The sequence below is a fragment of the Salmo salar genome, chromosome 01 (assembly GCF_965601325.2).
Source record: "Salmo salar chromosome 01, fSalSal1, whole genome shotgun sequence".
In the NCBI taxonomy this organism is placed as follows: domain Eukaryota; kingdom Metazoa; phylum Chordata; class Actinopteri; order Salmoniformes; family Salmonidae; genus Salmo; species Salmo salar.
The window spans coordinates 23,344,169-23,416,257 of NC_138291.1; the positions used below are offsets into that span (position 1 = coordinate 23,344,169).

General features: G+C 41.7%; 1 protein-coding gene across 1 annotated transcript; it reads right to left on the reverse strand.

Annotated features, from left to right (window-relative positions):
• Nucleotides 1-13,086: 13,086 nt before the first annotated feature.
• LOC106577674 (centrosomal protein kizuna) lies at nucleotides 13,087-49,989 on the reverse strand. Its single transcript, XM_014156144.3, has 8 exons — nucleotides 49,813-49,989; nucleotides 41,680-41,731; nucleotides 39,680-40,275; nucleotides 39,157-39,459; nucleotides 28,114-28,264; nucleotides 19,349-19,517; nucleotides 18,771-18,833; nucleotides 13,087-14,569 (listed from the first exon to the last, which is right to left on the reverse strand). Exons 4-8 carry the CDS (start codon nucleotides 39,168-39,170, stop codon nucleotides 14,376-14,378), a joined length of 591 nt encoding a protein of 196 aa, XP_014011619.1. The 5' UTR covers nucleotides 39,171-39,459; nucleotides 39,680-40,275; nucleotides 41,680-41,731; nucleotides 49,813-49,989; the 3' UTR covers nucleotides 13,087-14,375.
• Nucleotides 49,990-72,089: the final 22,100 nt, after the last annotated feature.

Genomic DNA, 72,089 nt, shown 5'->3' on the forward strand with positions numbered 1-72,089 from the left:
AAGTGTCCGGATTAGTGTCCCGTTTCTTGAAAGTGGCAGCTCTATCCTTTAGCTCAGCGCGGATGTTGACCGTAATCCATGGTTTCTGTTCGGGAAATGTATGTATGGTCACAGTGGGGATGACATCGTCGATGTACTTAATAATGAAGCCGGTGATTGATGTGGTCAACTCCTCAATGCCATCGGATGAATGCCGGAACATATTCCAGTCTACGCTAGTGAAACAGTCCTGTTGCTTAGCATCAGTCTTCATCGGACCACTTCTGTATTGAACCCGTCACTGGTACTTCCTGTTAGAGTTTTTGCTTGTAAGCTGTAATTAGGAAGATAGAGTTATGGTCAGATTTGCCAAATGTAGTGCAAGGGAGTGCTTTGTATGCATTTCTGTTTGTGGAGTAAATATTAATTGAGATTGTTTGACATTGCAGCCGACAGTGCAGGCAACTGCCGACTGACTGATCTACATAGAATATTGCATTATAAATAACTCACCATTATTATTTGTAGATCAGTCAGTGAGTTACAATTTATCTATGACACATTACGGTTTTGCTCCTCTCGAACACAGCCACCGTCACTCAGAGGTACTGTTACTTTAAGAGTGAAAAGGGTAGATGGGAGGGAGGGCAGGTTGAGGGGTTTAACAAAGTGAACCAACAAAGACCGCATCTTTTTTTTCCTATTAAATGTAATTATGTTTCTGAGTACTGCATGTCCACTCAAACAATTTGATCACAAAGTATTATACAAAAATAAAACATGATTGTACTAAAACATTCCTTAAAGCAATAAGATATTAGGGAGTCCGAAATGTCATAGAAAATGAAAAGGCACATGGGAAATGAAAAAGAAAACTAATCCAGGTCTGATATCATCTTTGTACATAACTACAACTTCACTAAACAGTTCCAAAAACATACATTGTGATCCGTTGTTTCTATTGTGGGTCTGTAAACACGACAATACGTCTTTGAGATACCATGAAAAGTGCTATAGAAATGTTATAAATTATTTATTATTATTATTATTATCTTGTCCTGGGCGATGGGCCACTTCAACAGGTCTGCAGGTCGTTTGGTAACATCCAGAGTGGCCCATTGTTCTTTGTCATTTCACAGGTGACTCACATCACTACACTCAAGCATGCTAGATGCAGACCACTCGGAGATGCTAGCAGCATTCAAAATGCATGATTTCCAGCCTAGTGCAAACAAATCGCTTTAAAAGACCAGATTAATCTATTTCAAGCTGTTATTATGAGTTGTAAGAGTCATTCAGATAAAGAGACTGAAGCAGGGTTAACATCAGCGTGTCTTTTTAAAACGCTTCACATACTTTATCCACAGTAAGAGGCATCAGGTTTATTATTATTATTTTTGTATGATACAGTATGCATACATTTTACAACATAAATATAATCTAGCCAGATAAGGGTAATGGATGGAAGAAAAAAATAAAACAGTATGGTGACATTCTCTAAAGCGTTCTCAGCAGCTTCTGTTAAGAATCCCTTTCCTCTAGCCTCCCGAGTGGCGCAGCGGTATAAGGCACTGCATCGCAGTGCTAGAGGCGTCACTACAGACTCGGGTTCAATCCCGGGCTGTATCACAAGCGGCCGGGATCGGGAGTCCAATAGAGTGGCGCACAATTGGTCCAGCGTTGTCCGGGTTAGGGAAGGATTTGGCCTGTGGGGCTTTACTTGGCTTTACGCACTTTAGCGACACCTTGTGGCGGGCGCCTGCAGGCTGACCTCGGTCGTCAGTTGATCAGTGTTTCTTCTGACAGATTGGTGCGGCTGACAGGCGGGCGTTAAGAACTGCAGTTTGGCGGGTCATGTTTCGGAGGACGCATGACTCGACCTTCCGAGCCCATTGGAGTTGCAGTGATGAGACAAGATCGAAATTTGGGAGAAAAAGGGGTTCAAATAATAAATACATTTAATAAAAAAATACCTTTACTCAGGTAGTCAGTCATAAAAATCCTCAGAGTTGTCATTGTTCATATTATAGTGCTGAGGATGTAAGGCAGCTTCTATCTTGGAGTTGCTGTTGTCTGAATCGCCCCAAAAATATAAATAATTCATAACACAGACCCAACATTTGAGGCATGATACTGATTCATGACATTCATAAAAGCAGATATGGGGGTATTCAAACCCAAACAGGAACTGATATGATCATTGTGAAATCTATACTAATTACAGATAGCATTGCTATAACAGAGAGCAAGAGCTTGAATAATTGTCCATGTGCCCTTTTCACACCCATTTGTGATCCATGCATAGATGGATGATTCTGTCATTAGCATAACATCTCAAGTGGTTCATAATATTGCTAACATCTAGCTTACTTCATGATGAGAAACAGAGATAGAGACAGCATTATTTAGGATGGATGTGGCTGCATTCCTAACTCACCTTTAGACTGTACTGCAGAGTAGGTTTTCAGTTTTGTCTTTTCTCTCCTGAAAATGCACAGAAAAGTCAATAACCTTGTTAAAAGCATAATTTCAAAAAGCAATAGTTATTGTGACAGTGGTCTTTGACATTGAGAGCACTTACGACTTAAATAGTGTATGGCAGTGTCCAATAAGTCAGGCACATAATAAGTAAATGGCCTTCAAGGATAAAATGGATATCATTGTCACAGTCAGTGAAATCACACAAACACCATGAATAAAGGCAGCAGAGATGGAGGACCATTCTAGCTCTATGCATGTCCTATCAATCAAATGTACAACTCACACCATCAAACGCCTAGTTTCTTGTACCAGTGCCTTTACCAAAATGTGTATGTAACACGCATGTTACAAGGATGCCTATCAGGAACTTGAGGAGCCAGACTTCCAAGCCTAAGCCTGTTTTAAAGGGAAGGAACACCAAAGGGAACTTCCTTGACTCCTGTTCTAATCACGTTGAAGGACTTCCACAAGCCCTCTCTTTATTCAGAAGTGGTCCAAAGACAGGGTTGGTGGGTTCCCATAGCATCAGTGATATCGCTATGTAAATGTGTGACCCCTGAAAGGGCTTTGATGTGCCTTGATGCATATGCAGTAGGCTGTTCTACTTTTAAAGGCCTCCTCTTCAATTTACATCATCACAGGGCCTATTCACAACCACCACAATATATCCCCATCATCTGTCGTGGTTATCGTACAGCCATATGGCCTGTTGTTTATACTTTTATGTCCAACAATGAAAATATTTTATTTGAGATGGAACAAAAATAGGACAGTTTGTACACACACACACACACACACGTACACACACACACACACACACACACACACACACACACACACACACACACACAGACACACATACACACACACACACGCACACACACGGTGTTCATCCATCTGCATCCATGTGTCCCTCAATTCAAACGCATGACCCCTTTGATTGCCATCCTCACAATTACCCCCTTCTCTCCAAGCCCAGCCAAATGTGACTGCTGTACACTGAGTATATGAACTCAATTATGTTGGGTCTGATCCTATTGAAAGCCACTCCATCTTACAAACTGTACGTTTCTGCTTTTGGAAAAACCACCCAAAAAGAAACACTCCCTACCCATTTCCAACAGTGAGAAGATTGCTTTCCAATACATGCATTCAATTACATAGCTGGCATTACCATTATATTGCAACCATTACGTTGACATATCAATAAGCTTCCCGGCAGATATTTGGATGATGTCTACCTCTATGCCTCAAGGCAAGAAAAGAGAGTACACCACTGAAAACCTTTGACACTCAGAGCAGGCAAATCAAAACAGAGCCAGTCAAGAAACCAAGGTAAAAAAAAAGGGGAAATGGGGGACGAAGCAAGGATGCAATCACAAATAATCAGCCTGTCTGTCTGCATTTGAAAGGGCACCTTGCATACAGTATGTCCTCCTGAAACTGAGAGGAAGCCTTTTAGATAACACATTTTTTGTTCAAAAGGTACACATTCAGATATGATTAAATGAGATATGCTCTATGCAAGAAAAATCCTATATTTATTTAAAATAAGTTGTATTGGGACGTTAGACAAAAATAAGTAAACTTCAACAAATTCAAAAAGGTTTAACTTTGCTACTGATATGAAATAAGATTCACAGGCCTGATCCAATTTGTCAACGTGACATTGGAAGCTGATTGTAATCTTGCAGTGGACATCTTTAAAATCAAAATGTTTTAGGCTTCATTACAGGCTGAAAACAACCTTGCAAGATTGTTTTAGCAGCTATTATGCCGCCTTTACAATCTGTCCCTTTTGTAATGTTTAAGTCCCCTTTATGTCAGAGAAATTCTGGGAATAAGGGAATTTCAACATCTATAAGATTAGATTAAGTCTCATTAACCTGTTTCCAGAAATCCACTATTATCAAACAGTCCAGAAACATTCTTTGCTTTTCATTGAAAGGGTGTTTAATTTAAGGAATACCAGACAGACAAAACATGATCAACAGTTACATGGTCAAGTCATCAATTTGTCCAACCTTGTAGCTAGTCCTGACTAAATCGTCTTTCATAAGAACATCCATGAGGTTGTCTTAGTGCAAGTTGAGCTTCAAATCAAATGTTTATAAAAAAAATGGTGTACTTTTCGAAAAAAGTTCGCGGACATTTCTGGGGGGAATGGCCCTAGCCCTCACCCTCAGATCCAACAGGTCCCAGGCGTGCTCAATGGGATTGAGATCCGGGCTCTTCGCTGGCTATGGCAGAACACTGACATTCCTGTCTTGCAGGAAATCACGCACAGAACAAGCAGTATGGCTGGTGGTATTGTCATGCTGGAGAGTCATGTCAGGATGAGCCTGCAGGAAGGGTACCACATGAGGGAGGAGGACGTCATCCATCTCACGCACAGCGTTGAGATTGCCTACAATGACAACAAGCTCAATCCGATGATGCTGTGACACACCGCCCCAGACCATGACGGACCATCCACCTCCAAATCGATCCCACTCCAGAGTGCAGGCCTCGTGTAACGCTCATTCCTTCTATGATAAACATGAATCCGACCATCACCCCTGGGTGAGACAAAACCGCGACTCGTCAGTGAAGAGCATTTTTTGCCAGTCCTGTCTGGTCCAGCGACAGTGGGTTTGTGCCCATAGGCAACATTGTTGCCGGTGATGTCTATTGAGGACCTGCCTTACAACAGGCCTACAAGCCCTCAGTCCAGCCTCTCTCAGCCTATTGCGGACAGTCTGAGCACTGGAGGAATTGTGCGTTCCTGGTGTAACTCGTGCAGTTGTTGTTGCCATCCTGTACCTGTCCCGCAGGTGTGATGTTCGGATGTACCGATGCTGTGCAGGTGTTGTTACACGTGGTCTGCCACTGCGAGGACGATCAGCTGTCCATCCTGTCTCCCTGTAGCGCTGTCTTAGGCGTCTCACAGTACGTATTGCCCTAGCCACATCTGCAGTCCTCATGACTCATGCCACGTTCACGTAGATGAGCAGGGACCCTGGGAATCTTTCTTTTGGTGTTTTTCAGAGTCAGTAGAAAGGCCTCTTTAGTGTCCTAAGTTCCATAACTGTGACGTTAATTGCTGTTAGTGTCTTAACGACCGTTCCACAGGTGCATGTTCATTAATTGTTTATGGTTAATTGAACAAGCATGGGAAACAGTGTTTAAACCCTTTGCAATGAAGATCTGAAGTTATTTGGATTTTTACTAATTATCTTTGAAAGACAGTGTCCTGAAAAAGAACGTTTCTTTTTTTGCTGAGTTTATATTCAACGTGCGGGACAAAATTGAGGCTATGATTAAGAAGTTGGAGCTCTTCTCTGTCTGCATTAACAAGGACAACACACAGGTCTTTCCATCATTGTATGATTTTTGTGTGCAAATGAAGTCAAGCTTACGGACAATGTCAAATGTGATATAGCGAAGCACCTGAGTGAGTTGGGTGCACAATTACGCAGGTACTTTCCCAAAACGGATGACACAAACAACTGGATTCGTTATCCCTTTCATGCCCTGCCTCCAGTCTACTTACCGATATCTGAACAAGAGAGCCTCATCAAAATTGCAACAAGCGGTTCTGTGAAAATGTAATTTAATCAGAAGCCACTGACAGATTTCTGGATTGGGCTGCGCTCAGAGTATCCTGCCTTGGCAAATCGCGCTGTTAAGACACTGATGCCCTTTGCAACTACATACCTATGTGAAAGTGGATTCTCGGCCCTCACTAGCATGAAAACTAAATACAGGCACAGACTGTGTGTGAAAAATGATTTAAGACTGAGACTCTCTCCAATACAACCCAACATTGCAGAGTTATGTGCATCTTTTCAAGCACACCCTTCTCATTAACCTGTGGTGAGTTATTCACAATTTTCGATGAACAAATAAAGTTTTATATGTTAGATGGCTAAATAAAGAGCAAAGGTATTGATTATTATTTGTGCCCTGGTCCTATAAGAGCTCTTTGTCACTTCCCACGAGCCGGGTTGTGACGACAACTCCCACTCATTCTTATGTTTAATAAATGTATTGCATAGTGTGTGTGGCAGGCTTACAATGATGGCAAAAAACAACATTTGAGAGTGTGCTGACCCTGGTGCTAGAGGGGGTACGCAGCTGGAGGTTGAATGTTTGAAGGGGTACGGGACTATAAAAAGTTTGGGAACCACTGCTTTAGATGAAGTGAAGATGGAACAGAAAAGAGTGAGACAAGGATGTCTGGTCTGCTACTTCCCATTTAGCCTGCTTCTACACTAACATAGCCTGTCAAACACTGTTCCTTTTCATTTATATAGGGACTTATTTTACATAATTCAACAGCAGCTGTTACGGCATAGCATTCTAGGCTACGATATTTTAACCACACTGAATTCACAACATTTGGGAAACACAAGGAAGTGAAAACACAGACATGGTCAATATGTTTATATATTCACATTCCCTCTTTAATATCCAGCCATTTACAGCAACATGATACTTCTTCTCCCGCCACTGTAATGACGGTAATAAAATCATGTTTCCGGGAATAAATTGGAATATTCTTTTATATAACTTCCAAAGCAGCATGGGGGCTGATCTATCAGTTGTTCCACTTCAAACAGGGACCGGCTGATTTTCAAGACTGGGCCATTACCATAGTGGGCCCAGGACGCCGCTGACCTTCAATCTAGTATTCCATTTCCATAAACATTTATGCCAGTTCATCTTGTGCGGAGTTCGCCTTAATTGAGGCAATGATCTGAATATGTAAGACAGACTGGGCCGGCCACTGTTTAGCAGACTCTGGTAGGCCGGGTTGAATGTAATGTGGGAAATTATGAAAATTACCACTGAAATGCCTCCTTTCTGAAATGGCTCCTTCCTGGTTTTTGTGATTGTTACATATTACTGTTTACCTTATGTTATATCTACATTACAATAAGGTTTGTGAGCAGGAGGACTGCCATCGTTCAATCACAACTTCATGCTTTTTTTCTCACATTTGATTATTATCTATCATTATGTTATATGCCTCGCAGAATGGAGAAATGTTGTATGAAACTTTGGCACAAATGATACAAAACAAGTATATTAATATAACCTATCATGTCTACCCCTTATATGAGAATTCCACAATAACACAAATAAACACCCTTATTATCCTTCTGCATTTGAAAAATATGTTTTTATTCTCCGCAATTAGACATATTTATTGCTAGTCTCTATGTAAAGGAGACAGGCATATGACTCTATCCTTTACTTATCATATGCTATCCATCCAAACTACACTATATAATGATTGTGAATTTGGACTGTTGTTTTGTTTTTGTAATGAGTTCATTGGAATTAAATTTGATGATGTGTAATGGAAAAGCTATACAGGGTTGATTCTGTCTGGGAAAATGATACTTACCTGGTATTTAATATACTGTTGGCACAGGCTGGTAGAGAATGCTGCCTTAATTTACCCTGTCTTTTTAAAGCTCCTAACACCCACAAAGAAATGCTAATAGCACAGGCACTCTAGCACAGCGTTAGTCTAAAGGAAAGGGGTAAAAAGAGGGAGACCCATCACCCCATCAACTCCTACTCCCTTCCCAGCTATGACCCACAGCTAAATTGTTTAGGTCTGTTTAGACGTTTAAAACAGCAGAGTATTATAGTAGGATGTAGCTAGCACTCAGAGGGCCAACAGTGTGAGGCAACCCTGGGCATTCACTGGTTGCTTCCAGTCTGTGCTCTCTAACATGTGAGTGCTCTCTGCTGGCCATAAAGAGGAACTGCAGAACTGTAAAAATGGTGCCACAGATTCACACTCAATTACATTCATTGATAGCAGGCAGCTCCTTCATTGGAATCACAGCTGCTTGACAGAACAGAACACAACAATGATTGACGGAAATAAAATGGAATAGCCTAAATATATTCAATTATATTCTAGATCATTTCAAATTATTCACAAGTTTACACTACATTATCAAATTGTTTTAAACAACCTCAGTTAGACAAATGACTTATTGGAATGTGACCAATTATTTTCTAATAAAATGTTCCTCTTATGAAAAACAAAACCTTACTTTTGTCATGAATAGAAATTAAAAGACATGATATTGTGTGAGTAACCAGGTATTAGACAAATGGATACTTGATGGTGCGTGTTAGGCATGGCGCGTGTTAGGCATGGCGCGTGTTAGGCATGGCGCGTGTTAGGCATGGCGCGTGTTAGGCATGGCGAGTGTTAGGCATGGCGAGTGTTAGGCATGGCGAGTGTTAGGCATGGCGAGTGTTAGGCATGGTGCGAATGAAGAGGAACCCAATGTAGGAGAGTGACCTCCTCTGGCAGTAGCCTCTCAATGCTGCCAGCCATTCTGTCGTTCTCTGTCTATCACTGCCTGTTTCTCTTTTCCGGTCCCAAATCAAATCATAGACCATTGCAGTGGGTTACAGTATATGGAGTTACACCCATATTGCTTACACATTGTCGATGCTTTCAGATCTACAAATGAAGGGCCAGTAAGAAGTGTCTAGGGGTAGGAGCAAGTTTTTGTTTTCAGACTGGGTGTTTGTCTAACTTTGCCAGGAATTTGCACTGAAATAAAGCACAGTTTGTCTCTGTGGGTCTTTCTCTGCCAAAAGTCCTTTACCACATTTCTGTTTAATCCGTCTCTGTTTGTTTGTCTGCATGTTCGTCGGTCTCTTTACCTGCCGCTTTCTGGGGCAATCTCTCTATTTTTCTCCCTCCCTCCCGCTCTCCCTCCCTGTGTTCTGTGAGAGAGCCAAACACATCACTTCCTCTTGCCTCTCTTCCACAGAGGGCTAACTTCTGATTATGACACTGTCTCTGTCTGAGTGATTGGGGGGTGAATGCCTGAGCACATACTGTTGTCCAAGGGAACGCTCCACACACTAATTGTCAAGTGAAGGTTTTTGTCAAGCAGGGACGCAGCATCACAAACATAGCAGCCACTGATGACTGGAGAAGGAGAGATAAATCAAATAAAATTTTATTGGTCACATACACATATTTAGCAGATGTTATTGCGGGTGTAGTGAAATGCTTGTGTTCCTAGGTCCAACAGTGCAGTAGTATCTAACAGCGCAGTAGTATCTAAAAACAAATCTAAAAGTAAAAAAAATGGAATTAAAAAATATATAAATATTAGATTGAGCAATGTCGGAGTGGCATTGACTAAAATACAGTAGAATAGAATACAGTATATACATATGAGATGTGTAAAGCAGTATGTAAACATTATTAAAGTAACTAGTGTTTACAAGTCTATGTATACAGGGTAGCAGCCTCTAAGGTGCAGGGTTGCGTAACCGGGTGGAAGCCGGCTAGTGATGGCTATTTAGCAGTCTGATGGCCTTAAGATAGAAGCTGTTTTTCAGTCTCTCGTACCAACTTTGATGCACCTGTACTGACCTCGCCTTCTGGATGATAGCGAGGTGAACAGGCCGAAGCTGTTTTTCAGTCTCTCAGTCCCAGCTATGATGCACCTGTACTGACCTCGCCTTCTGGATGATAGCGGGATGAACAGGTAGTTTTTCCCCCGGTGGAGAGCCCTGCGGTTGCAGGCGGAGCAGGTGCTGTACCAGGCGGTGATACAGCACGACAGGATGTTCTCAATTGTGCATCTGTAAAAGTTTGTGAGGGTTTAAGGGGCCAAGCCAAATCTCTTCAGCCTCCTGAGGTTGAAGAGGCGCTGTTCCACTTTCTTCACCACACTGTCTGTGTGGGTGGACCTACATTTTCTGTTGCTTTTTTAGTGAGATAATTCTTTCTTAAATCAAGGCCAGGCCAAAAAAAAGAGAGGAAAAAACAGAAGAAAAAATAAAAGAGAAAAGGAACACCATCTGAAATGCCTACAGTAAAGGAAGAAAAACAGCACAAAGATTCTTGCAGAAGAGGAAGCAGAGGCATGCACCCGCAGACAAAGGGGAACAAGTGGTCTTTACATGGAGTGCAGCTGCTTATTAAGTCTCACTCCTTCCTGCATTATTCCTTTCAGCCCCACTCAACCACAAAGTGATTTTGCTTTACCACTCACAATGGCAGCAAAATATTTTTAATGGATGAATCCTTAAAAAAAAACTGTTGCAGATCTGTCTGTTTGGCCGTGATTCATAATACAATAAAACAGCACATTCTATAAAGTGTCTTGCTGAAAAACATTGTGTGGAGGGGAGAAGAAAAAAAACAGAATATGAAAGACCTCAATTCTCTCCAATGCCATAATAGTGAAATGAGCACATATAAATGTGTTAAGAGTATCTCTTTGTATCTTGTATAGACTGCATATATTTAATCTTTAAAGCGTATTAAGGCAGAGTCATTGCTATGCAAAGCAGCACCCAGCGCTTTTCTCTTGCTTTTCAGCCGAGTGTAGTGCTTGGCCAATAGGACTGGCCCCCGCCTCTCATTCTGCATTCATAACATGCAACATTTGCACAATGTATCTCTCAAAGGCTCCTGAATAGAGAGCCTTAATACTCATGTAAACAACTGCAAACCAATTACTTAATGAATCGGGCCCACACATAATGAGGAGCCACACAAAGGGCTATAAATGCATTTTTTTCACCAAAGCCTATGCTTTAAACTACAATCCCTCAGCTGTAGTCTAGGCTTAACTGGCAAATCATAATTATTGTCTAAGACAACAGAGTGGAGGCCATTTTTTATTTTGATTCCAGCCACAAAGTATTTTGATTGCATTTGTCGGCTCACTGACAAAATAAAGCAAATAATGAAAAAGGGAGAAGAGGGGAAGAAAGGAAAATACATAAGGAGACGGTAAGAGAAGGAGTGAGAGAGAGGAATAGAGGAAGGGGAAAAGAGATGGGGAGGGAGACATTGAGATAGAACAAGAGAGAGAAAGAAGGGCAGAGCATCCTGCAGTGTTATGTTTCCGTTCAAGTGCAGGACTTCGAGACCACTTGTTGAAGCAATAAAGCGCAAGTGACTGTGGTAAGACAACATCACAGAAGAGCAGGAAAGAGGTACGATGGCGACCGCTCTTAGTAGTCGCCCTACAACAGCTCTTTCCCTGACCAGATTAGATGTCAAGCATGCAAAACTACTCATTAGTCCCATTTCAATCATTTATGCACAGGACCACCATGACCACAGTGGCCAATCAGAGCTGTGATTCTTGCTATTTCCTCTACATTTACACTTGTTTTATCGCCTTAGATTTGGGCTTACCATGCGCCTTAATGACGGTGGAGACGGAGCCATCTGAGAGGGTCTGGAGTCTGAAATTGGCTCATGTTTATTAAAGAGATTCAGTCATTGGGCTGGCACTGGCAGACAGCAGCGCCTCAATAGAGCTGGGCCATTATGTCTTTTCCTCTGCTAATAGGTAGACTGGGAGAGCCCGCTGGCCTGCCCAGGGAGACGAACACATTGGGCCCTTGTGTCAGCATGGTGCCCAGTAATCACATGAAATCAGAGAAGATTATTCCTCATAACGTTTACGCAGCCATTACCTTCCCAAATGGGCTCCCGGTGAAGAGGCGCTCTGGGGACCGCACAATTGCAGATTTTGATAAAGTCATGTTGATATTCAGATGTGTGAAAACATGGAGCTATTTAGATGTTCTTTTCCTACCACTCATGTCTTTGATTTGAACAGCCTAAATGCTATTCAGGACGTGTGGAAGCTCTGGAAATTAAAAGGATGTGTCACCTTAAAACTCATCCTTGTGAGTCTTCCTTTAAAAACAGTTACTATTATAATATACTTGATTTTATATTTGTTTAAACACAATTTGTACACGTAGTACCACAACGGTCTGCTTTTAAAGCTAGCCTCCTGAAACATGAACCCTATAGTGAGAGCAGGCTTTAGGCTTGATAACAGTCTGGCCTTTTGTTTTCACGCACAAGTTAATGGGTGGCACACCGTTGATCTAATGGAAATTAACTGGGAATTATTAGAGCCACATGCAAATGTACATCATCCACTTTGGTGTCTGGTGGCCTATTTCCCATAAAGGGAGTGAAGAAGAATAATAATGTTCTTACCAAGGGGAAGGGTCTTGATGAGAGGAGTACTCAACTCTCCCACTATCCACTTCATAGCCATCATTTATTCCTTAAAGCGCAAACAAGACAGATCAAACATTTTGATTTGTGCATCTATCTTCGTAACTAAATTTAAAAAAGAATGTCAAAAGTTGGCTAATGATCGAGCAATATAAGAACTTTTTTCATGTCTGTATGTAATGTATCGGTATCTATGTTGTCTAAATGTTGTAATGTTTTTGCACAATGGAATTTAGGGAGTGTTTTGTAATATCCCGGTCACATTTTTAAAATGTATGTACTGTGTATACAGTATGTGTTTTATTAAGTGGCAAATAAAATCAATCAATCAATAAATCTATTACATGATAAGCTGTGTTGTGTATTCTCATACAGTACCAGTCAAAAGTTTGGACACACCTACTCATTCAAGGGTTTTTCTTTATTTTTACTATTTTCTACATTGTAGAATAATAGTGAAGACATCAAAACTATGAAATAACACATATGGAATCATGTAGTAACCAAAAAGGTGTTAAACAAATCAAAATATATTTTATATTTGAGACTCTTCAAAGTAGCCACTCTTTGCCTTGATGACAGCTTTGCACACTCTTGGCATTTTCTCCAGCTCCATGAGGTAGTCACCTGGAATGTATTTCAATTAACAGGTGTGCCTTGTTAAAAGTTCATTTGGGCCAATCAGTTGTGTTGTGACATGGTAGGGGTGGTATACAGAAGACAGCCATATTTGGTAAAAGACCAAGTCCATATTATGGCAAGAACAGCTGAAATAAGCAACAATCCATCATTACTTTAAGACATGAAGGTCAGTCAATCTGGAAGATTTCAAGAACTTTTAAAGTTTCTTCAAGTGCAGTCGCAAAAACCATCAAGCGCTATGATGAAACTGGCTCTCATGAGGACCGCCACAGGAAAGGAAGACACAGAGTTACCTCTGCTGCAGAGGATATGTTCATTAGAATTAACTGCACTTCAGATTGCAGCCCAAATAAAATGCTTCAAAAAGTTAAAGTAACAAAGACATCTCAACATCAACTGTTCAGTGGAGACTGCGTGAAATCAGGCTTTCACGGTCAAATTGCTGCAAAGAAACCACTACTAAAAGGACACCAATAAGAAGAAGAGACTTGCTTGGGCCAAGAAACATGAACAATGGACATTAGACCGGTGGAAATATGTCCTTTGGTCTGATGAGTCCAAATGTGAGATTGTTGGTTCCAACCGCCGTGTCTTTGTGAGACGCAGAATAGGTGAACAGATTATCTCTGCATATGTGGTTCCCACCGTGAAGCATGGAGGAGGTGGTGTGATGGTGCTTTGCTGTTGACACTGTCAGTGATCTATTTAGAGTTGAAGGCATACTGAACCAGCATGGCTAACACAGAATTCTTCAGCGACACGCTATCCCATCTGGTTTGCGCTTAGTGGGACTATAATACATTTTTCAACAGCACAATGAACCAAAACACACCTCCAGGCTGTGTAAGGGCTATTTGACCTAGAAAGAGAGTGATGGAGTGCTGCATCAGATGACCTGGCCTCCACAATCACCCGACCTTCCTCATGAAGCTGGTTGAGAGAATGCCAAGATTGTGCAAAGCTGTCATCAAGGCAAAGGGTGGCTACTTTGAAGAAATATTTGAATTTGTTTAACACTTTTTTGGTTACTACATGATTCCAGGTGTTATTTCATAGTTTTGATGTCTTCACTCTTATTCTAGTGTAGAAAATAGTAAAAATAAAGAAAAACCCTTGAATGAGTTGGTGTGTCCAAACTTCTGACTGGTACTGTATATGTAAATGGATGAAGAGGAAAAGCACTGACTCAAAAAATCTGTACACACGGTGGGTATATTCTCTATACGACACTAGTAACAAATCTTTATGGGACGGTGAGCCATATGCTCAGTGTTGACCGATGATTAGGCCACAGTGGCTGGCTGGAGGGGTAGTGTGGGGTGGGGTGGTGTGGGCGATGATTCCCCTTATCTGACAGATTCTCCTCCTCGTCTCCAGAGCTCTGCTGCCTCTCCTGCATGGCAGACTGTTTAAGCAGCTGATATGCTTTTGTCGTCTCTGTTCAAAAAACACAAAATGCCCCAGTTAAATATTGACTCAAGACCCAAGTTTCCAACTTTCAGAGGCTGTGTGTTTGATGAGACAACACGCACCGATGGCTGGCTCTTTGGGTCTTCAGAGCAGGGCAGGCTAAACTGTGTACGTAAGTAGTGTACATGCGCACGCCAAGAGGAGAAACAGTTTCCACGACACCATATTCACCCTCCACATTATCGCTGTATCAGGTTGGCTGGCACCCCTACTCAGAAGAGATTGATTTGATTTTCTTTAAATAAAACACTAACTACTTCCATATACAGTGGATTAGGTATCATATTTGACAACTACACAGGCTTCAAAATCAATAGAGAAGCTGAAAGGTCGTAAAATTTGTCCACCATGGTAAATCAACATAATAGCATAGCAATATAGTTGTTTTAATCCCAGTTTTAGGCTAGGAATGTCAAAAGTTGGCTAATGATTGAATACTTTGGACTCTGTGGGCAACAAATGAATGTTTGGCCTTACAGAAATGATTAAACAATGTAACATTTATATGACAAATACAGTGCATTCGGAAAGTATTCAGACCCTATGACTTTTTCCACATTTTGTTAGGTTACAGCCTTATTCTAAAATGGATTCAATCGTTTTTATCTCTCCACATCAATCTACATACAATACCCCAAAATGACAAAGCAAAAACAGGTTGACATTTTTACAAATCTATTAAAAATAAAAAATAAATGAAATATTACATTTACATAAGTATTCAGACCCTTTACTCAGTACTTTGTAGCAGCAGACCCAAGAAGAATTGAGGCTGCTTCAAAAAGCTTGGCACACCTGTATTTGGGGAGTTTCTCCCATTCTTCTCTGCAGATCCTCTCAAGCTCTGTCAGGTTGGATGGGGAGCGTCGGTACACAGCTATTTTCAGGTCTCTCCAAAGATGTTTAATCGAGTTCAAGTCCGGGCATTCAGAGACCTGTCCCAAAGCCACTCCTGCGTTGTCTTGACTGTGTACTTAGGGTCATTGTCCTGTTGGAAGGTGAACCTTTGCCCCAGTCTGAGGTCCTGAGAGCTCTGGGGCAGGTTTTTAATCAAGGATCTCTCTGTACTTTGCTCCGTTCATCTTTCCCTCGATCGTGACTAGTCACCCAGTCCCTGCCGCTGAAAAACATCCCCACAGCATGATGCTGCCACCACCATGCTTCACCGTAGGGATGGTGCCAGGTTTCTTCCAGACGGGACGCTTGGCATTAAGGCCAACGAGTTCAATCTCAATTTCATCAGAACAGAGAATCTTGTTTCTCATAGTCTGAGAGTCCTTTAGGTGCCTTTTGGCAAACTCCAAGCCGGCTGTCATGTGCCTTTTACTGAGTGGCTTCCGTCTGGCCACTCTACCATAAAGGCCTGATTGGTGGAGTGCTGCAGAGATGGTTGTCTTTCAGGAAGGTTCTCCTATCTCCACAGAGGAACTCAAGAGCTCTTTCAGAGTGACAACACCTCCTTGACCAAGGCCCTTCTCCCCAAATTGTTCAGTTTGGTCGGGTGGCCAGCTCTAGGAAGAGTCTTGGTGGTTCCAAACTTCTTCCATTTAACTTCTATGGGCTACATAGGACGCTAGTGTCCACCTGCGGGACATAGCCAGTGAAATATCAGGGCGGCAAATTCAAAACAACAAAATGTCATAATTCAAATTTCTCAAACATACAACTATTTTACACCATTTTAAAGATACACCTCTCCTTAATCCAACCACATTGTCAGATTTCAAAAAGGCTTTACGGCTAAAGCATAGTTAGATTATGTTAGGACAGTGCCAACACAAGAAAAACCACACAGCCATTTTCCAAGCAGGAGAGGGGTCACAAAAAAACAGAAATACAGCTAAAATTAAGCACTAACCTTTGACGATCTTCATCAGATGACACTCCTAGGACTCAATGTTACACAATACATGTATGTTTTGTTTGATAAAGTTCATATTTATATAAAAAAAAAAACATTTTACATTGGCTCGTGATGTTCAGAAAATATTTTGCCTCCAATACTACTGGTGAATCAGCACAACAATTTACAAAAATACTCATCATAAACGTTGATAAAATATTAAACTGTTATTCAAAGAATTATAGATGAACATCTCCTTTATGCAACCACTGTGACAGATTTCAAAAAAGCTTCACGGGGAAAGCACACTTTGCAATAATCTGAGTATGGCGCTCAGAAAAAGACATCTAAAATCATAAATAGCATTAGAAATATTCACTTACCTTTGATGATCTTCATCAGAAGGCACTTCCAGGCATCCCAGGTCCACAATAAATGTTGTTTTGTTCGATAAAGTCCATAATTTATGTCCAAATACCTCCTTGTTGTTTGCGCGTTCAGTAAGCTACTCCAAATGTAGGAAGCGCGCTGAAAATGTCACGACAAAAAGTTATATTTACGTTCGTTGAAACATGTCAAACGTTGTAGAGCATCAATCTTAGGGCCTTTTTAACGTAAAACTTCAGTAATATTCCAACCGGACGATTCCAATGTCTTGAAAAACGTTATGGAACACAGCTACCCCTCACGTGAACGCTAGTAATTGAGGCCATGTCATTCTCTTGGTCATCAGACTCCAGGAGGTCTTGTTCGCTCTCTGTTGACTGCAAAAGCCTGAAACACGTTCTAATGACTGTTGACATCTAGTGGAAGCCTTAGGAAGTGCAAATTGAACCCTAAGTCACTGTATACAGACTTGAAAAACTACAATCCACCTCCTGGTTGGATTTTTTTCGCAGGTTTTTGCCTGCCATATGAGTTTTGTTATACTCACAGACATCATTCAAACAGTTTTAGAAACTTCAGAGTGTTTTCTATCCAAATCTACTAATAATATGCATATCCTACGTTCTGAGCCCGAGTAGTAGGCAGTTTAATTTGGGCACCTCATTCATCCAAACTACTCAATACTGCCCCCGGGCCCAGAAAGGTTAAGGATGATGGAAGCCACTGTGTTCTTGGGGACCTTCAATGCTGCACATTTTTTGGTACCCTTCCCAGATCTGTGCCTCCGCAGATCTGTGCTCTCCGGACAATTCCTTTGACCTCATGACTTGGTTTTTGCTCTGACATGCACTGTAAACTGTGGGACCTTATATAGATAGGTGTGTGCCTTTCCAAATCATGTCCAATCAATTGAATTTACCACAGGTGGACTGCAATCAAGTTGTAGAAACATCTCAAGGATGATCAATGGAAACAGGAGGCACCTGAGCTCAATTTTGAGTCTCATAGCAAAAGAGTCTGAATGCTTATGTAAATAAGCCATTTCAGTTTTTCATTTTTAATACATTTGCTAAAAAATCTAAAAACCTGTTTCGCTTTCTCATAATCAGGTATTGTGTGTAGATTGATGAGGATTGTTTTTATTTAATCCATTCTAGAATAAGGCTGTAACGTAACAAAATGTGGAAAAAGTCAAGGGGTCTGAATACTTTCCGAAGGCACTGTATATCTAAGTATCTGTCCATTGTAGTTGTTGTCTGTAGATATAATAAATGCATGTCACTTTAAGCATATACAGCCACACATTCTTAACTCATTACCTTCAGTTTGTGCTGACAGTGTGTGGTAACAGATAGACAACACTCACTGTTGCCCAGCAGTGGCTCCAGCCATGAAACTGGACTGCAAATGTCTCTTTTCAAAAAATATTTAGCTTTTGATTAGTTGTGATTTGAAACTGGACTGGTTCTGTGGGCTTGCACCCTTGGAGATGCTCACAGATGAAATGCTCAGTATGAAATCTATGCTAGCCAAGTGTTTCTGAGATTCTGGTGTGAACTGGAACCCAGGCCGCTTTCAGCATGCATTCACATCTCGCCTTTTCAAGTATGCTGCTGCATAGCATTGTTTAGAAGATAATGAGAACCAATGGCCGAACTCTAGCTACACCCCGGTGTCCTGACAATTAAACCGCTGCATTATATGGGTGTGAATTATCAATTTGGCCACGCCTCTGCTCTGGCCGGCTGAAAACATGCACTGTTTCTCCAAGATAATTAGAGGAATTGCACAGCTCTTCAGGTGGGACTTTGACCCCAGATTGACCTTGATCATCCTGCCACAGCCATCCATTTAAAAGAGCCCATTATCAGCGGCTGTGAGAGGAAAACAAACGCCACACAAGAACTCTGAATGTAGGGCTCGGCACTGCCTTTTTACCTCCAATAGGAATACTTTCCACGGGGCTCTCGTCCTGGCTGTCCTCTTCACCACTTTGTAGTCCTGTAAGAAAGGGAGCCCCACACAGAGCTCAGAGACAGGGGGAGGCTGGGACTCTGGGTTTCCCTTTGTCTGAATAGAGGGCCCTATGAAGACAGGCTGCCAGGGATTCAGAAAGAGGCCTACGTTAAAAGTGTTGCGATTCTTTGTCATATGAGGGAAGTTTCATTTCAGTATACCGATTGCTCATACTTAACAGAAATGGCACCATTCTACCATTGCTCACATCCCGACCCTCTCTCCGTCTCGCTGGGAAATTACTGACTTTTTTCTGTTTGTGATGTTGTGAAAACTAAACTTGCAATATCTGCTAAATGCTTCTGATTGAAATAGTTCTAGTCTAAAAACACAGGCATCATTGGACAGGGTCATACTCCCAACTTCCCTCATTAGTTTTAGTCTTGACTGGTTACACAGTTCACTATCATAACCTGGAGAGTGATGCATCACTACTTGGACTAGCACATTGGCTACTGTACCAAGTGGCCAGCCAGACATGGTGAGAGAGCAATAATGACCTTGCATTCCTGCGGCGCGGTGCTCCTGAGCAGGTCTGACTGGTTGGACCTCCACATCACTGTCGTAGGGGAATGAGGGAAGGCCACAAGATGACGACTCACTCGCCACCTCCACCGAGGGACACTCCTCACTGGAACGGGACAAAAGTGTCCTCTGCAGCACTTTGGCCTGCAACCATGGCAAATTAAAACCACATTCTAATTGCTTCCACATTGTGAAGGGAGAGTCAAATTGAACTACTACCAATTAAACAAGTAATCTACCAGGCCTGGCTGTAGTACAGAGCACAGCACACATCCTGACAGAGCACTGCACATCTCTCTCCCTCCCTCTTTCTCCCTCTCCCATGAGATTAGACAAGCGCCTAAAGAATGCAATCATCCTCACATTAATGTGAAATACGTTAAGATATCTCCACTTGGCAGAGAGGATAGAGACAAACTGCTCTCTTCCTTCCTCTCCACTTATCTCCTGGGAGACGAGGATACTGTGTGATGACATACAGATTCCTTTCACCGTATCAACCCAGCCATCATCATCATCATCTGAGAGATAGGCCCTCTCTTGTCTTCAAAGGCTGCCTCTCAGCTCAGACGGCTGTTCACAACTTTTAACGAGCACTAATATGAAGGGGATGATCAGGAGGATTTAGACAGAGACAAACTTTAAGTACATGTACAATATTAGTTGTTATAGGCAGGTCATTGGGAGACTGACAGTGTGTACAGGCTTTCATATCCTGAGAGGGGAACAAACACCAACTCCAATCTGATCTCCACTTCAACACTGACAATCAAAAATGTCCTGATCCCTATTCCTGATATTTCTCTTTTTAAATATAGTCAAATGTACCACGGAGCAGAGAGAGCTCTCACAAACCCAAACCACTGCATTTTAAATATCAATGAATGCAACTGTTGGCCCTTGAATACTCAAAGGGCCTCTTTGAGGGTGCATGCGATCTGCATGCTCCCGTTTGTTACAGAGTGGTGAAGGCTGTGTGGCAAGACGTGAATAGAAATTCAGTTTGCTCTCGTGTATGAGAGTGAAGGAGAATAAGCTGCTGTGTGTGTTTGTGAGAGAGAGAGAGCGAGCGAGCGACTATTTGCACATCATTACAACACTGTGCATATACATACACACATAACATGACATTTGAAATGTCTTTATTATTTTGGAACTTTTGTAAGTGTAATGTTTACTGTTCATTTTTTATTTCACTTTTGTTTATTATATATTTCACTTGCTTTGGCAATGTAAACATGTTTCCCATGCCAATAAAGCCCTGAGAGAGAGAGAGAGACACACTCAAGCTCTTCCTGGTGCACTTGGACATGATGATCAGGATGGCGGCACCTCCCTTCTCTTTGTCAGTTCATATTTTCAAGAGCCTCTACAGCCTCTCTCTGCCTGTCTGTCTTGCGTCAGGAAATTGAATACAAATAAGATTGTTATTTTTCAAAACTGATTATATTACAAGAAATAAACTTATCCTTTGTTGTGAAGAACAAATATTTCCCACTCCTTCATCAAATGTTAAGAGATTAATCTATATAGACATACACATTGATTTGGTTTGTGATACAGTTACATGTGTCTCAGTACCAATGAAAACCCTAAGCACACAAACAAAGAAAGTAACAGAGACGATTCAGGAAGGAAGATGAGATGCTCTTATCTCGATATTTCAGCCTCTGTGGGCCTGGTGAATTGTCACTGTAATTTCATCGGCCGTTTAATTAGGCATACTCTGTTGCAAGGTCAATGAGTAGGGACTTTCAAAGACTCCCGCCTCGGTTGTGAAGACGGTCTAATGCCTGCCTCATTCACACGGGCCTAGGCCACAGCAATACTTCAGCTAATAACAAATTAAAGGCCTGTGTTTTCAGGAGAATAAGCCACAGGATGAAAGGAGTCTGGGCAGAGCCTGTTATTTGCGATTAGTGCATGGGTCAGAGTTTCCCTTCGGTCAAGGTCACCCTGTGTAGTAATCTGATGAATGGGAATCACTATGTTTCACACCCACAGAGACAAAGAGGCCCAAAGTGCTATCGCCTTCTTAACACCGATTGTCCATACAATGGCTGCTATCTTTGAAAGACAATTAACATAAGAAAGCCCCTGATATCGTGTTGTCTGAGGTTTAACACTATGTATCGGTAAAAATGTTTTAAGATATCCTTGTAATGCATGACATGTGCTTGCAGGGCTCTAAATTAACCTTTTCATTGGTAGCAATGGTGTCCTAACTTACAAAATGTAGGAGTACCAGTATTCTTTACTTTTATCGATTGAGATATGGCCTCTATATCACACACACACACTACTGTTCAAAAGTGTGGGGTCACTTAGAAATGTATCTACATAGGAATATCTACATAGGCGACAGAGGCCCATTATCAGCAACCATCACTCCTGTGTTCCAATGGCACGTTGTGTTAACTAATACAAGTTTATCATTTTAAAAGGCTAAGGCTAATTGATCATTAGAAAACCCGTTTGCAATTATGTTAGCACAGCTGAAAACTGTTGTTTTGATTAAAGAAGCAATAAAACTGTCCTTCTTTAGACTAGTTGAGTATCTGGAGCATCAGCATTTGTGGGTTTGATTACAGGCTCAAAATGGCTAAAAACAAATAACTTTGTTAAATAGTACCCGCAAAACACCAGTCTCAATGTCAACAGTGAAGAGGCGACTCCGGGATGCTGGCCTTCTAGGCAGAGTTCCTCTGTCCAGTGTCTGTGTTTTTTTGCCCATCTTCATTTTTATTGGCCAGTCTGAGATATGGCTTTTCCTTTGTAACTCTGCCTAGAAGGCCAGCATCCCGGATTCGCCTCTCCACTGTTGACGTTGAGACTGGTGTTTTGCGAGTATGATTTAATGAAGCTGCCAGTTGAGGACTTGTGAGGCGTCTGTTTCTCAAACTAGACACTCTAATGTACTTGTCCTCATGCTTAGTTGTGCACCAGGGCCTCCCACTCCTCTTTCTATTCTGGTTAGAGTCAGTTTGCGCTGTTCTGTGAAGGGAGTAGTACACAGCGTTTTACGAGATCTTCAGTTTCTTGGCAATTTCTCGCATGGAATAGCCTTAATTTCTCTGAACAAGAATAGACTGACGAGTTTCAGAAGAAAGTTATTTGTTTCTGGCCATTTTGAGCTTGTAATCGAACTCACAAATGCTGATGCTCCAGATACTCAACTAGTCTAAAGAAGGCCAGTTTTATTGCTTCTTTAATCAGAACAACAGTTTGCAGCTGTGCTAACATAATTGCAAAAGGGTTTTCTAATGATCAATTAGCCTTTTAAAACACAACGTGCCATTGGAACACAGGAGTGATGGTTGCTGATAATGGGCCTCTGTACGACTATGTAGATATCCATTAAAATCTGCCGTTTCCAGCTACAATAGTAAATTTACAACATTAACAATGTCTACAATGTATTTCTGATTAATTTGATGTTATTTTAACAGACAAAAAACATACTTTTCCTTCAAAAACAAGGACATTTCTAAGTGACCCGAAACTTTTGAACGGTAGTATATGTTGGGCCAATACTGTATGTTTTAGCTACTTCTGAAACACATGTTGTGCCATAGAAACAAATATGTAACCCTGTAAATTCATTTGTCTATTATAAAAAGCTAAAATGTTCATACAAATAGGTGTTATTGAATATTAGGTTTCTACATTGTGTAAAAAATTATATTTTCCTATGTAGATGCATTCCACTGAACATCTATGTTTGTGACTGATGACATGCATGAGATCAGTCATTCATTCATTACTATGATCAATGATCTCCTGAAGAAGCTATCCCTTTTCCTTTCTTTCTGTGCCCCCAAATGTTTGGATATAGCCTACTAGTAAAGTTATCAGGTTGTTAGCTAGCTAGCTAAAAGAGGTAACATGACTGTACAAAGTGTAAACAAATGACCCGCAAATAATTTTAGAATGGGCCGCGACATGGTTTCTGAATGTAAAATAAGGACCACCAATCCGCCGTTGGAAGAAAAAAATGTTGCACAGGTAATATGAGTCATGTCTTTTGAACTGTTTGGGCTAGAAACAAGCCGTTTTCACTGTAGTAATGGTACAACCACACAGAAGAGTATAACGGCCAAGTGAAGAGAAGAAATACATAAAGGGTGATGGGTGGTGGTACTTAGATTTTTTCATTGTTGCACAGATAGTACTTTTAAAAACGAAATACTTTGAGAATAAAGTTACAATATTTTGTGAATAAAGTGGCAATATTTAGATAATAAAGTCAACATTTTGAGAATGAAGTCGCAGTTAAATGTCAAGACTGAAGTAGGGGATTTTGTTAAGTGTATGCTTCCCTCGCTCCCTGTTGCTGTGCGCGCCACAGTTGAAATGCCTGAGTTAGATGGCCTGGTGAAACTATACTTTAGAATTGGCTTCAGTAACAAGGAAATCCTTGGTCTTTTACTACAAAGTAACCATATTATTGGTATTAGGACCTTGAAGAGGTTGCGCCACAGATTGGATATTTTCAGAAGGAAGGTTTTGTAGTAACACAAGACACTATACAATAGATCTACAATCAAGTCAATCGATCCTCAAGGTGTGAAGCTTAGGCACGCACGACGCCGACGGTAGTACACGACCAAAGGTCCCAAGGCGATATGGCATATGGACACATATGACAAAATTATGTGTGCAACGCCAGGGTTGTGGGTTCGATTCCCACGGGGGGCCAGTACAACAACAAAAAAATGCATGAAATGAAATGTATGAAATGTATGCATTCACTACTGTAAGTCGCTCTGGATAAGAGCGTCTGCTAAAATATAAATGTAAAATGTAAATCGTGTAATAATAAACTATATGGTATTGCAATAAATTGCTGCATAGATGCTTTAGCCGTAATGTTATGTCGGTGGAAACCGTGTTACTAAAGCCATAGGTTTTACCAGGTCATCTAAGGCATTTCTACAGTGCACAGCAACATGGAGCCAGGGAGCCATGCAATTAAAACTTCTTAGGGCTCAAATCCCGTTAACGGGATTGATTTGACAACAGTCAGTGAAAGTGCAGGGCGCCAAATTCAAACAACAGAAATCTCATAATTAAAATTCCTCAAACATACAAGTATTATACACCATTTTAAAGATAAACATCTTGACAATCCAACCACAGTGTCCGATTTCAAAAAGGCTTTACAGCGAAAGCACACCATACGATTATGTTAGGTAAAAAAAATTAAAAAAAACATACAGCCATTTTCCAGTCACAAAAAGCAAAAATAGTGCTAACATTAATCACTAACCTTTGATGATCTTCATCAGATGGCACTCATAGGACTTCATGTTACACAATACATGTATGTTTTGTTCGATAAAGTTAATATTTATATCCAAAAATCTCAGTTTACATTGGCGCGTTATGTTCAGTAATGTTTTGCCTCCAAAACATCCAGTGATTTTGCAGGGAGCCACATCAATTTACAGAAATACTCATCATAAACGTTGATGAAAGATACAAGTGTTTTACATAGAATTACATTTACATTTAAGTCATTTAGCAGACGCTCTTATCCAGAGCGACTTACAAAATGGTGCATTCACCTTATGATATCCAGTGGAACAACCACTTTACAATAGTGCATCTAAATCTTTTAAGGGGGAGGGGGGGGGGGGGGGTTAGAAGGATTACTTTATCCTATCCTAGGTATTCCTTAAAGAGGTGGTGTTTCAGGTGTCTCCGGAAGGTGGTGATTGACTCCGCTGTCCTGGCGTCGTGAGGGAGCTTGTTCCACCATTGGGGTGCCAGAGCAGCGAACAGTTTTGACTGGGCTGAGCGGGAACTGTGCTTCCTCAGAGGTAGGGGGGCCAGCAGCCAGTGGTGGATGAACGCAGTGCCCTTGTTTGGGTGTAGGGCCTGATCAGAGCCTGAAGGTATGGAGGTGCCGTTCCCTTCACAGCTCCGTAGGCAATCACGAATTAAAGATACACTTCTCCTTAACCTGTTATGGCTAGGGGGCAGTATTTTCACAGCCGGATAAAAAACGTACCCGATTTAATCTGATTATTACTCCTGCCCAGAAACTAGAATATGCATATAATTATTAGCTTTGGATAGAAAACACTCCAAAGTTTCTAAAACTGTTTGAATGGTGTCTGTGAATATAACAGAACTAATTTGGCAGGCCAAAACCTGAGAAGATTCCATGCAGGAAGTGGCCTGTCTGACAATTTCTTGCCCTTCTTGATTATCTCTATCCATTACAGAGGATCTCTGCTGTTACGTGACACTTCCTACGGCTCCCATGGGCTCTCAGAAGGCGGCAAAAAGCTGAATCGTGGCTTTGCAGGCTCTGGTTGAAAAAAAGTAGCGTGTTTGGGTAGTGGCTGGTTACAGTACTGTGAGACTCAGGCTCGTGCCCGCGTCGACAGAATGCTTTGTTTTCTTTCGTCTGTTTACCTAAACATAGATTCCCGGTCGGAATATTATCGCTTTTTTACGAGAAAAATGGCATAAAAATTGATTTTAAACAGCGGTTGACATGCTTCGAAGTACGGTAATGGAATATTTAGAAATCTTTTGTCAAGAATTGCGCCATGCTCGTGACCCTTATTTACACTTCGGATAGTGTCTTGAACGCACAAACAAAACGCCGCTATTTGGATATAACGATGGATTATTTTGGACCAAACCAACATTTGTTATTGAAGTAGCAGTCCTGGGAGTGCATTCTGACGAAGACAACAAAGGTAATCAAACTTTTGTAATAGTAAATCGGAGTTTGGTCAGGGCTAAACTTGGTCGGTGTCTAAATGGCTAGCTGTGATGGCTGGGCTATCTACTGAGAATATTGCACAATGTGCTTTCACCGAAAAGCTATTTTAAAATCGGACATATCGAGTGCATAGAGGAGTTCTGTATCTATAATTCTTAAAATAATTGTTGTGTTTTTTGTGAACGTTTATCGTGAGTAATTTAGTAAATTCACCGGAGGTTTACGGGGGGTATGCTAGTTCTGAACATCACATGCTAATGTAAAAAAGCTGTTTTTTGATATAAATATGAACTTGATTGAACAAAACATGCATGCATTGTATAACATAATGTCCTAGGGTTGTCATCTGATGAAGATCATCAAAGGTTAGTGCTGCATTTAGCTGTGGTTTTGTTTTTTGTGACATTATATGCTAGCTTGAAAAATGGGTGTCTGATTATTTCTGGCTGGGTACTCTGCTGACAATCTAATGGTTTGCTTTCGCTGTAAAGCCTTTTTGAAATCGGACAGTGTGGTTAGATTAACGAGAGTCTTTTCTTTAAAATGCTGTAAAATAGTCATATGTTTGAAAAATGGAAGTTTTCGGATTTTAGAGGAGTTTGTATTTCGCGCCACGCCCATCATTGGATATTGGAGCAGGTGTTCCGCTAGCGGAACGTCTAGATGTAAGAGGTTAATGCAACCGCTGTGTCAGATTTCAAAAAAGCTTTACGGCAAAAGCACACCATGCGATAATCTGAGTACAGCGCTCAGCCACCAAGTCAGAAATAGCATTATAAATATTCACTTACCTTTGATCTTCATCGGAATGCACTCCCAGGAATCCCAGTTCCACAATAAATATTAGTTTTGTTTCGATAAAGTCCATATTTATGTCCAAATACCTCCTTTTTTGTTTGCGCGTTCAGTTCACTATTCCAAATGCACAATAAGCTCAGACGAAAAGTCAAACTTTCATTACAGTTCGTAGAAAGATGTCAAATGATGTATAGAATTAGCTCATGGCATTCTGCCAGACACCTGGTTCAAACAGCTCTTATTCTCTCCCCCTTCACAGTAGAAGCCTGAAACAATGTTCTTAAGACTGTTGGCATCTAGTGGAAGCCTTAGGAAGTGCAATATGACCCTACAGACACTGTATATTGGATTGGCAATCACTTGAAAAACTACAAACCTCAGATTTCCCACTTCCTGGTTGGATTTTTTCTCAGGTTTTTGCCTGCCTTATGAGTTCTGTTATACTCACAGACATCATTCAAACAGTTTTAGAAACTTGAGTGTTTTCTATTCAAATCTACTAATAATATGCATATCTTAGCTTCTGGGCCTGAGTAGCAGGTAGTTTACTCTGGGAACAATTTTCATCCGGATGTGAAAATAGCGCCCCCAAGCCATAAGAAGTTAACCAGATACCCTACCTTAATCTGGAAATATAACTGCGACTTAATTCTCAAAATGTTTACTTTATTCTCAATATTTTTACTTCATTCTCTAAATAAAATGTAAAGTCTTCAAAATGAAATGTTTAATTTACCATTTGGATTTAAATTTGTTAAGTTAAATTGACTTTATTCTCAAAATATTGCCACTGTCTAAATATTGCAATTTAATTTAGACTTTATTCTCAAAGTTTCGACTTTATCCTTGTATTTCAAGTTTTCAAAGTACTATACGTGCAAAAAACCTAAACTGGTACCACCACATATCCCTTTTTTTTCATCACTTGGCCCTAACACTCTTCCGTACAACCATGATGCTAACAAATATACGCTCGCTTTTGTCTTTAGGGCACTGGTGCTCCCAAATTAAAATTCCAGGTCGCAAAACAATATTTTTAGAGCATATGCAACCAAATTGGTAGCACTTTAGAGCCCTATGTGCTTGCAGCGCATGATGACTGCTTCAGTAACAAGCCAGAAGTGGAAAAAACCTGCGATTCAAACCCCTGGAGTCTGTACTGTATGTAAAAGCAACTGTACTAGTGTATTGTGAGATGCATACCTTGGTGCTATAGGAGGCATTGTGCGGCAGTAGCAGTGGAGTGAACAGCTGGACGAGGCGCTCGGTGGTGAGGACACGGTGGTCCTTCAGCAGAAGGGTGTGCTTGAACCAGGGATCCCACAGAGGAGCAGCGTCAGGTGGGAGACAGGAGCTGCAGCGTGGAGGACAGGGGTGGAGACACACACAGCATCATGAGGAACACAGGCCTGTTGTCTGAATGGATATGTACCATAGTAAGATACAACATAAACATCTTTCCTTACAGTGAGATAATGTACTTATACTGTCTTATCTATATACTGTAAACACTTCACACATCATGTTCTTCATGTTTTTTGCTCATTCATGCATGTATGGTGAAAAACCTTGTAGATGGAAAGAAAAACACATGGTACACAAATAAAAAGTGGTATAGTTTGACATCTTGATATATTGAAAAGAATTGGAACTTAACTGATATTTGTGAATGGAAGTTAACCTAACGACACATAAGTTGGCTACATACTGAGAAAAAGTCAAGCGACCACAGTAGGGTATAAAACATATCAGGATACTTTATTTAGCAGAGCATATCAGAGCTTGGAGCTATGGTTCAATGTGGAGCTCCTGATTATCAAAAGAAACCAAAGTCACAGATAGTTTAATTTGCTCATCACATTCTCTCTCCACACACACACACACACACACACACACACACACACCACCACCACACACACACACAGAGTTAGGCTACTGCTGGAGGTTACACAAATTACCTTCACATTTGTGGAGGATGGAGGCCAGTTCACGGCCATTCGATCCAATCTCAACCTGTTCTAATGTGTTCTCACCCCCGACATCTAAACTCCACTCTAACTGTCAAGAAAAACGCACAGGAACTAATCTGGTCTTTGTCTGAAACATGGAATTCCTCTTTGAATCAGTTCACTTTTCATTTCGATGGTAAGATTGGTCTATTGAACTTGGTCACTTGTAGAGCACTGATATCTCTGGTCTGAATGACTCAATTATAGCTCACATTTATTACAGGAACAGAGTTCAAAATATCCCCATCTTAACTCACTCAGGCTAGTTGCAAGATTTAGAAAATATAACACTGAGGGACCCTGAAACAGCAAGACCAATTGAAACTTTTTTCTACATGTGATCTTATTGCACATATTTGCCATATTGAATAATGATTAAGTAATTATACAAATTAATATCAATCCTAATTTTCTCTAGAAAAAAATAACAAGGACGCAAAGAAACCTGACAACTAGGTGACAGTAGTTCTGATCAATCTGGCAAAAAGGACATCATTGGGCAAGATGTTATTTCCTTTCCTGCTTTCGATGGCAAACACTTATTGATACATGTTTTTAGATCTTTATCGTGTACACAAATGGAACATCACAAGACAAGATGTCACTTTAGTTTCAAATGCCACATAGCCGTTGAATTTACCTGACTCCCAAAAGCCAGAACAACCATGATTAAGCTGCAAAGTGCGGTTATTATGACAATCCAGTGTCTTTCAAAAACCCTTAGAACCCAAGATGTGCTGCAATGACACTTAAATTAATGACACTTCATTTAGAAGTGAGAGCCCTTGGCGGCAGGATAATACATTTTCCTCCAGCTCCACAAACACTGGTTGATAATGAAAAGAATTGCAGCCAAACTTAAGACCAATATAATTTCTAATGAAGGAAAGCTTACCTGACCACTTTTTTACATTTGCTATCACCAACTAATGAGACCCAGTACACATTTCTTTCTCTTCTGTGGAATAGTTCTTCGATGCTCTCCAGTAGATGGAAGAACACCTGGCTGGACAGCCTAAAATAACATACAGGTCAAATGAACACACAGAGACAAAATGGCTGATGGATTTCAGATTTTTCCAGTTCATTTGATTTCAACTTGGTACTCAAGGTATGCTTGTACTTGAGGTGTAGGTGTTACAGGAATGTCCTAATGTGTGTGTAAGAGATTAAGGTACTATGGTAGCATTTGAATTGATTGACATGTTAACCAATGTCAGAGATGGGCTCAACCATTCAATTCAATGTCAATTTATGCACCAGGCAGGAAAATAAAGTGCCTCAGCACTGGAAACATAAAAATGTTAACTAATAAACAGAGGGGTTTATAAACAGAGAAAAACTGCTTCATAACTTACATAAAAGTCATACCATTTCAATATAACACAAGGTGGCTGCCTCAAAATCTACTTTAGGGCCTGGAAAAAACACATTGACTTATAAAAAACACCAGTTTCAACCAAATTCGAAAGCTAACATAGCCCAACCTCCGAGTCCCAACAAGAAATTACCCAAATATGATTTCTTTTGGTGGGAGATTTACACTTTAAGCTGTCCATGTGAGGGTATGAGAAAAGGTGCCTAATGCATGTGGATTTTGGGAATCCATTTCTTTCCTGAGCATTAAGCTCTGGGTGTCCCCCATTGAATTCCCCAGAAACCCCAGCAGAAATCCTGAGCCACCCAACACAAAAGGGGCAAAAATAATTTATGACAATCTATAATGGGCTCTGGGGTTAGGGGTCAGCAAACAATTGCTCCTTCCTTTTTGCAGGTTGTTTCCTGGTAACATCCTGATTAAGCTGGCAGCTTGAATTATATCCATGACATTCTGTAGTGCACCATCCATCTGCACTAAGTCCTCTTCAATGCAACTGAAGTAGCTTGGGCAAAAGCTCTGCCCCCCCCTCATAGTTATCTTTCTCTCCACGTTATTTGTCAGTGCTCTTCAAAAAAGGGACCTTTTTACAAAAGAAAAGAGAATTTGTTGTGTGCACCAAACCTCTCCGTATTGTTGTGAGAGCTTCATCGCGAGGTCTCAAACCACACGTTTGGTGTGGCTGTGTGTGTCTCTGAGTCTCGACAACATCAGGAGTGCATTGTTAGTACGGATGAAAGGGTCAGACTCTTGGGAGCAATATTACACTGACACTGCATACAGTGGATATTTCACCATGATATCCAACATGTAATGGTCTCACATGAGTGATTGGTGTCTTTCAGGGTACTTCTTTTCACACACAATGAAAATTGAAAATGCTGGAAAATACTACTAGTTGTATCAATGGTTTTGACCTGGTGGAGCAAATAACACTACAATAAATATAACTATTAACTGTAAGAACACACAATAACTGTGACCTGACACCACAAGAACAGTATATACTGTGTCGCTAGGTGAATTTAAAATATTGATTGGGGACGTTCTTACTGAGGAATGTAATTGTTCAAATCAAAGTTTATTTGTCACGTGCGCCGAATACAACAGGTGTAGACCTTACAATGAAATGCTTACTTACAGGCTCTAACCAATAGTGCAAAAAAGGTATTAGGTGAACAATGGGTAAGTAAAGAAATAAAACACCAGTAAAAAGACAGGCTATATACAGTAGCGAGGCTATAAAAGTAGCGAGGCTACATACAGACACCAGTTAGTCAGGCTGATTGAGATAGTATGTGTAACAGTGTAGGTTCCGTCCCTCTCTTCGCCCCAACCTGGGCCCGAACCAGGGACCCTTGCACACATCAACAACTGACACCCCACGAAGCATCGTTACCCATCGCGCCACAAAAGCCGCGGCCCTTGCAATGCAAGGGGAAACCCTACTTCAAGTCTCAGAGCGAGTGACGTCACTGATTGAAATGCTATTAGCGCGCACCACCGCTAACTAACTAGCCATTTCACATCGGTTACATATGTACATGTAGATATGGTTAATGTGACTATGCATATATGATGAACAGAGAGCAGTAGCATAAAAGAGGGGTTGGCGGGTGGTGGGTGGCGGGACACAATGCAGATAGCCCGGTTAGCCAATGTGCGGGAGCACTGGTTGGTCGGCCCAATTGAGGTATTATGTACATGAATGTATAGTTAAAGTGACTATGCATATATGATAAACAGAGAGTAGCAGCAGCGTAAAAAGAGGGGTTGGGGGGGGCACACAATGCAAATAGTCCGGGTAGCCATTTGATTACCTGTTCAGGAGTCTTATAGCTTGGGGGTAAAAACTGTTGAGAAGCCTTTTTGTCCAAGACTTGGCACTCCGGTACCGCTTGCCATGCGGTAGTAGAGAGAACAGTCTATGACTGGGGTGGCTGGGGTCGGACAATTTTTAGGGCCTTCCTCTGACACCGACTGGTGTAGAGGTCCTGGATGGCAGGCAGCTTAGCCCCAGTGATGTACTGGGCCGTACGCACTACCCTCTGTAGTGCCTTGCGGTCAGAGGCTGAGCAATTGCCGTACCAGGCAGTGATGCAACCAGTCAGGATGCTCTCGATGTTGCAGCTGTAGAACCTTTTGAGGATCTCAGGACCCATGCCAAATCTTTTTAGTTTCCTGAGGGGGAATGGGCTTTGTCGTGCCCTCTTCACAACTGTCTTGGTGTGTTTGGACCATTCTAGTTTGTTGTTGATGTGGACACCAAGGAACTTGAAGCTCTCAAACTGCTCCACTACAGCCCCATCAATGAGAATGGGGGAGTGCTCGGTCCTCCTTTTCCTGTCGTCCACAATCATCTCCTTAGTCTTGGTTACGTTGAGGGATAGGTTGTTATTCTGGCACCACCCGGCCAGGTCTTTGACCTCCTCCCTATAGGCTGTCTCGTCGTTGTCGGTGATCAGGCCTACCATTGTTGTGTCGTCTGCAAACTTAATGATGGTGTTGGAGTCGTGCCTGGCCATGCAGTCGTGGGTGAACAAGGAGTACAGGAGGGGACTGAGCACGTACCCCTGGGGAGCTCCAAAATGGCGCCAGAATTACGGGCGCCCAACCAATTGTGCTATTATGTGTTTTTTTTCGCTTTATTTGTAACTTATTTTGTACATAATGTTTCTGCCACCATATCGTATGGCAAAAAAAGAGCTTCTGGATATCAGGACAGCGATCACTCACCTCGGATTAGACAAAGATTGTTTCTACAACAAGGAGGACGCACAAGACATTCTCCGAACACCCCACAGGGCCGACATCCCCGTTATTTGCAAGAGGAAGCGACGCAGGTACAGAGGACAAAGAGCCGGATGCCTGGTCAAGACCCGGAGAAGGCGAGTGGGAAAGCTGCCGTTACCGTCAATACTACTCGCCAACGTGCAATCATTGTACAATAAATTAGACGAGATACGATCACGAATATCCTACCAACGGGACATGAAAAACTGTAATATCCTATGTTTCACGGAATCGTGGCTGAATGACGACATGGATATTCAGCTAGTGGGATATACACTGCACCGGCAAGATAGAACAGCACACTCCGGTAAGACGAGGGGGGGGGGCGGTCTGTGCATATTTGTGAACAACAGCTGGTGCACTAAATTTAAGGAAGTCTCTAGATTTTTCTCGACTGAAGTAGGCCACACTACTTGCCTAGAGAGTTTTCAGCTATACTTTTTGTGGCTGTTTATCTTACCACCTGATAAAATAATGATATGTTTAAAGATAAATGATTAAATAATTCTACCCTGAAATCTAACTATTAGTGATATAGTTTATGTAGCATGTATAATGAGTAATTCAATTGTTAAACATAAAGTTCTAGCTAGGTTGGACTAGGATAAGAGAGGAATGTGTGTGTGTGTTTAAGAAAACACCGAGAACCATTAACCTATGTTTGACCTGACCTAGCTAGAACTCTGAGAGTAGATGATATGAGAGGGAGTAGCCCTCAAGGTTTCCCTAATCTCGGAGGAATGGAACTGTCGGCTGGGTAGTGATATACATTGTTGAGAACTCTGGAGAAGAAGATAATTCTCCTAAAAGTTTGTGTGTATGTGTGTGCGTAAAGAAGGAGCCTGGTACAAAATAGAGGTCTTTGTATATGAACTGGAGAGTGCCCTCGTGAATAAACATTTTGACTATTGTAAACTGGGAATTCTGTTTTATTTTAACCAGAACTTTACAAATTCTGGGTTGCAGACTGAGTAGATTAATTGGAGTTTATGAACATTGATAACAAGATTTAATAACACCACCACAGACAGATGCTGGCACTAAGACCGCACTCAGTCAGCTGTATAAGGAAATAAGCAAACAGGAAACCACTCACCCAGAGGCGGCGCTCCTGGTGGCCGGAGACTTTAATGCATGGAAACTTAAATCAGTTCTACCAAATTTCCATCAACATGTTAAATGTGCAACCAGAGGGAAAAAAATCTAGCTCACCTGTACTCCACACACAGAGACGCGTACAAAGCTCTCCCTCGCCCTCCATTTGGATAATCCGACCACAACTCTATCCTCCTGATTCCTGCTTACAAGCTAAAATTAAAGCAGGAAGCACCAGTGACTCGGTCTATAAAAAAAGTGGTCAGATGCTAAACTACAGGACTGTTTTGCTATCACAGACTGGAACATGTTCCGGGATTCTTCCGATGACATTGAGGAGTACACCACTTTATCAATAAGTGCATCGAGGACATCGTCCCCACAGTGAATGTATGTACATACCCCAACCAGAAGCCATGGATTACAGAATATTTGTGTTGTGCTGTATTTTACTGGTTTTGTATTTGAAATTGCATAAGCTGGGATACTTTGAGCCCAGGGTCTCTTTTCACAATGGGGACTCCCTGCTTAAATAAAGGTTAATATACAGTGCCAGTCAAAAGTTTGGACACACCTACTCAAAAAAGTGTTATACAAATCTAAATATATTTTATATTCTTCAAAGTAGACACCTTTTGCCTTGATGACAGCTTTGCACAATCTTGGCATTCTATCAACCAGCTTCACCTGAAATGCTTTTCCAACAGTCTTGAAGGAGTTCCCACATATGCTGAGCACTTGTTGGCTGCTTTCCCTTCACTCTGTGGTCCAACTCATCCCAAACCCTCTCAATTGGGTTAAGATCGGGTGATTGTGGAGGCCAGGTCATCTGATGTGGAGGCCAGGCCTTCTTCCTTTCCTGTGGCGGTCCTCATGAGAGCCAGTTTCATCATAGTGATTAATGGTTTTTGAGACTGCATTTGGAGAAACATTAAAAGTTATTGAAATGTTCCTGGATTGACTGACCTTCATGTCTTAAAGTAATGATGGGCTGTCGTTTATCTTTGTGTTTTTGAGCTGTTCTTGCCATAATATGGACTTGGTCTTTTACCAAATAGGGCTACCTTGTCACAACATAACTGATTGGCTCAAAAGCATTAAGGAAATAAATTCCACAAATTCACTTTTAACAAGGCACACCTGTTTACTGAAATGTATTCCTAGGTGACTACCTTATGAAGCTGGTTGAGACAATGCCAAGAGTGTGCAAAGCTATCATCAAGGCAAAGGGTAGCTACTTTGAAGAATCTCAAATATAAAATATATTTTGATTTGTTTTAACTCTTTTTTGCTTACTACATGATTCCATATGTGTTATTTAATTATTTTGATGTATTCACTATTATTTTACAATAATAGCTGTGCCCAAACTTTGACTGGTACTGTAAATCTACTTGAAAATCTATAGCAAGACCTGAAAATAGTTGTCTAGCCATGATCAACAACCAATTTGACAGAGCTTGAAGAATTTTGAAAACGGTATAGTCGCTGCCACAGGTGCTTCTACAAAGTATTGACTCAGGGGGATGAATACTTATGTAAATTAAATATTTATGGATTTAATTTTCTATACATTTGCCAAAAATTCTAAAAACATGTTTTCACTTTGTCACTACGGGGTGTTGTGTGTAGATGGATGAGCAAAAATATAAATTTAATCCATCAGGCTGTAACACAACAAAATGTGGAATAAGGGGTGTGAATACTTTCTGAAGGCACTGTATATGTTGACTTTTTCCACATTTTGTTAGGTTACAGCCTTCTTCTAAAAATGTATTAAATAAATAGAAATCTTCAGCAAACTACACACAATACCCCATAACGATTAAGCGAAAACAGGTTTAAAGAAAAGTTTGCAAATGTATTTATAAACAGAAATACCTTTTTTTGCATTAGTATTCAGACCCTTTGCTATGAGACTTAAAAATGAGATCAGGTGCATCCTGTTTTCACTGATCATTCTTGAGATGTTTCTATAACTTTATTGCAGTCCAATGGTGGTAAATTCAATTGATTGGACATGATTTGGAAAGGCACACACCTGTCTATATAAGGTCCCACAGTTGGCAGTGCATGTCAGAGCAAAAACCAAGCCATGAGGTCAAAGGAATTGTCCGGAGAGCTCCGAGACAGGATTGTGTCGAGGCACAGATCTGGAGAAGTGTACCAAAACATTTCTGCAGTATTGAAAGTCCCCAAGAACACAGTGGCCTCCATCAGTCTTAAATTGAAGAAGTTTGGAACCACCAAGACTCTTCCTAGTTCTGGCCGCCCGGCCAAACTGAGCAATTTGGGGAGAAGGGCCTTGGTCAGGGAGGTGACCAAGAACCTGATGGTCACTCTGACAGAGCTCTAGAGTTCCTCTGTGGAAATGGAAGAACCTTCCAGAAGGACAACCATCTCTGCAGCACTCCACCAATCAGGCCTTTATGGTAGAGTGGCCAGACGGAAGCCACTCCAGTAAAAGGCACAGGACAGCCCACTAGAAGTTTGTCAAAAGGCACCTAAAGACTCTCAGACCATGAGAAACAAGATTCTCTGGTCTGATGAAACCAAGATTGAACTCTTCGGCCTGAATGGCAAGCGTCACGTCTGGAGGATACCTACAGTGAAGCATGGTGATGGAAGCATCATGCTGTGGGGAAGTTTTTCAGTGGCAGGGACTGGGAGACTAGTCAAGATCGAGGCAAAGATGAACTGAGCCAAGTACAGAGAGATCATTGATGAAAACCTGCTCCAGAGCGCTCAGGACCTCAGACTGGGGCAAAGGTTCACCTTCCAACAGGACAATGACGCTAAGCACACAGCCAAGACAATGCAGGAGTGGCTTTGGGACAAGTCTCTGAATGTCCTTGAGTGGCCCAGCCAGAGCCCAGACTTGAACCCAATCGAACATCTCTGGAGAGACCTGAAAATAGCTGTGCAGTGACACTCCCCATCCAACCTGACAGAGCTTGAGAGGATCTACAGAGAAGAATGGGAGAAACTCCCCAAATACAGATGTGCCAAGCTTGTAGCGTCATACCCAAGAAGACTCGAGGCTGTAATCAATGCCAAAGGTGCTTCAACAAAGTACTGAGTAAAGGGCCTGAATACTTATGTAAATGTGATATATCCGGGGGGGGGGGGGGGGGGGGGGGGTATTGTGGGGTATTGTGTGTAGATTGATGAGGGGAAAAAACAATTAAATGTTTTTTTTTAATAAGCTGTAACGTAACAAAAGTGGTAAAAGTCAAGAGGTCTGAATACTTTCCGAATGCACTGTATTCTTATTGTGTACATATTTCCATAGTCACTATTTTTTTTCAACTAATTTGTATTACTTATTTTTTAATCCTGAGATAATTATACTGCTCCATTGTAATACATTGAGGAGAGCTTGCAAGTAAGCATTTCACTCTACCCTATACATCAATATCCTGTGCACGTGACAAACTTTGATTTGATGAGTACAACACGACATCCCTGTTTGAAAGCCTAGACTCCAGCCGTTATTAGGAGTATTGAAGAAAACCAAGTGTATTTCTGTTCTCTACTCCCTTACCCAGGTCACACCAGGAGGAAATAAAATGGAATAATGGAATGAATTGCCAAGGCTTGTTTTCCTGCCTGGGAGCTGAATGGGAAGAGCGATATAAACTCTAACCTTGACGTTGAGTGAGGTGGCGTGGCGCTGGAGACAGGCTGCTCTGAGCTTTACATCAAAGCCTTGTTTTTCCCCTCATACACAGGGCACCATGTTAACAATGGAGAGCTCAGATTCTCCCCTTCCCATCACCACCACCACAAGCAACCTCCCTACAGATTCTCGAAGGGGCACAGTGGAACAGTTCAATAGAGTACACAATAACAAAACACAAACATGAATTGTTCAGTTTCTGGGTAGAATAATTTGTTAGTTTGATTTATGTTCCATCCAAATAATGAATTGATCTGCCACAAAAATAAAAAATAAATGTTAAAATAGTTGGGACGATGAAAAATGCCTGTATTTTTGTGGCCTTGGAAAACATTTGTAAGATACAAGATAATATAAGGCCTATGCATTGAGGAATCTACACAATGCATTGCAAAATCCAAATCACTTACAAGCTACAGTTGTTTATAATACTGTACATATACATTTGAGTTTCACCCCCCAACAGTTACTAGTCTACCAACACATACAGTATACTGAGAACTATCATAACACATATAGAGGAAAGCTGTTTATTACAGCTAGGTCTATAGACTACAATCAGACTTTTTCAGAGGACAGTAAAGGTCTGGATTGATGGACGGAAATGCACACTCCCTTCACAGTGAAATCCATCCCAAGCGATCCTTAAAAATCAGAGGACACCAAGTGCTGGATTTCTTAGTGTGAGTGCCAGTCCACATACCCACCCTCCAGAACACTCTATGAAGCCACAAATATCCTCCTCCACTCGGACTTCCTGAGGTCTCTCAAGCAGAAAATTGCTTGGTTACAGCATTATCTTGGATTATGGCAATAATGTTTGTCACGGGTCCTAAACCCTCCCTATAAATTGCGCTGAGGCTAAAGCCTGTGCTGTTGAGCTGCACTGAGTGCGGTGGGTCGCGTGGAGCGTGACTCCCATCATCCTCTCTGTCAGCTGCAGATGTGGCACAAGTCAACAGTCTTGAGCATAATCCCCAGTACAGCCTACTTACGCAGCCCATTTCAGTTTGGCCACTCTGGAACATTCTAAAGGAGAGCGGTAGCTTTGCTGCTTTAGCTTGCCCCTCTGATTAATTCACTCAACAATAAACTGCCCAAATTAAACAGATAGTTAGACTGGGAGGAAAATGTAGCAAATTGTATCAACAATGAAAAGAACAGTGTTTGTTATGATGGCTGATATAAGAGGTCGCCTCGATTGAATTTCATCAAATTAATTGACAGCTCACGTTATTTCCAGTTTAAGGCAAAACTTGTAACGTAATGTAGCGTACGTAACTCATACATACCTCTCCGATGGCATTTCTTAAGACGTGGATTCTCTACTTGGTTCAGATCTGTTCCTCGGTTCTGGAGTGTCAAGTGATTCTTGACTGTGTATGCTGATGCTGTGGAGATCCCTGTCCCTGCGTGTAGCACTCCTCTGGTGGGCTGTCTGTCCGCCTGCTATGGCCGTCTACATAGACCACATTCTGCGGTACCTTTGGTACCTCAGCCAGGTCAAACTCCGTCAGGGAGATTGACAGGTCACTCCCACTCCTGGTCACTGACAGCTCGACTGGAACTGGATATACTGAGGTGTTCACTCCTCTCTGAAAACACATACACAACAGGCTATTTAAATCACTGTGTATATAGAGCATTATTAGTATAATATAATACAAATTATTTTAGCAATTTCTTAAAAATAACACACATTTCAATCAAATTGCTAATAAATAAAGTACTAGACAGTACAGTGAAGCAATGGAGAACATACAGAGTCTGGATATCTTCTAGTATGTAATTTCTTTCAGGAATAAGATGACTAACCTGGCACATCTTGAGATTATTTTCCCAAGTCAGTTTGAGTCGGTGATCTTTGCAGGACTCTCTCCACCTTATTTTTTTTATGCTATCCTGGTGGGCAGACCCTCTACCGAGTGTATTCTGCAGGTGAATTCCTGTCAGACATATGGCTGATATTGCTGGGATGATAGGCTATTCTTCTCAGGCCTCGTCAAGGTCACTCGAGGTGTAGGAGGTTGTTAATCACCTCCAAAAGGCACACTGTTATGCTGGATGGAACCACTGCCGCCACCCTTTCATGTTTGTCACTCAAATTACAGCCGTCGGGGGAATCGTTTGAGCCTGAAATGTCATCTGATAAACGCGCTCCGCTGTCGGCAACAACCTCTCTGGAAACTTTGGAGTCCTTCAAAAGGCCACTTTGCCGGTGTTCCGAGGCACGTGAGCGATGATTGGGGCGAATGATGCTCGGCTTCTAGTAAGTGTACACTTATGGTGGCATCTTCAGCCGTGGACTCTCTGGAAGTCTGTCGACCCATGAAGATTACAGATGGTTGGTATAAACCCCTGGCATGTGGGAAGGGGGAATCACCCCGAGGATGGCCATGTAATACATCTCCCTGAAAAACAGGAAATAACCAGGTGCATACAGGTAGATTCATGGTTACTCAATGTCAAATAACAAAATGCTAATAAATAGCAACGCATTTTTGAAGATCATTTGTTAGGAATGAAAGTGTATTGTGTAACTCGAATTAAAGTGAAAATTGACTGCTACTTGATATCATTATGCTCAAATAAAATCCTGAAGAGCAAAATGTTTCTAGTCACAGCCCCCCTTCCAATTTCAGCTATGCAAATTCCAATGGCTATGGTATTATAATTAAATTGGGATATAATCAGAAGTACCATTAACAAGTAGACAAGATTGGCAAAATAGCATCAAATGGTCAAGGATACCCTCCATTCACAAGGAGCAGAAACAGTTTGTGTTGGTATAATACTGCTCTTACAATTTTCTGCTTGTATTATTCAGTTTATTCTCCTTAAATGCGACACTTGCAAATCCAGTTATAAGGGCTTTTTCCAAAACCCCCCCCCAAAAAACAACTCTGAGTGTTTTAAAAGTATCACTTGTTCTTTTAAAACATTGTTTATTTGGATCAAGGTCATATTTATTTTCAAATCCCTTTTTGAGAAGAATGTTACAGAATCCATGTTTTAACTTTAATCTTATAAGCAATCCTCTGCGCAAGTTGCGATTCCTGTCTGCTATGGCACTGAGGGGGGAAAAGAAAGCTAAAAAAAAATCTTCCTCCAAACATAACAAAAAGCATGGCTTCTGTTTCTTTTCTGATAAGAGTCTTAAATACCAAACAGTTAGCTGCTTAATAACATTCACTGTAAACCATGCAGCTCTGCCCAGCAGATCCACAAAGCAGGTAAAAAAGAAGAAAAGTTCATTTCTTGGCTGAGTGATTCCATCGGTAGCTGCAGGGCAAAGTAGAAAGTGTTTCACTAAAGTAGCAATTGATTCTTCTATCAATCTGCGGCACGCGCGTGCTCTTCCAAGGAATGTATTAAATATGAAAATCATATCCCGTTATCACATGTCTCCAGCTTTCAGCCCGGTAAGCTTCCCTTAATGAATGCTGTAGCCTGAGGGACATGCACACTGCCAGCAATGGCTTGTATGCATAATGGAGTGACGGTACCATTTTGCTCATTACAATATCGCCAAGCTGAGGGGGGTTTTGCACACAGTCACAAGTGACTGCTCTAGACAGCATGCTCCAAGTTATTATGAGATGTCTTAGACATTTCTTCTGAAAGAACTTTACTGCATTAAGTGAAAGAAGAAGCAGCTATAGCCTTGAACTACATGGCTTGTACCAAGGAACAAGCCACGATTAGACACCTTGCATATACACAGTTAAATGTATACTGCTCTACAGATTTATTTTCGAATGTACTATTTTATCATTTCCAGATATGATTTAATTACTATGTTACTTCGTCAATACCTTTTATCTGCCTCGCTGCCATGAATCTGGAAATTCTATTCAAGCATCAAACCTGTGAAAAACAGGAAAAACACGGTCAATACATCAATATACATTTAGAAAATGTCCTTCCCAAAGTGAGCAATTATCCTAACTATTGCACCGTTGCTCAATGCAAAGTTCAACAATATCCAAAATCATAGGATATGGTCCCTATCAGAAAAATTCACATAATGCACATCATTTCATATTATCTTGGTAATTGTATACATAGGATATTTCTTCAGTGCGATAAAACTGATTAAACATGCTCTGCAAACACAGGCAGACATGGAAATAAGAGCTGGTGAGATCCAAAGTGTCCAAACACAAGAAAGTCAGTCACCACAGGTATTCTGCCTGCCAACACTCTTAATCAATTATCTGGGTAGCCAGACTGTTTAATTGGAGTTGAGATTAGGGCAGTCAGTCTAATGGGGCAGTTAAGGGCACTGGGTTGAACTCTAACATCCCAGGCCTTTTCCTCAGAACAATACCAATTGCCACACAAAAAGGCTATTTTTTGTTGATGAACATTGGTAAATATACTTTATCTATTTGCACTGATTCTACATTCAAAGATAATAATGAAGTCACAAATGATCATAATTACGGTAATATATGATAGCATTGTTTGTAAGGGTGTGTGGTCGTACTGTTTTCTACTCACTGGAGAAACAGGCTGCATTTTGCTACAAAATACAAACAAGAAATTAGTCTAGTAAAATGTTCACATCTGAATGTAAATGGCACATTTTCATAGTTGGTGTACTGCTTAACAATTAAAACTTAGCACACTAGATGAATGAAACAGTAGTTTTTAAAAATCGACTAAACTCAGCAAAAAAAGAAACGTCCTTTTTTCAGGACCCTGTCTTTCAAAGATAATTCGTAAAAATCCAAATAACTTCACAGATCTTCATTGTAAAGGGTTAAAACACTGTTTCCCATGCTTGTTCAATGAACCATAAACAATTAATGAACATGCACCTGTGGAACGGTCGTTAAGACACTAACAGTTTGCAGACGGTAGGCAATTAAAGTCACAGTGGTGAAAACTTAGGACACTAAAGAGGCCTTTCTACTGACTCTGAAAAACACCAAAAGAAAGATGCCCAGGGTCCCTGCTCATCTGCGGAAACGTGCCTTAGGCATGCTGCAAGGAGGCATGAGGACTGCAGATGTGACCAGGGCAATAAATTGCAATGTCCGTACTGTGAGACGCCTAAGAAAGCCCTATAGGGAGACAGGACAGAAAGCTGATCGTCCTCGCAGTGGCAGACCAAGTGTAACACCTGCACAGGATCAGTACAGCCGAACAACACACCTGTGAGACAGGTACAGGATGGCAACAACAACAGCCCGAGTTACACCAGGAACGCACAGTCTCTCCATCAGTGCTCAGACTGTCCGCAGTAGGCTGAGAGAGGCTAGACTGAGGGCTTGTAGGACAGTTCCTCACCGGCAACAACATCCCCTATGGGCACAAACCCACCGTCGCTGGACCAGACAGGACTGGCAAAATGGGCTCTTCACTCAAAAGTCACGGTTTTGTCTCACTAGGGGTGATGATTGGATACGTGTTTATCGTCGAAGGAATGAGCGTTACACCGAGGCCTGTACTCTGGAGTGGGATCGATTTGGAGGTGGAGGGTCCGTGATGGTCTGGGGCGGTGTGTCACAGCATCATCGGACATAACTTGTTGTCATTGCAAGCAATCTCAACGCTGTGCATTACAGGGAAGACATCCTCCTCCCTCATGTGGTACCCTTCCTGCAGGTTCATCCTGACATGACCCTCCAGCATGACAATGCCACCAACCATACTGCTCGTTCTGTGCGTGATTTCCTGCAAGACAGGAATGTCAGTGTTCTGCCATGGCCAGCAAAGGGCCCGGATCTCAATCCTATTGAGCACGTCTGGGACCTGTTGGATCGGACGATGAGGGCTAGGGCCATTCCCCCCAAAATGTCCGGGAACTTGCAGGTGCCTTGGTGGAAGAGAGGGGTAACATTGCACAGCAAGAACTAGCAAATCTGGTGCAGTCCATGAGGAGGAGATGCACTGCCGTACTTAATGCAGCTGGTGGCCACACCAGATACTGACTGTTACTTTTGATTCTGACCCCCTTTTGTTCAGGGACATATTATTCCATTTCTGTTAGTCACATGTCTGTGGAACTTGTTCAGTTTATGTCTCAGTTGTTGAATCTTGTTATGTTCATACAAATATTTACACGTTAAGTTTGATGAAAATAAACGCAGTTGACAGTGGGAGGACGTTTCTTTTTTTGCTGAGTTTACAAACATTTCTGACTCATGCAAAGCATAAAAAAGAAACAAAGCAACTGCAACTGCTTGAGGGGGGGGGGGGGTGTAAATAAACCTCTGGAGCACTTCACTGTCTCAATATTGGTAAATTAATTTAGCGAGTCATAATTAACCAATTTAGTTAGATATTAAGCTGTTGAGCATTGTTGTTGACTTTTAAGTGGTAATCTGACCCACTCATTGTTTTCTCTCTTGCTCATTTGGCTGTGGTGATAAACTGCAGTGTTGCAATGTGTACTATTGTTACATCAAGCAAATTAGTGTAAATATTCCTACAGTGTTTGTGGCAATTAGAGCAATATACTAAGGTAATTGAATAAGAACGCCATTGAAGTGCATGCATCATATTTTAGAAATTCCTCCCAAAATGGTCTTGTGAAATGGCCTTGTAAATCAAGAACACGCACGCACATTAACTAGCCTTCAGTACATAAGGGACATTATAAAACTGGGTGGTTCGAGCCCTGAATTCTGATTGGCTGACAGCGGTGGTATTTCAGACCGTATACCACGGGTATGACAAAAAACTACTTTTTACTGTTCTAATTAAGTTGGTAACCTGTTTATAATAGCAATAAGGCACCTCGGGGGTTTGTGATATATGGCCAATGTACCACGGTTATTAAGGGCTATATCGAGGCACTCCGCGTTGCATAGTGCTTAAGAATAGGCCTTAGCCGTGGTATATTGGCCATATACAACCCCCCCTCGGGCCTTATTGCTCAATTAGAGGATGAGCATCAACCATGTATTTACTGTACAGTGATATTTGCTGAATCATATAAAAAGAGTTCAATAAAATGTGCTCTCGATCTCAATAATGCACAACTTTTAAATGTATGTATACATTTTTCAGAGCTTGCAGAGAATCATACTCCTTTTAAATGCACAATGCCCAATACCAACTCCGCAGCTGTGGCTACACTGAACAGATGACACACTGTACAGGCTCAGTCTTACCATCTGTTGATGCAGAGGGCCACGGTCAGGATAGTGTTCTTCATGCTAATTTCTATGCACTCCACATCTCAAGGTTCCTAATTTTCACTTGTTTTTCTCTCTCACATATTTCCTTGAGATAACCAGAGTTTGCACACTTTATCTGAGAACTTAAGGCAATAAAGATATCTATTATTTAAGGACACCCTTGCAAATAAATGGTTACTATGGAGCAGGCCTATCTCCATGTTGTTTTTTCACTGGTGTTACACATAAATAGCTGAACAGTTTAGAACTTCAGTAAAAATGACTATTTACATTGTATAGGCCTAATTCATATCAGAGTGACTACCAGTGAAATAACTACTGTAGTATAACTGTGGTACTATGTAGTATAACTGTCTGTACTTACAGAACCACTACAATGTAATGCCTACACAGGTTATACCTAGCTACCATGGAATGATGTGTTGGTGTGCTGTGCACATATAAAGGAAATACAGCATTACATTAGAGATGAAAAGTAATATGTGGATAATGGCTGAACTGTTATTAGGATTAAGGACTTGATGAACAATGCACATCAAGCTAAGTTGTTAGCTAGGTAGCTACATTGTTTATTGTTGGGCAAACTTACAAAAGCATAACACTGAACTGTCATAGCAGTGCAGTGTACCGATCAGTGGCAATCCGTCATTCAGGGCAGGTGGGGCTGAGCATTTTAGCCTGTTTTACATGTTATTTTGGCATTAATACGTGTCACATATCAGTTTCCAAACAATGTAAAAATATATATATATATCATTCAGTTAATAAAGCCGGACACAAACATGGTCTCTTTTTTGTTTTCTTGAGTAAGGCAGCTCCAAAATGCAGGTGTTTCAGCCTAGCTCAGTGCTTTCTGTGGTGGTGGGGCAAGCCGGCAGAAAATACGGAGCGCTGCGTCGTGATTGGCTCAGTGTTCTGTCACTCATGGGGAAACTACGTCAGTGCCAAGTCTAAGGGTAGAGCTAGAACATTCTACCCCCTTGGGTGCTGCCATAGAGTTACATTAGAAGTGCCCACCCAAGGCGGCTCAAGGTCATTGGCCACAGATAAAATGGCATCAAATCATGCTATATGTACAGTAGCTTTAATTGGATTGATAATGTCAACATCATAACTTTCAAAAACTTCACTAGCAGTCATCATCATGAATCAAGTCGACAATCTAATGGCAAATCCTTTTTAATCCTTGTCATATGAAGAGAAATAATTAAGATACATTTTTCAACGTCGTTACCGATGATTGGAGGACCAAAAGAAGCCGATACTGATTAATCGGCCGATTTTTATATATATATTTGTAATAATGACAATTACAACAATACTGAATGAACACTTTTATTTTAACTTAATATAATAAATAAAATCAATTTAGTCTCAAATAAATAATGAAACATTTTCAATTTGGTTTAAATAATGCAAAAACACAGTGTTGGAGAAGAAAGTAAAAGTGCAATATGTGCCATGTAAAAAAGCCAACGTTTAAGTTCCTTGCTCAGAACATGAGAACATATGAAAGCTGGTGGTTCCTTTTAACAAGAGTCTTCAATATTCAGAGTTAATACATTTTAGGTTGTAGTTATTATAGGAATTATAGGACTATTTCTCTCTATACAATTTGTATTTCATAAACCTTTGACTATTGGATGTTCTTATAGGCACTATAGTATTGCCAGCCTAATCTCGGGAGTTGATAGGCTTGAAGTCATAAACGGCACTGTACTTCAAGCATTGGGAAGTGTTGCTGGCAAACGCAAAAAAGTGCTGCTTGAATGAATGCTTCAAGCCTATCTGACTGCTCAGTCAGACTGCTCTATCAAATCATAGACTTAATTATATAAACACAGAAATACGAGCCTTAGGTCATTAATATGGTCAAATCTGGAAACGATAATTTCGAAAACAAAACGTTTATTCTTTCAGTGACATATGGAACCGTTCCGTATTTTATCTAACGGGTGGCATCCCTAAGTCAAAATATTCCTGTTACATTGCACAACCTTCAATGTTATGTCATAATTATGTAAAATTCGGGCAAATTAATTACGGTCTTTGTTAGGAAGAAATGGTCTTCACACAGTTCGCAACGAGCCAGGCGACCCAAACTGCTGCATATACCCTGACTCTGCTTGCACTGAACACAAGAGAAGTGACATAATTTCCCTAGGTAATATTGCCTGTTAACATGCATTTCTTTTAACTAAATATGCAGGTTTAAAAAAAATATACTTGTGTATTGATTTTAAGAAAGGCATTGATGTTTATGGTTAGGTACATTGGTGCAACGATTGTGATTTTTCGCGAATGCGCTTTTGTTAAATCACCACCCGTTTGGCAAAGTTGGCCTTGATTCGATGATAAATTAACAGGCACTGCATTGATTATATGCAACGCAGGACAAGCTAGTTAAACTAGTAATATCATCAACCTTGTGTAGTTAACTAGTGATTATGTTAAGATTGATTGTTTTTTATAAGATAAGTTTAATGCTAGCTAGCAACTTACCTTGGCTCCTTGCTGCACTCGTGTAACAGGTGGTCAGCCTGCCACGCAGTCTCCTCGTGGATTGTAATGTAATCAGCCATAATCGGCGTCCAAAAATGCAGATTACCGATTGTTATGAAAACTTGAAATCGGTCGACCACTAACAAACATTACACAACAAGTTGGAAATCAAAAATTCAACAATGAGTGGTTTGGAAGGAATCAGTGACAGTGGCTAACTGCAAGCATTGCAAAGCAATCACTAGCCTGCTATTCAGTTGAGTGGCTATGTGGTCCCAAATCTGGGATTAAGGGTCTCTTTTCCAAGTTTAAAATGATAAACATTCAACATTGGCCATGCTGTCAATTAAGCATAATTTGTGCCGCACTCTAACAACTGTTAACTCGGAACTGCAAAAACTTGACTTCAGTGAGTTCAAGACAACTGGGAAGTCAGGAATAAATGAGCTCCGACTGGGAAAATACATTTTGAACGGTCATCCAACGTGAAATTGTAAATCCGGCCTCTTTCTAGAGCTACGACCTGAAGATCAATGACGTCATCATGATTCGACCTTGTTTTTTTCCGGAGTTCCCAGTTGTTTCGAAAGCACCATAAATCCAGAAAAATGCGAGACTTTGATGACAAAATATGCCCACGAATGACCGCCGCGCCACCTTCCTGTTCAAGTGAGCACAGTACAACAAGGTGAGTCCAAAAATGTATTGTATGCTGCTGCATAAATGATGTAATATGCCAGGCTGATATGTATACTGTAGCTAACAAAGTTATACTAAGTGTATGTTATGTAGTAAGATGTTAGAAGCCCATGTGCCTCAACCTAATAATTTGGTCTATTTACCCCTCTTAATTTCACCTACTGTTCTGACTTGCTGGTGCACATGTAGCCTATCAGTGACCTTTCTCTTGCATTTCAAAGATGGTGGTAAAAAAACACTGGTTGTTTTTTTCTTTGTATTTTCTTCTACCAGATCTATTGTATTATATTCTCCTACATTCGATTCACATTTCCACAAACTTCAAAGTGTTTCCTTTCAAACGGTACCAAGAATATGCATATCCTTGCTTCAGGGCCTGAGCTACAGGCAGTTAGATTTGGGTATGTCATTTAGGCAAAAATAGAAAAAAAAGCGTCTATCCCTATCCTGTTTTAGAGAAATGTAATCATAGAAAATTGTTAGAGCTTTCATTGTCTGCTTATTACCCACTTTAATTATCCTACGGTTCTGAATTGGTGTACAGGGAGAACACTGTAAGAACTGTCGCTGCACATTTAAAAAATGCTAAACAAATAGTTATATCGACTACGTCCGTTCTAGCTCGCTCATTAATGTCTTAATCGAAATTACGGATTGCATCTTATCCGCTTGTCCTCCCTTTATTCCATTCCATAGTTTGTACATCTAATTTGTCACTGTTAACCACATTTGTTTAAGCAAGTCAGCCATATCAGCTATGCTTTTTTTTAAAGGCAGTAAATGAGGCTGAATGAACTGTTTCGCTGCCAGACAAGGCTAATTTTATTTGTCACATACACGTGCTACATGGCTCTGCTGATAGCCAGGTGTAGCAGTGGTAAGATGTTGGGACTGCTGTTAGAACAGCTTTACGTAGGCCCAACAGTTTGTTGTCACCGTTATAGTGCAATTCATGTATTGTTTAGTGGCTTTGCTGGCATGGATCCCACTTTATTTTATTTTTTTGCCCCACCAAGATTTACCGGCTAAAATCGCCACTGGTCCGGATACCATACTAACTATATTTATTATAGCAGTGTCCCAATCCCCCTGCATGCCCACAATAGTTGTGTGCATAGAAAGGTCCAGATAGTAGTGCAGAGCTAACGTACTGTCAACAGGATAGCTAGCTAATAATTCGACTTAAACCACTGTTTAGTCTGCTTCTCTAACATTGCAGCAATTCCTGTAAGAATGCAATGTTTTATCTGTTCGTATGAACCCAGTATTGCATGCATATTCGCACAGTGACAGTTTACTCTCTAGCTAGCTAGGGCTAGCAAACCCCCTGTTAAGTTAGTCAACGTTAGCTAGCATAGCGACAACAATATGCACTAGCTAGGTATTGTTATAAAAATGAATTACTGCCATATCTTTTTCAATAAATGGTTACTTTCTAGCGTCAACCTGCTGACTAACAAAATATCTAGCTAGCCACTTATCCAAGCAATGAAGCATGGCGGGAGGCAGCAGCAGTTTCGGGAGAGTCCCCAACTCCAACTAACTCGTGGTATCAAAGGGGCCTGGTGCCAAAATGGAAAAGGGTTAAAGTCTTACCTTTCGTCCATGCTTTGTTAAATAGATCCAACTATTTCATAGTACTGGTCCCCACAGAAAGCAATGACAGCAGCTGTCCTTGGGTTTAGCACCCTGTTTTGTGAAACCAACGCATAAACATAGCTACTGAAACTTGTTTATGTTGGTTGTCATGAGCACCGCTATCCCAGAGATCCCCTCTGCTCTGGTAAAAGGACAAAGCAGGAAAATAGAGAGAACGAACTAATGTTTTGCTCTTAACGCTGGTCCAGGATCAGCTTTCGGACGGTACATTCATATACATACTTTCTTACTTGGAATACCAATAATAGTTGCACAGGCATTACATTGTAGTGGTAAAGTACATAAAGTTATACTACATATAGCTGTTCCACTGTGACATAATTGTGCTGAGACTCATATATACCAAACAAAAAACATTGATTTCAAAGTTTAACAACCCATACAACTCTGCACAATGACTATTTTGTTTTACAATCTACAGTGGAAATTTTACAAAAACACATTTAATGGAAGAACTGTGCAGATCCAAAGATTGGTAACAGGATTTCAGTAAAATTTCATTCCGTTTTTATGTCCACATTTCCCCAAAACACTTTTAAAATTCAAAGATGTCTGCAGAAAGAATGGGGTGTCAGCTATGACATGACACATTGACTTTGAAAAAATCTATTTTGGTTATTGAACTACATTATGTGAAGTGGATTTACACCCGGTAACATAATTTCTTCATGAGTCCCTGATCTGTACTACACAGACATGCATAATTATGTATATGAATGTCATTCTCTTCTTGGTGATGTATCCTAAAAAGTTACACAAAGGAATAAATATGCAATATCCTCCTTTGCTTATTTGGCTATTATTCTACACGCTGGTTACTATTTTAATGAGCTTTGCCCTCAAACAAAACCAAATTTGGTTGGTCCAGACCGGACCAAATCTGAACCAATCATAGATGTCTATGTTTCACAAGTTTGGACATCAGCGTACAGCACAGTAGAGCTCAGTATAGTATAGTACACCACAGTACAGTAGAATAGAGTTCAGTACAGTAGAGTACAGTAGAGTACAGTAAAGTAGAGTATAGAACAGTACAGTAGAGTTCAGTACATTATGATACAGGACATTAGTGTACTCAACTCTAGTGTGCTCTACTGTGCACTGTACTATACTCTATGGCACTGTACTGAACTATACACTACTTTTCTTTACTGTACTGAACTCTACTCTACATTACTATACTCTACTGAACTATGCTCTACTTTTCTTTGCTGTACTGAACTCTACTGTACATTACTCTACTGAACTATAGTCTACTTTTCTTTACTGCACTGCACTCTACTGTGCTGTACTGTACTGTACTATACTGAACTATAATTTTCTTTACCCTACTCTACTGTGATGTACTGTGCTGTATTGTGCTGTCCCAACTGTGGTGTGTGACTACTATGATTTCCCATTGTAGCCAATTTAATTGAAGAAATTCCATTAACGATTTTCCAAAATCCCGTTATCGATTTGGTAACGGAATTTTGACATTTAATCACTTCACAATTCATAAACAAAATTACATCAGTAAAAACACTATAACTAATTGATAGGTCTACCTTGTTACTTCTGTGAACTTTCACTATCGTCCCTACTCATGAGGGAGAGAAATTAGAAAATATCTTCAAGATATGTATGTTTTTGGTAACGGAATATCAAGGCAAAAGCCAATGTTTAATAAACTTATAGAAGGCAGAACATTTTATACAAAACTAAATATGTGTTGATATTAGTTGGCCGGGGTTTTTACTTCAACATTATTGGATTTTGATGTATTTTTAATATCTTTTAAGACATTTTCTGGTATTTGTTTTCCAAGACCCCTTTTCCATCATTTTGACTAGAAATCAAAGCCTTCATTTGCTTATTCCTAATTTTTTTAATGGAAAATGGTTGAAAAAATAAATAAAAATATATGAATTCATTTCTTAGAAATATAGACTTTTAGCTTTAATTTGAAACCCAATTTGATATGCTCCTATGAACTTCACGTTGGTGCTCATGGGTCATTTTACATGGGAATGACCATAGGCCATGACCATAGGCCATGGAACACTCATGACTGATGGAAAATAATAAATGGGAGAGAGAGAGGAATTTTCACAAGCCATGGAGATATGTAGACTGCTGATATCTTGATTTGTGTTGGAAATACACTTGTAAAGTATTTGAAAATACTCAAATACACCGACTCAAATAAACTCCAATGCATTTAACCCAGGTATTTGAAAATAGTATTTGAATTAAGTGTTTGAACATAGTTTCAAATAGTAGGCTATTTATAGGAAATTATTATAACAAATTTTCAAATACTTCCAATAGAAGTAGTTGATTCAGGCCACATTATTTGAAAAAAAAATTATAATACACAGAGCTAATAAGATAAGATAAATATTTAAATAACAAATACTCAGTACTTGGGGTGGCAGGTAGGCTAGTGGTTAGAGTGTTGGGCGAGTAACCAAAGGTTGCTAGATCAAATCCCCAAGGTAAAAATCAGTTGTTCTGCCCCTGAAAAAGGCAGTTAACCCACTGTTCCTAGGCCATCATTGTAAGTAAGAATTTGTTCTTAACTGACTTGCCTAGTTAAATAAAAATACACATTGATTTTGAGCCCAGGTCTGCCATTTTCTACAAAGGGATGTATAGCCTATTTGTGTTGACCTGGCTTGATGTCATTGCAGACCTACAGAGAGTTAAAGTGGGCAGAGGATGTGGCTGATTCAACAAGCGGGGTAAGCCCCATAGGCCTACATCTCATCTCTGATCCCAATCAATATCAGGTTGAGACTCAGAAACTAGAATAACTAGGCCATGTTTCTTAGGCCGCAACCCCTTCAGGCCTACAGAACATGCCTCCAAACTTGACAACAGCCTTCTGTATGTTTTTGCTGAAGGTCTGAGGCTGAAGCCATACGGAACTAATACATGAGTGAACAGATAAGCTGTCCCTGTCCTCTGTTGATGGTCCTGATGCAGCAGGCTGCCTTTTTCTCCACTACCCACAGTATCACCACTGATCTTGCTTTGCATTTCAGAAGTTCATTGTTGACAGCTCTCTAATGTCATGTCATGTTCTGACTGATGCTACAATAGCGGCACACCAGTTTTGTGTCTCGCTACTGACACGTCTCCCACAGTAGTAGTAACTGCCAGCCCCTCCAAATGCAGACCCAGCCTAATCAAGCAATTTTCCCCATTCCAGACCCATCACTTTGCTCTTTAGCTGTTGAACTGGGGAGTTTTGCTGTCCTTTTCACATGCTAATCGCCCCTATTCAGCATTTCTCTGTGAGGCTATTTGTTGTGGAATAAATCCCCTTGTTTGCCTCTGCATGTATAATTGCATTGTTGCGGGCTCCTTGTTTGTGCTGCACAGAGCTGAAAGCCAGTACTTTGGAGGTGATAAAGAAAGTAAGACTCGCAACATCACTCTTTTTTTTATTTTGTTTAACCTTTATTTAACTAGGCAAGTCAGTTAAGAACACATTCTTATTTACAATGACGGCCTACCTCGGCGAAACCCTAACAACACTGGTCCAATTGTGCGCTGCCCTATGGGAGTCCCAATCACAGCCAGTTGTGATACAGCCTGGAATCGAACCAGGGTCTGTAGTGATGCCTCTAACACTGAGATGCAGTGCCTTAGACCACTGCGCCAATCGGGAGCCCAGCTCTTCTGCTGGGGCCCAGCAGAGGTTGGTGAAAGTGATCAATCCTCCGAATAGATTGTAATATTACAACAGTGTAAGGGAGGTTTCTGTTGATATCATGTACAGTCAGCTATAACTTCACATCTGTATATGAGCAACCTTGAAACACAATCTGCAATAGAAAGAAGCCCTATGTAGAGACTATTTTGACAATTATAATCAGTCAGCATGTACTTGTGCAATGCCAACAACAACCTGCCTAAGGGTTATCCATGTAAACAAAAATACATCCTAATGTTTTTATCTTGACTTATACTATCTAGTGACGCACAGACAGTATCCAGTCTGTGCTTCACCTAAGTTAAATCTCTAATATGACTCTTGAATCTTGAGTGACATGGCAGTCTCAAGAGATAAATAAGGCTACATATTCCATAAGATCACAGACCCACACCATACTTCAAAACATTCATTCCCATCATATTTCAGTTTTACTGAGAGAAATTATTGAAAATAATGTGGAATATATGTGGAATATAAACAGCACAATAGGCCTATCTACTAACAGTAGTAGTCATATACATATTGGGGAAAAGCCAGCATGTTATCTTTTATCAGCTGACGCTTAATGGGAAAATGGGGCTTTATTTTAATTATAATATATGCAATTATTCATTATTGGCCTCTTTCTTCCTGCCCATCTTCTTGTAGAATAGATACAGAGTGTAGGGTAATTGATATGCCTTCACAGAGGTCATAATTTGCATGAGAATTAACGGCAGTAAATTAAATTGATATTCTGTGCATATCTCAAATAATTCCTTCAGACCTTTGTTTCCCTGCTTGGCAGAGCCAGAGTTCAGCTGCTAACCAGTAAGAAACACCTGGGTGGTTAATAATTTGATAAACAGCTTATAGAAATTCTCCCCAAATAATTTTCTATGAACACCCAGCTTTTTTCTCATGTCAAACTTGGAACAGTTGGCTAAGGCTGGGCTTTCTGTAATGCACAAGTTGGGTTCATCTGTATTTTGTAGCTATTCTTACATATCCTAGGTATTCATGGCTAGGATATGGAAGCAGTGTTTGCGGTTAATTCAGCCCCCCAGTCCATCTAAAGGTGTGAGTTCAAGGAAATTGTCACGGCTGTTCGAAGGAGCGGACCAAGATGCAGCGTTTTCGTAGTTCCACATATTTATTAAAAGTGAAACTGAATGCAATACACTGAAATACTTGAAAATACAAAACAACAAACCGTGACGCAGAGAGGACAACACACTACTCAAAAGACAATAACCCACAAACCACAATGAGAAAAACACCTACTTAAATATGATCTCTAATCAGAGGCAATGAGGATCAGCTGCCTCCAATTAGAGATCAACACCAAACAATCCCAACATAGAAATAGACAAACTAGAACCTAAACATAGAAATAGAAAACATAGATAAACCAGAAACACCCCCTGTCACGCCCTGCCCTACACTACTATAGAAAATGTCATTTTACTAGGGTCAGGACGTGACAATACCCCCCCCCCCCCCCCCCCCCCCCCCAAAAGGTGCAGACTCCGAATGCAAACAAAAACCCAAGAAAGCAACCACAAAAAAACACAAAGGGAGGGTAGGGTGGGAGACTAATGTCTATGGCGGCGGCTCTGGTTCCAGGCGTAGTACCCCCACCGCCAGCTGATCCCCCCGCTTCTGTATGTCCGGAGGAACCAGACCATGGATCATCGCCGGAAGCTTCAGACCGCCAACCGCCGCTGAAGACTCTGGGCTAAAGGCCGCCGCTGAAGACTCTGGGCTAAAGGCCGCCGCTGAAGACTCTGGGCTAAAGGCCGCCGCTGAAGACTCTGGGCTAAAGGCCGCCGCTGGAGGCTCTGGGTTGCAGACCACCGCTGGAGGCTCAGGGCTGAGGAGCGTCGCTGGAGGCTCAGGGCTGAGGAGCATCGCTGGAGGCTCAGGGCTGTTTTAAAGGTTGGCTATTATGGCAAACCTAGAAAGGATCTAAAACTGCATTTAATATTCATTCAAAACATTGAATACATACTAAGACATTGAGATGAACAATAAATATTCTAACGGTAATAATAGTAAGGGAAGGAATAGCATTTAGTACTCAATAGGTGTCAAGTCCTGACCCTTGCAAGAGGTCATTTTCCATAGTAGAGTGGTCAGGGCGTGACAGGTGGTTGTTTTGGGTGGTTATGGGTTTTCTGTTTATATGCGGGCTTTTTCTAGATTTCTATTTCTATGTTTAGTTTTCAATGTTTTGGCCGGGTATGGTTTCCAATCAGAGGCAGGTGTCTATCATTGTCTCTGATTGGAGGCCATACTTAGGCAGCCTGTTTTTCCTTTGTTTTTTGTGGGTAGTTGTTTTCCGTTTTGTCAGTGTACCTTACGGAACTGTTGTCAGTCGATTTATTGTTTTGTTTCGAGTGTCTTCATTCAAAGTTTAAATATGAGCACTATACACGCTGCGCCTTGGTCTACTCATTTCGACGCATGTGACAGAACTACCCACCACCAAAGGACCAAGCAGCGTGGGCCGATGGACTGGACATGGGAGAACATCAAATCAAATGTATTTATATAGCCCTTCTTACATCAGCTGATATCTCAAAGTGCTGTACAGAAACCCAGCCTAAAACAGCAAGCAATGCAGGTGTAGAAGCACGGTGGCTAGGAAAAACTCCCTAGAAAGGCCAAAACCTAGGAAGAAACCTAGAGAGGAACCAGGCTATGAGGGGTGGCCAGTCCTCTTCTGGCTGTGCCGGGTGGAGATTATAACAGAACATGGCCAAGATGTTCAAATGTTCATAAATGACCAGCATAGTCAAATATTAATAATCACAGTTGTCGAGGGTGCAACAAGTCAGCACCTCAAGAGTAAATGTCAGTTGGCATTTCATAGCCGATCATTGAGAGTATCTCTACCGCTCCTGCTGTCTCTAGAGAGTTGAAAACAGCAGGTCTGGGACAGGTAGCACGTCCGATGAACAGGTCAGGGTTCCATAGCCGCAGGCAGAACAGTTGAAACTGGAGCAGCAGCACGGCCAGGTGGACTGGGGACAGCAAGGAGTCATCATGTCAGGTAGTCCTGAGGCATGGTCCTAGGGCTCAGGTCCTCCGAGAGAGAGAGAGAAAGAAAGAAAGAAAGAAAGAAAGAAAGAAAGAAAGAAAGAAAGAAAGAAAGAAAGAAAGAAAGAAAGAAAGAAAGAAAGAAAGAAAGAAAGAAAGAAAAAAAGAAAGAAAGAAAGAAAGAAAGAAAGAGAGAACTAGAGAGAGCATATTTAAATTCACACAGGACACCGGATAAGACAGGAGAAATACTCCAGATATAAAGCAGACTGACCCTAGCCCCCCGACACATAAACTACTGCAGCATAAATACTGGAGGCTGGAGGGGTCAGGAGACACTGTGGCCCCATCCGACGATACCCCCGGACAGGGCCAAACAGGCAGGATATAACCCCACCCACTTTGCCAAATCACAGCCCCCACACCACTAGAGGGATATCTTCAACCACCAACTTACCATCCTGAGACAAGGCCGAGTATAGCCCTCAAAGATCTCCGCCACGGCACAACCCAAGGGGGGGCGCCAACCCAAACAGGAAGACCACGTCAGTGACTCAACCCACTCAAGTGACGCACCCCTCCTAGGGACGGCATGGAAGAACACCAATAAGCCAGTGACTCAGCCCCTGTAATAGGGTTAGAGGCAGAGAATCCCAGTGGAGAGAGGGGAACCGGCCAGGCAGAGACAGCAAGGGCGGTTCGTTGCTCCAGAGCCTTTCCGTTCACCTTCACACTCCTGGGCCAGACTACACTCAATCATAGGACCCACTGAAGAGATGAGTCTTCAGTAAAGACTTAAAGGTTGAGACCGAGTCTGCATCTCTCACATCGGTAGGCAGACCATTCCATAAAAATGGAGCTCTATAGGAGAAAGCCCTGCCTCCAGCTGTTTGCTTAGAAATTCTAGGGACAATTAGGAGGCCTGCGTCTTGTGACCGTAGCGTACGAGTAGGTATGTACGGCAGGACCAAATTGGAAAGATAGGTAGGAGCAAGCCCATGTAATGCTTTGTAGGTTAGCAGTAAAACCTTGAAATCAGCCCTTGCCTTAACAGGAATCAGTGTAGGGAGGCTAGCACTGGAGTAATATGATCACATTTTTTGGTTCTAGTCAGGATTCTAGCAGCCGTATTTAGCACTAACTGAAGTTTATTTAGTGCTTCATCCGGGTAGCCAGAAAGTAGAGCATTGCAGTAGTCCAACCTAGAAGTAACAAAAGCATGGATTCATTTTTCTGCATCATTTGTGGACAGAAAGTTTCAGATTTTTGCAATGTTACGTAGATGGAAAAAAGCTGCCCTTGAAACAGTCTTGATATGTTCTTCAAAAGAGAGATCAGGGTCCAGAGTAACGCCGAGGTCCTTCACAGTTTTATTTGAGACGACTGTACAACCATCAAGATTAATTGTCAGATTCAACAGAAGATCTCTTTGTTTCTTGGGACCTAGAACAAGCATCTCTGTTTTGTCTGAGTTTAAAAGTAGAACGTTTGCAGCTATCCACTTCCTTATGTCTGAAACACAGGCTTCTAGCAAGGGCAATTTTGGGGCTTCACCATGTTTCATTGAAATATACAGCTGTGTGTCATCCGCATAGCAGTGAAATTTAACATTATGTTTTCGAATGACATCCCCAAGAGGTAAAATATATAGTGAAAACATTCTGGATGGCAAAGGATCCTGGACGTGGGAGGAGATCCAGGCCAGAAGGGATCGCCTCCCATGGGAACAGGTGGAAGCAGCGAGGGAGGTACAGCGACGAGATCAACAGGCAAGGCAACAACGGAGGCCCGAGAGGCAGCGCCCCAAATTATTTTGGGGGGGCACATGGGTAGATTGGCTAAGGCGGTTTTAAGACCTGAGCCAACTCGCCGTGCTTACCGTGGGGAGCGAGTGACTGAACAAGCACCGTGGTATGCGGTGATGCGCACTGTGTCGCCCATGCACACTCACAGCCCAGTGCGCTCGGTACAAGCTCCTCACTGTTGCCGTGCTAGAGTTGGCTGTCAGCCAGGAAGAAGTGCGCCGGCTCAGCGTATCTGGTCTCCAGCGCGTCTCTACGTCCCAGGTTATCCTGCGCCTGCTCTACGCACGGTACCCCCTGTTCACCAGCGCAGCACAGTTCGTTCTGTACCAGCGTCCCGCCCTTGCTGGGCTACAGTGACCATCCAGACAGGACGGGGTGTGCCAGCCCTGAGCTCCAGACCTCCGGTGCGCCTCCACGGCCCAGTGTACCCTGTCCCTGCTCTGCGCACCCAGTCTCCTGTGCGTCTCCCCAGTCCGATGAGACCGGTTCCAGCTCCACGTAGGAAGCCTCCAGTGATGATCAATGGTCCGAAGCCTCCAGTGATGATCCATGGCACAAAGCCTCTAGTGATAATCCATGGCCCGGAGCCTCCAGTGATGATCCATGGCCCAGAGCCTCCAGTGATGATCCATGGCGCAGAACCAGTAGTGAAGATCCATGGCACGGAGCCTGCAGCGACGCACTCCAGTCCGGAGCCTCCAGCGACGCTCTCCAGTCCGGAGCCTCCAGCGACGCTCTCCAGTCCGGAGTCTCCAGCGATGCTCTCCAGTTTGGAGCCTCCAGCGACGCTCTCCAGTCCGGAGCCTCCAGCGACGCTCCGGAGCCTCCAGCGACGCTCCGGAGCCTACAGCGGCGGTCCAGAGCCTCCAGCGGCGGTCCGGAGCCTCCAGCGGCGGCCTGTAGGTCAGAACCTCCAGCGGTGGTCTACAGCACAGAGCTTCCGGTAATGATCTACAGTCCGATTCCTCCGATAATGATCCACAGGCCAGGGTTACAGAAGCGGAGGGATCTGAGCCGGAGCCACCTCTGTTGCTGGAGGATCGGAGGGAGAGGAGGGTCTGGGTGTAGCACATGAGCCACCATAGATGTTTGTCACCCTTCCCTCCCTTTGGGTTTGGGGTTGTTTTTGTTGGTTTTTGTCTGGGTGCAGTCGGGGTCTGCACCTTTGGGGGGGGGGGGGGGGGGGGGTACAGTCACGTCCTGACCCTTGTAAGAGGTCATTTTCCATAGTAGAGTGGTCAGGGCGTGACAGGTGGTTGTTTTGGGTTTTCTGTTTATTTGTGGGCTTTTTCTAGATTTCTATTTCTATGTTTAATTTTCTATGTTTTGGCCGGGTATGGTTTCCAATCAGAGGCAGGTGTCTATCGTTGTCTCTGATTGGAGGCCATACTTAGGCAGCCTGTTTTTCCTTTGTTTTTTGTGGGTAGTTGTTTTCCATTTAGTCAGTGTACTTTACGGAACTGTTGTCAGTTGTTTTATTGTTTTGGTTCGAGTGTCTTCATTAAAAGTTTAAATATGAGCACTATACACGCTGCGCCTTGGTCTACTCATTTCGACGCCTGTGACAATAGGAATAAACCTAATATTTCTACTGTGTCTAAGGGTAGGCCATTGTTTGGCGGGAGTCCCATTGAAAGTGCAAATAAGGTGATTCCCCATACAGAGTGTATTCTACATCAGAATATAAAAGTTTTCAAGTTTTAGGTATGGACTAATTCAATGGTCACTTGTTTCTATAATTGGCTTATGCCATCAGCAAATGCGATTTGACACAAGCTTTTATCATTGTTTCAACAATTGCACTTGAAGTTGACATAGCTCTGGTTTGATTTTCACACAGTCATATTAAAAAGCTTAAATGTTGCTAGATAATGATAGGAGTTATGTCTGTGAGAAACTGTCCACCTTCAACAAATATGTTTGTTTATTATTGCCAATAATCACATAGGTGTCAAATTCAGTTTGTTTGTTAATTAATTGTATGTTACAACATTTCATTGTGGATCCAAAGAAATACATAAACATTTCTATGTGTGTCTGGATGTGAGTGTGCGGTATACGTTTGTGTGTGTTTGTTAGTGTTTGTGTGTGAGGCTGTCAATTAGTTAAGTGCTGTCAAGTGGATAGAAAGGTGCAAAAAAAGCCCCCCTTTTAAATTTTATGGCAAGCAAAGTTAACAAAGTAAAATGGAGTGGGGATGATGATACAGTTTCTCTGAAAGCTTTTCTTCACGGGTGACAATTAAGAGGGAATTGGAGACAGAGCGTCTAATGTCAAGATACTGTGTCATCGCTGCCAGTGACTATAATTGTCCTACTACTCCAGAAGACATCTGCAGTAAGAAGTAGTTCTCACACACACACACACACACACACACACACTTTGAATTGGTGTGGTTTGAAGCTAATCTGAAAACAAAGCATGCTGTAGAATGGCCATCTCATCAGGCTAATTATGAAGCATAATTCATGCTTCATGGTCGGTCACATGCTCGAGTTAATGTAAAGCAGTTTAATTGTGCCAAACTGATCTGAATTGAAAGTACCCTGTTAAAAGCAAGAGATGTCACCGGGATGTAACCTACCTTTGAAAAGAGGGTGAAAGGTGTCCATTATTAATGCAATAGAATACAAAATGATTCAAGGTAGACCATTTACAGACTACTACAAAACACAAAACATCTCAGTGTTCTATGGATGACAGGTAGCCTAACGGTTAAGAGTGTTGGGCCAGTAACCGAAAGGTTGCTGGTTTGAATTTCTGAGCCGACTTTGTGAAATACATAGTGCCTTCGGAAAGTATTCAGACCCCTTGATTCTTTCCACATTTTGTTACGTTACAGCCTTCTTCTAAATTTTTTTTTTTTAATTATCAGCAATCTACACACAATACCCCATAATGACAAAGCGAAACCATTTTTGGGACATTTTGCAAATATATAAAAATGTTAAAGCAGAGATACCTTATTCACATAAGTATTCAGACCCTTTGCTATGAGACTCGAAATTGAGCTCAGATGCATCCTGTTTCCATTGATCATCCTTGAGATGTTTCTACAACTTGATTGCAGTCCTCCTGTGGTAAATTCAATTGACTGGATATGATTTGGAAAGGCACACACCTGTCTATATAAGGTCCCACAGTTGACAGTGCATGTCAGAGCAAAAACCAAGCCATGAGGTCGAAGGAATTGTCCGTATAGCTCTGAGACAGGATTTTGTTGATGCACAGATCTGGGGAAGGGTACCAAAACATTTCTGCAGCATTGAAGGTCCCCAAGAACATAGTGGCCTCCATCATTCTTAAATGTAAGAAGTTTGGAACCACCAAGACTTCCTAGAGCTGGCCGCCCGGCCAAACTGAGCAATCGGGGGAGAAGGGCCTTGGTCAGGGAGGTAACCAAGAACCCGATGGTCACTCTAACAGAGCTCTAGAGTTCCTCTGTGTAGATGGGAGAACCTTCAAGAAGGACAACTATCTCTGCAGCACTCCAACAATCAGGCCTTTATGGTAGAGTGGCCAGACAGAAGTCACTCCTCAGTAAAAGGCACATGACAGCCTGCTTGGTGTTTGCCAAAAGGCACCTAAAGATTCTCAGACCATAAGCAACAACATTCTCTGGTCTGATGAAACCAAGATTGAAATCCTTGGCCTGAAAACCAAGCGTCACGTCTGGAGGAAACCTACGGTGAAGCATGGTGATGGCAGCATCATTCTGTGGGGAAGGTTTTCAGTGGCAGGGACTGGGAGACTAGTCAGGATCAAGGCAAAGATAAATGGAGCAAAGTACAGAGAGATCCTTGATGAAAACCTTCTCCAGAGTGCTCAGGACCTCAGACAGGGGTGAAGGTTCACCTTCCAACAGGACAACGACCCTAAGAACACAGACAAGACAACTCAGAAGTGGCTTCGGGACAAGTCTCTGAATGTCCTTGAGTGGCCCAGCCAGAGGCCGGACTTGAACCCGATCGAACATCTCCGGAGAGACCTAAAAACAGCTCTGCAGCAACGCTCCCCATCCAACCTGACAGAGCTTGAGAGGATCTGCAGAGAGGAATGGGAGAAACTCTCCAAATACAGGTGTGCCAAGCTTGTAGTGTCATACCAAAGAAGACTTGAGGTTGTAAATTGCTGCCAAAGGTGCTTCAACAAAGTACTGAGTAAAGGGCCTGAATACTTATGTAAATGTGATATTTCAGTTTAATATTTTTTTATAAATTTGCAAAACTTTATAAAAAACTGTTTTTGCTTTGTCATTATGGGGTATTGTGTGTAGATTGATGAGGGGGAAAAACCCATTTAATCCATTTTAGAATAAGGCTGTAATGTAACAAAATGTGGAAAAAGTCAAGGGGTCTGAATACTTTCCAAATGCACTGTATGTCTGTGCCCTTGAGCAATGCAACCCTAATTGCTCCTGTAAGTTGCTCTGGATAAGAGCATCTGCTAAATGACAAAAATTAAATAAATGTACAACTTGTGGCATTACATTGACCATGATGTTGCATTTGTTGGTGATCTGAATAAGCATCAACAAAGTCTCGAGTGCTGTCTGAGAGGACAATGGATACAGTATAGTTGAAACAAGGCCTCGTGGAGAAGGACAGTACACACTTGTTTGTTTGTTGCTCCGGTCGTGTAGATCTTGTGATGTCACAGGTTGATGAGTGGATTCATTCTCCATTCCCTTTCTGTCCTCTGGTGCCTTGGCACAGGCTCTGAGAGTTAGAGAGAGAGAGAGAGAGAGAGAGAGAGAGAGAGAGAGAGAGAGAGAGAGAGAGGGGAAGCAGAGTATTGTCATGCACTCAGACATGAGGCACTAAGTCTGGTGTTTGAGTGACAGACCGCTGACAGCAGTATCAGTGTCAGTGTGGAGGGCAATGGATGAGGCCAGTGTGTATGTGGCTGACTGGCTGGCTGATGAGATCCATGGTGTCAGGGCCGAGGGTGGTATCCAGGGCCTTTCTGGGCTCTCGCATAGGTCTATGTCAACTCATTAAAGCTGTAGCATGTGGAAATGCACCTCTATGTTTACCAGCTCTCTGTCTGTAATGGACAGGTAAACCATCTGTCATGTGATGGGCCAGAGCTCTGGAGTGAGCCCATTACAGATGCTAAGCTGGTGCTGGGCTCACTGCAGCTTCCTTACTCTCTCTCTGGACTTCAGATGGATTAATGAGGAATGTTCTGGTATTCCTTGGTAGTAGCATTGCTAATACTGCCACTGCTACTGCTACTAATATTTAGTTGTAGTATGACAACAGCAAATAACAATATTTTTATTTATTTATATTTCTCGTGTTTTTGTTCTACCATATGCTATTTTTAGTATTACATTGTTGATTACTGCGTTGTTGGGTTTAGAGCTCGCAAGAAAGGCATTTCACTATACTTGTGCATGTGACATTAAAACTTGAAACTTGATATTAGTAATACAATGATGGTGATATAACCACGGCGATAATTAGGTCAATACTGATATAAAGCATCAAATCCATTGACATGGACTGCTCATTATATGGAAACCTCTACCCACATTGAAAGAGACAATCCATCCCTGGATTCATTGGCCATTTGACCTCCTCTTCTAGCAAAGAGGCCAGGGCACATGTCACATCCACATCAGGGCATTAGAGTGTTTATTTGTTGTGTGAGGGAGAAGGAACCATCGCTCGCATCCTCACTCTACAGGGTCACACTCGGTTGTGTTTATGTGGGTTTAGTATTAATGTGGGTTTAGAGGTCAAATTATCCTTCAATTTAGAATGAAATTGGGAATAGTGGAGGCAAGGATCAGCCCTGAGCCCCTGCTCTGATCTGCTCTGTATTAAGCCATCACAGTGATGTAAGGCAAGCTCATATAATGAACCATATCACTGCTACGACTGCACCAATATCCCTACAACACAGCATGCATATTGATTGCAGATTGTGAGTGTGTGAAAGTGTTAGTGTGTGTGATTGTCTGTGTGTGAGTGTGTGGCGTGCGTGCACCCATGCGCATGAATGAGTGGTGTGTGTGTGTGTGTGTGTGTGTGTGTGTGTGTGTGTGTGTGTGTGTGTGTGCGTGTGTGTGCGAGTGTGTGTGAAATTGTGTGTGAGGCTTGTATTCTCCCTGCGAGGAGCTGGGGAATCATATTACTCTCCAACTGATTAGAAAGCTCATGCATAGGAAATCACGACGGAGGCTCTGGTCCCCATCTGCCCACCGTGCAGGTGAAAACAATTTAGACATCGGCAGGCTAATGGATACATTCATAGGGAGCAGAGAGAGAGAGGGAGTAAAGGGTAGAGGGGAGGAAAGAGAGAGAGGGGGGCGGTAATGGGCCTGGGCCAATGCAGGTCAGTGTCCCTGGTCAGACAGTCAAGCCAGATAGCAGCGTATCAGATGACACATAATCGCTGGCTCATGGACTAATGAGTGTGGTCGCACCCTGGCGGCACAAGCTTTTGCCCGTGGTAAAGACACTTGTAAACAATTCTGTGCGTGAAACATGGCAATAATATGTTGATTCAGGTAACGATGTGTTCCCAGAATCAATAACCCTGTCACCCCCTCCTAGCCAGGTCAGTGGAGGCAGCAAGGCAGGTTGCTGTGTGCCTTTGGGGATGACCTTTCCACTGCAGTAAGGACACAGTGCAGTCTGAAGAGGACTATTCTCATATTGCCGAAGGCGCTGAGTGTCAGAACTTTCATTCGCAGCAAGCAAATGAACAGGCAGTCCCTGCATGCTAATGAGCGGCAGGCTATTTTCCACCTTTTTTATCTGCACATTATGCTCTTGACTTTGGAGAAGGTGAGAATTAGGTTGGACCTCTGTGTCAGACTGCCTGATGGCTCTGCTCAGGAAAACTGGTAATTGAAGCCAATGGCTGCCGCGGAGGAGGTCTGAATTTGGAAATAAACAGTTTCAAGCACTACGCGTCATTTCTAGTGAGACGACAGGGGGAATGGAAATAAGCTGTGTGGATCTAATGTGGTTTCACAGCAGGGAAAAAAAGGGGCCATCTTTTAGATAACAATTCCACTCATTGGGACTTCAATGCAGCCATAATGACGGCAGCCCGAGTTGCTAAATTCAGAGAGGGCAATTAGGGAATGTCCTCGCCCAAATAACCCAAATAAATGCAGATGCGTCACACTTCTGTATGTTGCTGTTATTTGACATTGTGAGATACATCTAATTGCATTGAAGGGAAATGAAAAAATAAGTGTGAAATGGCCTCCTACTGAGTAATTCTTATCGGCATGGCAACTTTGTCATTATTGCTTGTTTATTAGTATAATGAGAAGTAGACCAATTATTTCTCCTCTCATTGGCAAAGAGACTCATTTGTGTTTGTTTCTCAGCTTATTAAGTGTGAGGCCTGTTTAAGCATCTTCATCTGTTTGTGTGTCTGTGAATGTGTGTGTGTGTGTGTGTGTGTGTGTGTGTGTGTGTGTGTGTGTGTGGTGTGTGTGTGTGTGTGTGTGTGTGTGTGTGTGTGTGTGTTGATGCCTGCCAGTGTGATACCACACTTATTGTTTACACCTGTTATGTAACATTGCACAGATTTCAGGATCATAATAAACATTTTTAATTGTTGCAATTATCATAGTATAGCTATAATTACTGGAGCAGAAGCGCCAACTGACTGCCTCTGTTTATTTAAGCAGAACTGCCATATGCTGCAGCGGCTATGAGAAGGCGACTTTTTAAAGTACATTTTTCTGCTGCATATTACACAGCAATTTCTGGAGATGTGGCCTATTCAACTTGTTTCCACTCGGCCTCAATCTTCAGAACTCCCTGTGGCGATCTCCAAACTTCTCTGTGGTTCAGACGCTGGAGCCTGGCGGTAAGCTGTGTGTCCACTGCATCGTCCCCTCTTAGGAGACGCTGCATCTCTCTTTCAATTTCCAAAGGATTATCAACAACAATGCATTTCTTCAGCAGATGTGCAAACTTTCTCTCTCCTGTTCTCCAACCCTCCTTTCTCCCCCTCACAAAGCCCCCAAACCCCCAAAATGTAGCTTGGATGACATTTTGAGAAGCATTCCATGAGCTGAATGATGCTTCTCTCATTATGACTAGTCGCAACATGGCCGCCATGGTCACTCCCTTGGTGTCTTACAGTATCATACACAACTTGTTGATACATCCACAAATGGCTTGGTCGATTAATCCTAGTTGGTTTTTATTTTAGTGTTAATGAGTGATTGCTCACGAAACCCGCAGAACAAGGAAGAGCTCGGTTTTTCTGTATTGGAAGGTTCTTATTAGCTAGCTAACTTTATCAAGCTAGCGGGGTTTTCTTGATGGCTTGAAAGCAGCCCGTGACGGGCTTAGCCATTGTGGCTGGGACCGCGGATTGTCCCGGGTTTGTAGCTGTCTATATCCCTGCTGTTTGTTATTTTCAATCTGCCCTGTGACCTGCCCTGTCTGGAACTGTGAGGAGTAACAGCGTAACCTACTTTGCTAGCTACCATGACAAAGACCCGAGCCGACGGGAGTACCGTTGAGGACAGTGGTGTCTCTCTATCACACGTGAAGGATCTTTTAAACAAACAAAAAGAGTTCTACAAGCAGTTGCTACAACAACAAGAAAATAGCTTTTGTCCTTCACGTGTTTTGTCCAAATACTGGTGGATTCAACTGATAAAAGAATTGACGATCTGACCAGAGAAGTCCAGGACCGGAAGAACAGTTTGCAGTTCTCCCAGGGTCAGCTCGATGAGTTGAAACAGGAGAATGGCAAGATGACAGCAATCTGTAAGTCATTGAGAGAGGACATCAGTTCTGTATGTGAATCCATGAAAACAATGACGGATAAATCAGACTCTAGGGACAATCACGGAGGAACAACATGGTTGTGGATGGAATTGCAGAATCTCCACATGAGACCTGGACGGAGTCTGAGGACAAAGTGAGGGAAATTATCTTGAAATTGAAGATGGACCACAGGAATATTGAGGTGGAGGGCGCCCACAGGACTGGAAAACCCACCACCAGCGTAAGTGACAGGCCCAGGCTGAGAGTGGTCAAGTTCCTGAGGTTCAAGGACAAGGCAGCTGTTCTGGAAAGAGCCAAGAACTTGAGAGGAACGTATATCTTCCTCAACGAGGACCATCCTGAAGCTGTGCGTGAGAAAAGGAAAGAACTGATCCCAGCCATGAAAGCTGCCAGAGTGCGTGGGGACATTGCTTACATCCGCTATGACAGGCTCATTGTCCACTCTTCCTCCCAGAAGCCTGGAGGGGATGAGCGAGCCAAGCCAATGGGTTTGTAGCTTCAACCCCACCTCACACACACACACACACACACACACCAATTGATTAATGGACTGCTGAATGTATATTTTTGCTTTGTTTGATTATTTCTGATAAGCCCCCCAGAAATGGCCTGAAAATATCCCATATTAATATATGTAGCCTTAGAAATAAGGTTCATGAAATCAATAACATGTTAACGTCAGATAACATTAATATATTATTTCTGAGACTCACTTCGATAATTCATTTGATGATACAGCAGTAGCAATACAAGGATATAATGTCACGCCCTGACCTGAGAGAGACGGTTTATTTCTCTATTTTGTTAGGTCAGGGTGTGGGGTGGGCATTCTATGTTTTGTATTTCTTTGTTTTGGGCGGAGTATGGTTCCTAATCATAGGCAGCTGTCTATCGTTGTCTCTGATTAGGAATCATACTTAGGCAGCCTTTTTCCACCTGTGTTTGTGGGTAGTTGTTTTCTGTTTAGTTTTCTGTACCTGACAGAACTGGTGGCTTGTTTTCGTTTGGTTATTTTTGTTCAAGTGTTTTATAGTGGAATAAAATCATGAGCACGTGCCACGCTGCATCTTGGTCCCCTCTCTACGACAGTCGTTACATATAACATCTATAGAAAATACAGAAATGCTTATGGGGGAGGTGTTGCTGTAGATATTCAGAGATATATCCCTGTAATGCTTAGAGAATATCTTGTGTCAAGTGTTATTGAAGTGTTGTGGTTGCAGGTTCACTTGGCACATCTAAAGCCTTTTCTTTTGGGGTGTTTCTATAGGCCACCAAGTGTGAACAGTCAGTATCTAAATCATATGTGTGATATGCTTGATAGTGTATGTGATGTAAACAGAGAGGTCAACTTTCTTGGGGACCTGAATACTGACTGGTTTTCATCAAGCTGTCGCTCAAGAGGAAGCTTCTTACTGTACCCTATGCCTGTAATCTGGTTCAGGTTATTAATCAACCTACCAGGGTGTTTACAAACACAACAGGAACAAGATCATCCACATGTATCGCTCACATTTTTACTAATACTGTAAAACTTTGTTCTAAAGCTGTATCCGTACCCATTGGATGCAGTGATCACAATATAATGGCTATATCCAGGAAAGCCAAAGTTCCAACAGCTGGGCCTAAAATAGTGTATAAGAGATCATACAAAAGATTTTGCTGTGACTCTTATGTGGATGATGTTAAAAATATTTGTTGGTCTGATGTGATTTTATGAGGAGCATCCAGACGTTCACTTGATGAATTTCCAAAATTGCTTCTTCCAATTATTGATAAACCTGCACCTGTTAAGAAATTGACTGTTTGAACTGTTAAGGCTCAATGGATTGATGAGGAATTTAAATAATGTATGGTTGAAAGAGACAGAGCAAAAGGAGTGGCTAATAAGTCTGGCTGCATATCTGACTTGCTGAAAATTGAGAAATGATGTGACTAACCTCAACAAAAAGAAGAAGAAACTGTATTATGAAGCCAAAATCAATGATATAAAGAATGATGGAAAAAAAACTTGAGTACTTTAAATGAAATTATGTGCAGAAAGACAAAATCAACTCCATCCTTTATCAAATCACATGGCTTGTTCATCACAAAACCATTTAATGATGCCAATTACTTTAATGATTACTTCATTGGCAAAGTGGGCAAACTTAGGCAGGAAATGCCAACAACGAACAGTGAGCCATTGTATTCATGCATAAAAAAACAAATAATGAAAGAAATGCTTTGCATTCTGTACAGTTAGTGTGGAACAATTATTGTTATCGATCGATAATGATAAACCTCCTGGCATTGACAACTTAGATGGAAAGCTACTGATGATGCTAGCTGACTCTATGGCCACTCCTATCTGTCATATATTTAATCTGAGTCTAGAGGAAGGTGTTTGTCCTCAGGACTGGAGGGAAGCCAAAGTCATTCCACTACCCAAGAGTGGTAAAGCAGCCTTTACTGGTTCTAACAGCAGACCAATCAGCTTGCTGCCAGCTCTTAGCAAAATGTAGGGAAACATTGTGTTTGACCAAATACAATGCTATTTCTCTGTAAACAAATTAACAACAGACTTTCAGCATGCTTATAGAGAAAGGCACTCAACATGTACTGCACTGGCAAAAATGACTGATGATTGGTTGAAAGAAATTGATAATAGGAAGATTGTGGGAGCTGTACTGTTAGATTTCAGTGCAGCCTTTGATATTATTGATATTAATGATATTAATGGAAGCTTCTCTAATGTCAAACATGTTAAGTGTGGTGCAGCGCAGGGCAGCTCTCTAGGCCCTCTACTCTTTCGTATTTTTACCAATGACCTGCCACTGGCATTAAACAAAGCATGTGTGTCCATGTATGCTGATGATTCAACCATATACGCATCAGCAACCACAGCTAATGAAGTCACTGAAACCCTTAACAAAGAGTTGCAGTCTGTTTTGGAGCATTGTATTTGGTACAAATCATTCCCTAAGTTCTAGACCTCAGCTGAATCTCGTAATGAGTGGTGTGGCTGTTGAACTAGTTGAGGAGACTAAATTACTTGGCGTTATCTTAAATTGTAAACTGTCATGGAAAAAACATATAGATTCAATGGTTGTAAAGATGGGGAGAGGTCTGTCCGTAATGAAGAGATGCTCTGATTTTTTGACACCACACTCCAAAAAGCAAGTCCTGCAGGCTCTAGTTTTGTCTAATCTTGATTACTGTCCAGTCGTGTGGTCCAGTGCTGCAAGGAAAGATCTAGTTAAGCTGCAGCTGGCCTAGAACAGAGTGGCAGTTCTTGCTATTCATTGTAATCAGAGGGCTGATATAAATACCATGCATGCCAGTCTCTCTTGGCTAGCAGTTGAGGAGAGACTGACTGCATCACTTCTTTCTATAAGAAGCATTAATTTGTTGAAAATTCCAAATTGTTTGCATAGTAAACTTACAGACAGCTGACACACACACTTCCCCCACCAGACATGCCACCAGGGGTCTTTTCACAGTCCCCAAATCCAGAACAAATTCAAGAAAGCGTACAGTATTATATAGAGCCATTATTGCATGGAACCCCCTTCTATCTCATATTGCTCAAATAAACAGCAAACCTGGTTTAAATAAACAGATAAAGCAACACCTCACGGCACAACGCCTCTCCCCTATTTGACCTAGATAGTTTGTGTGTATGCATTGATATGTAGGCTACGGTTGCCCTTTACATTTTTTTATGTAGTTTTGTTTGAGAAACAGATGGCTCACAAGTCCTTAACTGGCAGCTTCATGAAATAGTACCCCAAAAACACCAGTCTCAATGTCAACAGTGAAAAGGCGACTCCGGGATGCTGGCCTTCTAGGCAGAGTTCCTCTGTCCAGTGTCTGTGTTCTTTTGCCCATCTTAATCTTTTCTTTTTATTGGCCAGTCTGAGATATGGCTTTTTCTTTGCAACCCTGCCTAGAAGGCCAGCATCCCGGAGTCTACTCTTCACTGTTGACGTTGAGACTGGTGTTTTGCGGGTACTATTTAATGAAGCTGCCAGTTCAGGACTAGTGAGGCGTCTGTTTCTCAAACTAGACACTCCAATGTACTTGTCCTCATGCTCAGTGTGCACCGGGGCCTCCCACTCCTCTTTCTATTCTGGTTAGAGTCAGTTTGCGCTGTTCTGTGAAGGGAGTAGTACACAGCATTGCACCAGAGCTTCAGTTTCTTGGCAATTTCTCGCATGGAATAGCCTTCATTTCTCAGAACAAGAATACACTGACGAGTTTCAGAAGAAAGTTCTTTGTTTCTGGCCATTTTGAGCCTGTAATCGAACTCACAAATGCTGATGCTCCAGATACTCAACTAGTCTAAAGAAGGACAGTTTTATTGCTTCTTTAATCAGAACAATGGATTTTAGTTGTGCTAACATAATTGCATAAGGGTTTTCTAATGGACAATTAGCCTTTTGAAATGATAAACGTGGATTAGCTAATACAACGTACCATTGGAACACAGGAGTGATGGTTGCTGATAATGGGCCTCTGTACGCCTACAGTATGTAGACATTCCATAAAGAATCAGCTGTTTACAGCTGCAATAGTCATTTACAACATTAACAATGTCTACACTGTATTTCTGATCAATTTGATGTTATTTTAATGGACATTTCTTTTGCTTTTCTTTCAAAATCAAGGACATTTCTAAGTGACCCCATACTTTTGAACGGTAGTGTATATTTATTTATGTGTATATATTGTTGAACATGATATACTCTATGGTTATATCAAAGTTTCAGAATGGGATCTCGCTAGTTTTAAAGTTATCGCCCATTTTATACAGAGAAATTGGCATGGTAGACAATCAATGTAACCAATACAGCCCTCCTTTTACTTGAATCATTTCACATTCTGCACATCACCAGCTAAGGGCGACCATTTTGAATCCATTTTCACATT

Bases quoted from the DNA above. Each gene is read 5' to 3' on its own strand.
- LOC106577674 (XM_014156144.3), bottom strand. The intron at 19,518-28,113 runs GTATGCATCTCA...CCATGGTTGCAG, and splicing joins ATGCCTCCTATAGCACCAAG to GCCAAAGTGCTGCAGAGGAC. The intron at 14,570-18,770 runs GTAAAAAGGCAG...TTTTTTGAACAG, and splicing joins GGAAAGTATTCCTATTGGAG to AGACGACAAAAGCATATCAG.